We start from the raw sequence: 72089 nt of genomic DNA, 5'->3' as shown, positions 1-72089 counted from the left end.
TACACAAAGCCTGAAGGTCATTTTAGCCAATATTTTTTATAACTTTGTGCATTAAACAAAGTGTGTCTACATTCACACAATTCATTTATGTTTCATATACACCTTATACACACACAGCCTGAAGGTCATTTAATACAATATTTTTAATAATTGTGTGTATTAAACAAAGTTTGTATACATTGAGCCATCAAAAAACAAAGGTGTCACTATCTCACTCTCTCTCAAAAAAGTCTGTATTTCGGAATATTCCGTATTTCGGAATATTTGGATATGGGATACTCACCCTGTATATATATTATTTTCCTCTATATATATATATACATATATATATTTGTGGATCTCTTTCTATGTCCTTTTCTTTGAAAATTCAGGATGTTGTTTAAATTACCATCTTTATTTCCCCGTTTGTTTCGGTGATACAATTTTGCTATGAGTTTTAAGTAACATTAGATTTATTCTCTACAATAGTAACATAGTAACATAGTAGCTGAGGTTGAAAAGGACAATTGTCCATCGAGTTTAACCTGTTAGTAACCTCCTAGACTGTAATATTTTTAAAACTAATTTTAACTATGGTATGTTTAGCCATTATGTCAAGTACTCCTTTTTTTTTCTTTTATTATATTCTATTTTATTTACTATGGTGCATGATATACCCACCATATCCTTGTATATCCTTATGCATTAGGAATTTATCTAGCCCTTTCTTAAAAGTAATGACAAAAACCGCCATTACTACTCTCTCAGGTAGGGAATTCCAAAAACGTATTGTCCTTACTGTGAAGAAACCTTTCCGTCTCTTTTTGTGAACTCTTCTCTGCTCTAACCTAAGCGGGTGACCACGTGTCTTTTGTGATGATCTTACCAAAAACAAATCCCCCGCTTGCTCTGTGTATTGACCCCTTATATATTTGTAAATGTTAATCATGTCCCCTATTAATCTCATTTTTTCCAATGTAAACATGCCTAGCCTATCAAGCCTTTCCTCGTATTCTAGCATCTCCATTCTCTTAATCATTTGGTTGCCCTTCTCTGCACCTTTTCTAGTTCCAGGATATCCTTTTTGAAGTAAGGTGCCCATAGTTGTTTGCAGTATTTGAGATGTGGCCTCACTAGTGATTTATATAATGGGAGTACAGGTTGAGTATCCCATATCCAATGTGCTTGGGACCAGAAGTATTTTGGATATCAGATTTTTCCGTATTTTGAAATAATTACATACCATAATGAGATATCATGGTGATGAGACCCAAGTCTAAACAGAAAATGCATTTATGTTTTATATACACATTATGCACATAGCCTGAAGGTAATTTTAGCCAATATTTTTAATAACTTTGTGCATTAAACAAAGTTTGAGTACATACACACAATTCATTTATGTTCCACACACAGCTTATACACACAGCCTGAAGATCATTTAAAATAATATTTTTAATACTTTTGTGTATTAAACAAAGTTTGTGTACATTGAGCCATCAGAAAACAAAGGTTTCATTATCTCATTCTTACTCAAGAAATTCCGTATTTCGGAATATTTGGATATGGGATACTCAACCTGTATAACACTCTCATCCCTTGCATCAATTCCCCGCTTTATGCATGCTAATACCTTGTTTGCCTGTTTTTGCTGCATTCCTGATTTGGGTACTACTGCTAAGTTTGTTATCTATGTGAACACCTAAATATTTTTCCAATACAGAATCCCCTAATCCCCTAGTTTCTCCCTATTTAGTATATAGGTAGTATTTTTGTTCTTGCTACCAAAGTGCATTACCTTATATTAGTCTATATTGAACAGCATTCTCCATTTTGCTGCCCATGATTCCAATTTAAATAAGTCGTTCTATAGAGACTTAGCATCCCCCCCCCCCTGAATTTATAACCTTACACAATTGTGGTCATCTGCAAAAATGTACACTGTACTCTCTAGACATGCTTCTAGATCATTTATGAAAATGTTAAACATAGTGGTCCAAGTACAGAACCTTGTGGTACACCACTTAGTACTTCAGACCAATTCTAAAATTTTCCATTTACCACCACTCGCTGCTCCCTCTTATCTAACCAATTTCTTAACCAATTGCATATTGTGCTCCCTAGCCCAAGTTCCCTTAATTTGTAGATAAGTCTCATGAGAGGCACTGTATTGAAAGCTTTTGCAAAGTCTAAAAAGATTATATCCACCTCTTTACACTGATCTAGGTTCGCACTAACTGTTTCATAAAAGCCTATTAAGTTAGTTTGACATGATCTATTCTTCACAAATCTGTGTTGTTTCCTTTTAATAACCTTATTGGTTTCAAGGAACTCCTGTATTCTATCTCTTAAAATACCTTCCAGTACTTTCCCCACTATAGATGTAAGATGCACTGGTCTATAATTACCTGGTTCAGATTGACTTCCCTTTTTAAATATCGGCACTACTTCCGCTATGCCAGTCTTTGGGGACCAAGCCTGATGTAAATGAGTCATTGAAAATCAAATATAGGGGTCTTGCTAATTTGGAGTGTAGCTCCATGAGAACCCTTGGGAAAATTACATCCAGACCAGGTGATTTATTAATCTTATTTTTTTTAATCGGACACAGATTACTTCCTCACTTAAATATGCAATAAACAGTGGGACATTATCACATTATCATTGTTGGGGTTATGCGTCAATCCCACCATCTGGTCCTCTTCCGTGAATACAGATGAGAAAAACTTGTTGAATTTGTCCGCTATATCATTATTGTCTTTGATTATGACACCCAAATTGCTTTTTATAGAGCCTATAATCTCTTTCTTTAATTTTTTGCTGTTGATGTATTTAAAAAACTTTTTGGAGATTGTTTTACTTTCCTTTGCTATTAGCTTTTCCGTTTCAATTTTAGACACTGTGATTTATTTTTTGCATATTTTATTACAATCCTTATAGTACTGAAATGACTCCACCTTTCCGTCTGATTTATACTTTTTGAAAGCTCACCTGTTTTTTGCCATTAGTTCCTTAATCTTTTTGTTAAGCCACATTGGTTTGGAATTATTACTCCTTTGTTTGCTACTCATGGGAATAAACTTTCGAGTATAACTAGCGAGCAATATTTTTAATACATCCCATTTTTCTGTAGTATTCTTGCCTTGAAAAAAAAATTCCCAGTCAATGTCACTTAAAGCTTCCCTCATCATGTCAAAGTTGGCTTTGCTAAAGTTTAGAGTCTTGGGGGTAAATTTACTAAAATGGGATTTCTATTTAAGATGGGTTGGGGTAGCAACCAATCAGATTCTGCTTCTCATGTATCTAGCACCTTCTAGAAGATAATACTTGGAATCTGATTGGTTGCTATGGGCAACATCCCATTTTAAATAGAACTCCCATATTAGTAAATTTACCCCTTAGTGTCACAATCCTGACTAAAATCATATTATTTGGTGACTTACCCCTGCCATCTGTCCTGTATCCTGTCGGTTTTCTGATTGCTGGAATAAACATCTCAACAGTACCCTGAGTTCACTGAATATTGAGTTATCTATCTGGAAAGTGAGAATTGCTAACAAGATGCACTTGTGTTGATTAACCTTCTGTGAGAATGCTAAATTCAGCAATTCTCCTCATGCTGTCCTATGCTTCCGTACCAGCATCCACAAGTCCAGTGGTCACCAGATACAACTCTCTGTGCACTCAGGCCTGTGGCCATTACTGTCTATCTATGCAAACTACACAACACCGGCGTTCCCTCCAAAACCAGCTATGGACATTGCCCTGACAGTTCCTGGTCAGCTGACTTCCTGTGTCCAATCCGGAATCACTTCCTTGTCACGTGACTCCTTCATCTAGTCAGCGATGAGGAAGAGGTATAAGTTCCAAATCCCAGCAATGGAAAGCTGTCAGTGCTTTGTTGTCTCTCAGTCTGTAGTGAGTGCCTGCATCTTCAGCTGTATTAGTCAGAGTAATATTACCATCACAGCACCACCTGACTCTCTGGCTGATATTAAAGGGCCATACCGCTATTTCCATTACAGCATGTCCAAGTGCACTGGTGTGCCATCCCAGTGCACCTAAAGACTGTTCTGCTTTCCATTGCGGCACCTATGCCTTGATGGTTCCGTCCAGCATTCTGAACACCTACCTTGTTGGTTCCTTCCAACATTCAGAAAACCTGCATTGCTGTCTTCATCCAGCATTCCAGAAAACCTACATTGCTGTCTTCATCCAGCATTCACAACAAACCTGCTCTGCTGGTTCTGTCCAGCACTCCAGAAAACCTGCATTGCTGTCTTCATCCAGAATTCCAGAAAACCTGTATTGCTGTCTTCATCTAGCATTCTACAAACCTGCCTTGCTCATTCCATCCAGCATTCTGAACGCCTGCTTTGCTGGTTCCATCCAGCATTCTGAACTCCTACCTTGTCAGAAAGCCAATCGTGACATCTGGAAAACCTGCCTTGTCGGAAAGCCATTCTCGACATCTGGAAAACCTGCCTTGTCGAAAAGCCATTCCTGACATCTGGAAAACCTGCCTTGTCAGAAAGCCATTTCCGACATCTGGAAAACCTGCCTTTTTAGAAAGCCAATCCCGATATCTGGAAAACCTGCCTTGTCCGAAAACCAATCCCGACAGCTGGAAAACCTGCCTTTTCGGAAAGCTAATCCCAACATTTGGAAAACCTGCCTTTTCAGAAAGCCAATCCTGACATCTGGAAAACCTGCTGCACTGGTTCCGTCCAGCCTTCTGCAAATCTACTGCGCTGGTTCCGTCCAGCATCTGGAAAACCTGCCGTGCCGGTTCCACTCAGCCTTTTGCAAATCTGTTTGCTGGTGACTCCCAGCATTCCTACTGCTAGTCTTCATAGTCTTTCCTTTCTAAGTGACCATCCAGCTACCTATTGCACTGGTGGTTCACGCCACCAGTGTTTCAGTACATTCCTCAGTGAACTGCCATGTCTGCATGAAGAGATCGTCTCTTAAGCCTGCGCAATTCTGTCCACAACTCGGAAGTCCAGACCCAGAGAATAGACCTAGACTAGATTCACAAATAACCACAGCTGTGACACTTAGGTGAGCCTATATAGGGCTTCTTGTGAAAACTGATAATAAATATGGCCATATTGTGGTCGTTGTTTCCCATGGGCTCCCCAACTATAATATTTCATATTAAATCTCCATTGTTTGTTAGTACCAGGTCTAAGATTGCATTGTACCTAGTTGGTTCCTCGATTAGTTGAAGTACTGTAAGTAGTGATCATTTGGTGTGTTTAAAAACCTATTACCCCTAGTAGTATCACATGAATCATTTGTCCGATATATCTCTGGATAGTTAAAATCTTCCATCACTATTACGTCTCCTAATCTTGCTGCTTTTTCAATTTGCTTCAGTAACAATTCCTCATAAGACACATTAATATCAGGCAGCTTGTAACATAAGTAAGTATCTTTTTAGTTCCCTTACCCCGGCAAGCAATTTCTACCCATAAAGTCTCCACAGTATTTAAGGTACCATCGCTAATGTCTTCCTTTATATCAGGTTTTAAAAAAGGCTTTACATAGTCCTCAATATGACAGTCATTTTTGTTTGCTTTTTGACTAGTACCCACATTTAAAAACACAACCACAAAACCTTACTTTGTCCTAATTAATTTGCAGCACTGGAGGTCAGAGCAGCCAGTATATGAGTGATGAGAGCATGTGGGTGCAGCTGGGAATGACATTGTTTCTGCATCCTACATGGAGTTGTCATTAAGTCATTGTCAGTAAGACAATAATGTGGAGGCTGTAATGTAGAAGAATTGCACTATCAATAAGCACTGCTGTCATAGGAAAAACAAAGATGCAGCAGTGTATTCAAATAATCATAGGCCCTGGATGGTGCACAGGCCATACTCTATGGCATTGATTTGCAATGAGGTGAATAGCTGGGGAGGCACACTTGAGGATATGTGTCTGAATGCTGAGAGTCTGTCTCATCCCCTACTCACTGTGACTCTCCCCTCACTATACTAAGCTACAGTGTCCATTGACTCTCCTACCTGCATCCCTATGCTGTCGACTGAGGTCCGACTACAGTGCACTTACTGGTCCCATGATACATCCAAGTGTCCATCAGTGCACATTTGCACAAGGCACACCCCCCACACTCAGAGGCATGCCTCTGTTAGCTCCCTTTCTTTGCAGCTTTATTGCTCATGGTTTGGCCCTACCACAAGCTCTGCAAAGCAGTGTCTGATTGTAGAACATAGGCATAGCTATTGCTGCCTCATCTCTCATCTCCCTACAGCTCCAGGGATCTCCATAAAGCTGGTAAGGGTTAGCTATAAAAAGGATCACAATAAAAAAAGATGTTTATGTTTTAAATATCTTCTTTGTATTATTCTAATCGCTCTATGGGTACACCCATATTCAGAGTTTAATGCTAATCAGACACAGGTGTGGCTGCATTTAGTACCTGGTAATAAATGCAGATCTATGCCTATATTTAGAGTAAGCCGCATAGACGCAACCTCACCATCTGCTTTTGTAGTTGTAGGTCACCACTGGCAGCACACATTTGCACTGGTCTTATCCAGGGTAAGAGAAATGTTACCAAATGAGTACACTCACTTCTGCATAGTCCATAGCTCTGCCTAGATGCCCCCGCAACACTCATTTAGAACATTTTGGGCCTGAATCATAGGCAAAAGAGTACTCAGCAGGGTCTATTGAGGGTTGCCTGTGATTTTGAAAAAATGCTGCCATAAACTCCTACCCTTTGTGTACATCTGTTCTTCCAAATGTGCAAGGACTGAACTGTTCACTTAACATTTGTGCTCGCTGTAATAGATTTTTACGTCCACTATTAGCCACCTCCCATCACTTTTCCACAGTATTTCTGATAACGTGTGTCCTGATTGCAACAGCAACTTTGTGCATACACTCTGTGTAACGCATGCACTGTGCCGGTTTTCAGAAAATATTTACACAGGTGCAGTCGCAAAAAAAGTTCAAATACAGGAACCTTGGCATTGTTGCAGATTTTGTGCGACTCAGAAACAGGCCATTCGTCTTTGTGGGAATGCCCAGCTGACACCTAATCAGCCACAAGTGGAGTGTCACGATCCGGGTATCTGGACGCCATTTCTTACCCATCAGATGCCTCCTAAGGCTGGCTCAGCGCTCCAGGACCGGATCCCATCTGTTATCCTGATGTGTACATTCCTGTATCCTCTCCTGTCACTCTGGGACGCTGTCACAGTAAACGCCATATTACACCTGGCATGGCGTCTCCCGCGGCCTCCGCCGCCGTCCCTGAACTTCTGCATGCAGAGTGTCTGAGTGGCGATTACGTCAGCCGCGGTCTCCGCTGTGTCCGCGTGGTTGGATGTGCATCTGTCAGCCTGGCGCCTCCTGTCTCCGGTGGCCGGCGCCGCCATTACTGTTTTCATTACCACATGGATTACAAACCAAACTTCCCTCCAAGTGTCTGCATGGGCGCAGCCATCTTGGATTCTGTCAGCTGATCATTTCCACCAATCTGTTCTCAGTATTGATAATCTGCATAATTGCCTAGCCAATCCCTTCCTTGCTGCAGGTATAAATACACTGTGCCTGAGCAAGGAAGGCGTCAGTGCTTTGGTTGTCAAACTTAGTTCCTGTTTGTCTCTCTCCTGTGATTGTCTTCCAGGTTCCAGCTCCTGTCTCAAGACTTCCACCATAGAGACCCGCACCAGCATTCCACCTGCGGTGTAGCCTGACTCTCCAATCCATTGTGGATTCATCTGTTTCCAGCTACAACATTACCTGCTTCCAGCTCAGCTTCCAGCAGAGTACAGCTTCCCTTAAAGGGCCGGTGTCCTTTCTACACTTTACCACTCTCCACCGGTATTATTATTTCTCCGCTCTCAAGTTCTACATTTCAGTTCATATTTCATCGCTCCCAAGTTCATTTATTATTTAACTGGTTCCAGCCAGTATCCACTCCGTGCTAACAACAGTCTGGTTCCAGCCAGTATCCACAGCAGCTGTTTTATCTTCAGCAACCCAGCTTTTCCTGGAACACCAGCTGGCACAATCCTGGGTTATCTCCATTACTACAGTCGGGCCTGGTAAGGACTTTCCATCTAGAAGATCATAAGAACTATCTCACACTACCAGTGCCCTGTGGCTCCTGCCATCCTGTAGTACCCAGGAACTGTATTTATTCTTTGCTGACTTTTACGTTTTCTTTTACTGCTGCTGTGTTGCGGAGTTGTCATAATAAACATCATTGACTTTTATCCAAGTTGTCGTGGTCACGCCTTCGGGCAGTTATTATTCATGTTACTTACATGTCCAGGGGTCTGATACAACCTCCCAGGTTCCGGTACATCTCAGCCCCTACAACTGAGGCTGCCTCCCGTCAGCTCAGGCCCTCAGTTGTGACAGTAAGCACTGACCTAATGAATCCAGCCGGAGACCAGGATCAAGCGGCCAGGCCGATGCAAGAACTGGCAGCCCGACTAGAACATCAGGAGGCTGCACAGGGCCACATCATCCGCTGTCTCCAGGATCTCTCTACTCGGCTGGATGGGATTCAGACAACTCTCCGTGGATCAGGCGCGTCTGGTGCGTCAACCACAGTGACTCCAGCTATAACCCCACCCACCTTACCCATTTCTGCTCCACGTCTTCATCTTCCAACGCCAGCAAAGTTTGACGGATCTCCAAGATTCTGCAGGGGATTTCTCAACCAGTGTGAGATTCAGTTTGAGCTACAACCTGGCAATTTTCCCAGTGACCGTACAAAAATTGCCTACATTATTTCTCTTCTCAGTGGCTCAGCCCTTGATTGGGCATCACCGTTATGGGAGAGGTCCGACACCCTGCTATCTTCCTACACTGCCTTCGTGTCAACATTCAGGCGCATCTTCGACAAGCCAGGCCGGGTAACCTCAGCTTCATCCGAGATTCTCCGTTTACGCCAGGGGTCACGTACTGTAGGACAATATCTGATACAGTTCCAGATCCTGGCATCCGAACTGGCATGGAACGACGAGGCCCTGTATGCTGCATTCTGGCATGGCTTATCTGAGCGTATTAAAGATGAGTTAGCTACCAGAGACTTACCTTCTAAGTTAGATGAGCTAATCTCACTCTGCACGAAAGTTGATTTACGTTTCAGAGAGAGAGCAACTGAGCGTGGAAGATCATCTGCTCCAAAATCTTCTGCTCCTCCTCCTCGTCAACTGTCACCATCTAAAGATGAGCCCATGCAACTTGGCCGTTCCCGTTTAACTCCTGCTGAGCGCCGAAGACGTCTCTCCGAGTTTCTCTGTCTCTATTGTGCAGCTCCGTCTCACACCATTAATGCCTGTCCCAAACGTCCGGGAAACTCCAAATCCTAGCTCGCCAAGGAGAGGGCCGGCTAGGAGTAATGATCTCCTCTCCATCTCCTCAAGATTGTAATCTCCCAGTCTCGCTTCAAGTTGCTCAACGTTATCGGAACGTCATTGCCCTCCTTGATTCCGGAGCAGCTGGGAACTTTATTACCGAAGCCTATGTTAAACGGTGGTCCCTACCCACCGAGAGACTTCCTTCGTCCATTTCTCTAACTGCCGTGGATGGCAGCAAAATTTTTGATGCAGTTATTTCTTTAAGGACTCTACCAGTTCGTCTGAGAGTGGGAGTTCTTCATTCCGAACTTATTTCTTTTTTAGTGATTCCAAGAGCCACACATCCTGTGGTCCTGGGCCTTCCATGGCTCCGTCTTCACAATCCTACAATTGATTGGACGACTACGCAAATCCTGGCATGGGGTTCCTCCTGTGCTGAGACATGTTTGTTTAAAGTATTGCCTGTCTGTTCTTCCTCCTCCAGGTCGTCTGATGTTCCACCTCCTCCATATCAAGATTTCACGGATGTGTTCGGTAAAGCTTCTGCTGATATCCTTCCTCCTCATAGAGAATGGGACTGTCCGATTGATCTCGTTCCAGGGAAGGTTCCACCTCGAGGCCGAACTTATCCGTTGTCTCTGCCTGAGACGCATTCTATGGAGGAATATATTAAAGAGAACCTAGCAAAGGGGTTCATTCGACCTTCTTCTTCTCCAGCCGGCGCAGGCTTCTTTTTTGTAAAAAAGAAAGATGGTGGTCTGCGGCCGTGCATCGACTACAGAGGTTTGAACGACATTACCATCAAGAACCGTTATCCTTTACCCCTGATTACTGAGCTCTTTGACAGAGTTAGCGGAGCTACCATCTTTACAAAGCTGGACTTGCGAGGTGCATACAATCTCATCCGGATCCGTGAGGGTGACGAGTGGAAGACCGCCTTTAACACCCGTGACGGACATTATGAGTACCTCGTCATGCCCTTCGGATTGAGCAATGCTCCAGCTGTCTTCCAGCATTTTGTCAATGAGATCTTCAGAGACATTCTATACCGTCATGTCGTGGTCTATCTAGACGATATCCTCATTTTTGCCAACGATTTAGAGGAACATCGTTTTTGGGTTAAAGAGGTTCTGTCCCGTCTCCGTGTCAATCATCTCTATTGCAAATTAGAAAAATGCGTCTTTGAAGTCAAGTCCATTCCGTTTCTAGGGTACATTGTGTCCGGTTCCGGACTAGAGATGGATCCTGAGAAACTACAAGCAATCCAAAATTGGCCGGTACCCTTAACCCTCAAAGGGGTCCAGAGGTTCTTAGGGTTCGCCAACTATTACCGAAAGTTTATACGAGACTTTTCCACCATTGTGGCGCCTATTACTGCTTTCACTAAGAAGGGTGCTAACCCGTCCAAGTGGTCTGAAGAAGCCATGCAAGCATTTCATCTTTTAAAACAAAGGTTCATCTCTGCGCCTGTTCTGAAACAGCCTGACATCGACTCTCCTTTCATCTTAGAGGTGGATGCCTCCTCCGTTGGAGTAGGAGCGGTGTTATCTCAGAGGGCTAAAGATGGCCATTTACACCCTTGCAGTTTCTTCTCCCGGAAGTTCTCCCCAGCTGAGCGCAACTATGCCATTGGCGACCAGGAGTTGCTAGCCATCAAGCTCGCTCTAGAAGAGTGGAGGTATCTGTTGGAGGGAGCTTCTCATTCAATCACCATACTTACAGACCACAAGAACCTTTTATACCTGAAGGGCGCACAATGTCTCAACCCTCGTCAGGCCAGATGGGCACTTTTCTTTTCCAGGTTCGACTTTAAACTCCAGTTCTGTCCGGGCTCTCAGAATCGCAAGGCCGATGCCCTTTCCCGCTCATGGGAGCAAGAAAATGAGTCAGAGTCTTCAGACAAGCATCCTATTATAAATCCGTTGGCATTCTCCACGGTAGGGATGGACTCTACGCCCCCATCAGGGAAAAGTTTTGTGAAGCCGATGCTAAGGAAGAAGCTCATGCATTGGGCCCATGCTTCCCGTTTTGCCGGACATACAGGTATCCAAAAAACCCTGGAGTTTATCTCTAGGTCCTATTGGTGGCCAACTCTGAAAAAGGACGTCTTGGAGTTTATTGCATCTTGCCCAAAGTGTGCCCAACATAAAGTATCCCGCCAGTCGCCTGCGGGGCAACTGGTTCCACTATCCATTCCCCGTCGACCATGGACCCACTTGTCGATGGATTTCATTACAGACTTACCCATGTGCAACAAGTTCAATACCATCTGGGTGGTAGTTGACCGGTTCACCAAGATGGCACACTTCATTCCTCTCACCGGTCTTCCGTCAGCTTCCAAGTTGGCTCAAGTATTCATACAAGAGATCTTCCGACTCCACGGTCTTCCTGAAGAAATTATCTCAGATCGAGGAGTTCAATTCACAGCCAAATTCTGGCGAAGTTTATGTCAAGTCCTCCAAGTCAAGCTAAAGTTTTCCACGGCTTACCATCCTCAGACCAATGGTCAAACCGAGAGGGTGAATCAGGACTTGGAGGCCTTCCTCCGCATCTATGTGTCCTCCTCTCAAGATGACTGGGTTCAATTACTTCCCTGGGCCGAGTTCTGTCATAACAACCAGTATCATTCTTCATCTGCTTCAACACCATTCTTCACTAACTTTGGATTCCACCCTAAAGTCCCTGAGTTTCAACCGCTTCCAGCAACTTCTGTTCCCGCAGTGGATATCACCTTGCATCAGTTTGCCAATATCTGGAAGAGCGTACGATCAGCTCTGCTCAAGGCATCGTTCAGGTACAAGAAGTTTGCGGATAAGAAGCGTCGAGCAGTTCCTGCTCTCAAGGTGGGTGATCGGGTATGGTTATCCACGAAGAATTTGAGGTTAAGAGTTCCCAGTATGAAGTTTGCACCTCGCTATATCGGTCCTTTCAAGATTGAACAAGTCATCAATCCTGTTGCTTACAGACTCCAGTTGCCTCCCTTCTTAAAAATACCCAGGACATTCCATGTTTCCCTGTTGAAACCGCTGATCTTGAATCGGTTTCATTCCTCACTTCCTCCAACTCCGAAAGTCCAAACTCAACGAGGCGTTGAGTATGAAGTGGCCAAGATCCTGGACTCACGTCACCGTTACGGTCAACTACAATATCTTATTGACTGGAAGGGTTATGGTCCTGAGGAACGTTCATGGACCAATGCTTCTGATGTCCATGCTCCTGCCTTGGTCCGGAGATTCCATTCCAAGTTTCCTCAAAAGCCAAAGAAGTGTCCTGGGGCCACTCCTAAAGGGGGGGGTGCTGTCACGATCCGGGTATCTGGACGCCATTTCTTACCCATCAGATGCCTCCTAAGGCTGGCTCAGCGCTCCAGGACCGGATCCCATCTGTTATCCTGATGTGTACATTCCTGTATCCTCTCCTGTCACTCTGGGACGCTGTCACAGTAAACGCCATATTACACCTGGCATGGCGTCTCCCGCAGCCTCCGCCGCCGTCCCTGAACTTCTGCATGCAGAGTGTCTGAGTGGCGATTACGTCAGCCGCGGTCTCCGCTGTGTCCGCGTGGTTGGATGTGCATCTGTCAGCCTGGCGCCTCCTGTCTCCGGTGGCCGGCGCCGCCATTACTGTTTTCATTACCACATGGATTACAAACCAAACTTCCCTCCAAGTGTCTGCATGGGCGCAGCCATCTTGGATTCTGTCAGCTGATCATTTCCACCAATCTGTTCTCAGTATTGATAATCTGCATAATTGCCTAGCCAATCCCTTCCTTGCCGCAGGTATAAATACACTGTGCCTGAGCAAGGAAGGCGTCAGTGCTTTGGTTGTCAAACCTAGTTCCTGTTTGTCTCTCTCCTGTGATTGTCTTCCAGGTTCCAGCTCCTGTCTCAAGACTTCCACCATAGAGACCCGCACCAGCATTCCACCTGCGGTGTAGCCTGACTCTCCAATCCATTGTGGATTCATCTGTTTCCAGCTACAACATTACCTGCTTCCAGCTCAGCTTCCAGCAGAGTACAGCTTCCCTTAAAGGGCCGGTGTCCTTTCTACACTTTACCACTCTCCACCGGTATTATTATTTCTCCGCTCTCAAGTTCTACATTTCAGTTCATATTTCATCGCTCCCAAGTTCATTTATTATTTAACTGGTTCCAGCCAGTATCCACTCCGTGCTAACAACAGTCTGGTTCCAGCCAGTATCCACAGCAGCTGTTTTATCTTCAGCAACCCAGCTTTTCCTGGAACACCAGCTGGCACAATCCTGGGTTATCTCCATTACTACAGTCGGGCCTGGTAAGGACTTTCCATCTAGAAGATCATAAGAACTATCTCACACTACCAGTGCCCTGTGGCTCCTGCCATCCTGTAGTACCCAGGAACTGTATTTATTCTTTGCTGACTTTTACGTTTTCTTTTACTGCTGCTGTGTTGCGGAGTTGTCATAATAAACATCATTGACTTTTATCCAAGTTGTCGTGGTCACGCCTTCGGGCAGTTATTATTCATGTTACTTACATGTCCAGGGGTCTGATACAACCTCCCAGGTTCCGGTACATCTCAGCCCCTACAACTGAGGCTGCCTCCCGTCAGCTCAGGCCCTCAGTTGTGACATGGAGTTCATAGTAAAACAGATCTGAGCTTGGGATCCAACTCGGATTCATCTTCTTGGCATCGGATTCTTGTGAGACCTAAATTACATATATAGGGCTGTGGCCGCGGCTCTGTGCCATTTCACTCATTGCACACTGACAAATGCTGGGCAATACTCTACTGTTAAGGCTGTGCTGTGTCAATCCAGGGACCCCTAATTGTGGCTGTTCAGTAAATAGTGACTGTATATATAGGGGCACATTACGCTGTATTCTGCTGTTTAGGATGTGCTGTGTGTCCATCCAGAGACTCCAGACTAATTATGGCTTTGCAGTATAGTGACTATATAGGGGCACACTGCGCTATAAGCTGCTATTTAGGATGTGCTGTTTGTCAATCCAGAGCCTCCAGACTAATTGTGTCTTTGCAGTATAGTGACTGTATAGAGGGGCACACTGCTCTGTACTCTGATGTTTTGGCTAGCTGTGTCCATCCAGAGACTACAAACTCAGGGCCATGGGCTCATTGGCCAGTTGCCCAAGGGCCCCAGAAGTTAAACTACCTAGGCTTATAGCTGAGGGGCCCCTTTTTCCAGGAGTACCAGATTTCTGAAAATCAGCGCTGGAGAACCAGGGATAACGGACTTCAAAGCAGTGGACCCCATCTGAGCCTGCTAATCCCAGTCAGATATCTTTGGTTCTGTCTGACTAGAGTTATCCTTTTTTTTTTTTTTTTTTTTATCTAATTGAAAGCATATAAATCTATTTCCAGGAACTGGAGATATTTGCAGTCAAGCAAGCTGCCCTCTGTCCTGAACATGATGAATATTAAGCAGATTCGATTTTAGACCTCATGGGGGCCTAAGCAAGACAGCAATTTGGGCCCCCCTTTCCTCAAACAATCCTCAGGGTGAACCCCTCACCAATTTTAACAGCTAGGCCCCACTCACTGTTCCGCCCGCAGTCAGTGTATGCTCGCCAATCCTTCCCGGCCTGATTATTGCAGGTGGATGGTACAGTAGTTGTACTAGTGTATTAAAATCACACTGTAGGCACTGTGCACAGGCAGGTGCAGGCAACTGGCACCTGGCAGCTATCTGGTCACTGTCAGCTTACCTGGAGTAGTCAGCCAGCTCAGCACTTAGGACATTTTCAGCAGAAATCAGAAATGCCTTCATGACTCCATGATCTGTCGGTGATCCCCCTGGGACCCGCCGGACCCTTGCGACTGCTTTGATTGCCTAGTCGTAAATCCACTACTGCACAGTGGTGAGTGTGCTAACTTAGTTATCAGACCTCTTATAAAGGAGTCACAATAAAGGCACTGATATATAGTCAATACAGTCACTGACTGAGGGGTGCAATAATGGATATTATAAGGGATGGGGTACCTGCTAATAGGGGATGGGGGACGTGCGACAATCAGTGTGGGGAGGGGGTCACTGATATATAATGCAGACACCCTCACAGTATAATACTTAAAATAGAGTATAATATCATATTAATATATCACCAGTCAGTGTGTGCATCCTCCTCAGCCATGATTGTAGCAGGCGGATGTTAGACACTGTACTTAAAATAACACTGTACACCCCCCATCCCCCACTCCCACCTGATTGGAATTTGATGTAGGTGAATGTTAAATAAAACTAATAAAATACTGTAATACTTCTCTCTTATCATCTGATGCTATGCACACGTGTGTCATGGGGAAGAGATTAAAATACCGCCAGTTGGGATCCCAGCAGTCACAATGCCGATGCCGAAATCCCGACTAGCAGTGAAATACCGGTGTCACAGTCTATTCTCCTTCTGTGGGTATCCATGACAGCCATAGAGGGAGAATAGAGCCTATGGAGAGCGCAGCATGCCACCGTGCCCGCAGCGTGGCAGGTGCTGTGAGCCCCCAAGGGGCTTTCTAGTGCTCATCTCGCTGCCGGCATTATGGCAGATGGGATCCCACTGTCGGGATCATGACAGCAGGGATCCCGTCTGCTGGCATTTCATACTGACCCCGTGTCATGACTGGTCACATGCACAGTACTGCAGGACTGGAGACGCAGGCTGGCACCATCACCCAACAGCTGTCTAGCCACTGACAGCCTGCCAGCTCTCAGACAAGTTTGGTGAAGCTCGTGGTCCACCGGAAATATAAAACAGCCTTGTCGGTGGGCCCCCTTGCTCAACAGGACCCTAAGCAGCCACTTTGGTTGCACTGTGGTAAATCCTCCACTGATATTAAGCCCATTTCCCTATCCACACCTTCCCTGCATATTATACCCCACATACCACCCTGGAAGTCACGTACTGGGTACCCTACATTAAGCCCAATGCCCCCTTCTACAGTTTAGTGTCCTCTCTCCCCATCTCATTTCCCACCATCTGTGCAGTAAAGGAGTAATTAGCAGAAATTACTGCTGCAGGTCCTACATGCTGAACGAAAGCTAGAAAAGCGGAAGCTAATAGCACTCCCCACCCCTGCCGCTGGTGGATGGGGTGGAACCCCAGTGCATTGCTTTGCCCAGGGGCCTACACTACAGTATAGTTACTGTGTCTATAGGGGCACGCTGCACACTTCTCTGTACTCTGGCTGTACTTTACGCAAGTGTGTTTTGTTCATGTTCATCTATAAGCCCTATGATCTGCGCAGTTTGAACTGATCTGTAAGTTTAAAAATAGAAAAATAAAATACTACATATATACTGTATATCAATTGTTTTTGTACTGGTTGGTTGGTGCGCTTTACTCAAGTGTGCAATCTGCGCAGATCGAGCTGATCTGCAAGTTTAAAAATAGAAACATATAGATATCTATTATTTTTGTAGTGGTTGGTTGGTGTGCTTTACTTAAGTGTGCTTTGTTCACATGCATCTTTAAGCCCTGTGATCTGCGTAGTTTGTACCAAGCTGCAAGTTTAAAAATAGAAAAAGAAAAAATATAAAGCTATCTTTTTTTACTGGTTGGTTGGTGCGCTTTGCTCAATTGTGCTTTTAAGCCCTGTGTTCCGCGCAGTGATCTGCGACTTGACAAATTTATAACTAAAGGCCCATACACACTTGACGATGCACACGTCGTTAACGACTTCCCTTGAACAGCTGAGCAAACGACATGAGCATACACACTACCAACGACCAAAGACCACAGACCAAAGACCAAAGACCATTCATCGTTGAAGCATCCAAGCTGAACAGTTTATTAAAATAATGAGCTGGGAACAGGGCTGGTGAACAGTGGCTTGGTCGTTGGTCGTTCACACCATACACATTCAACGACGTCTCTGGTCGGTAACGACCATAGTGGAAATTGAGCATACATGCTCCACAGATTAGCGAGGGTCGTTAACGTCCCGCGGGGCCGCGCATCGGTGGTCGTCGGATGCATACACACTTGACGATATAATGAGCGACGTCGTTGATGAGGGCTGAAATGAACGACGTCGCTCATTTTATCGTCAAGTGTGTATGGGCCTTAACAGTTTAGAGAAGAGCAACCAAATACTAGTGCAGCATCTACTGCCACCAGTCACGATGACAATTCTAGTCTAGCAACGTCATCTACTAAAGCCAACACTGTCTTGTGGAGGCCCAAATAAAGCATGCAATTAAGCCACTAAAGTGTTAGTTCCTGTCGATGAAATGCTTGGTTCTTAAACTGTGCATGCCCTTTTTAACAGCTAACATAATGGTGGGAGAGCCCGAGGACAATTCCATATTGCACCAACTTTCATTTCTGCCATTTCTGAGCAACAGTGTTTCATAGATGGGCTATAAACTGCCATGTGTTTGTGCCACTGCTCTGTTGCTTAGTAACCAAGCAGGTCACTGCAGCCTTAGCTCAATAATGGTAAAAAGATTATCGTAAGCTGTGAGGTGGTCAAAATTAACTGGAAATGACTGGAAATTGTAATATGTAATTGGAGTTAGTAATACTGTAGGAACAGAAAATAATCCAAATTAAGTGATTTTAGCTTTTTTTTGTAAAATACAAATACAAATAGAAAGCCAGACAACGAATTAAAGCCAATTCCAAATCCAGCTAAAATGGTTCAGCGCACATCTCTAGTTATTAGACATTACTCATATATATTTCTATGTTCTGTAGTTTCAGGGGGGAACCTCTTAATTCGTGGGCATTGGTCAGAAACACTGCAGCTAGACAACTTGACAACAAGTGACTACAGTATTGGACACCTTCCCAGTAAGTTAGTTTATGACACTGGCTGATAATGTAAGAAGGCTCATACTTGCCTTCTTTTGAAAAATAGTTTCTGGGAGATTACACATTGAGAGGTGCATGTCATGATCCACTCAAAGACTGTATCTAGTGCCATACAGTCTTGGCATATCTATGCTTAAATGCATGTTGAAAGATATGTCTTTGCAACATTAGTAATAATATATTTGGGGAAATACTGATACTAACATTGCTACCTGCAATACAGGATTTCTTGTTTGCAACTATTCGCTGTAATATTTATTTACTTCTCAATCCGTACAATATACATGATAAATGTGATATTCAATAAATTCTAAAAGCAATTTGACTTTGTGTGTATTCATACCTAAACATATATTTCTTGCTAGGTGGATTGAGAATAATTTCCAAAGTATGTTTTTTGGTGTATTGGCTGTTATTTTATTGTGAACATTGGACAATTTGTGGGCCCTATCTATATGTATTGGCTGTGCTGTTCTAATATGTTTATAGTATCTTATATATAGTAATATAGTATAGTATCCCCCAAATCATTATGGATGCCAAATACTCTAACTAAACAAATGTGTTAAACGAAAGATTACTAATAAAAATGATTACCCTTAGTCACATACAGTACACTTGCAGCAGCAACAGACACAGATAAGAACTGTGTGATCATGTGATGCTCTGCTGCTGTCTCTCCTCAGGGTACTAACAAGGGGCTAATGAGAGTCATCCACAGGGACACCTAAGCAACTACAGCAGCAGTCAGAGTGACTGCATGAAACCACTGTTCTTGCCCAGAAACTCCTCAGTTTCCCCTTAGCAGGCTGAGTTGAGCTGTAGTGAAGAATCTGGGTATTTTATTTACAATCCAGGCAGCTGGAGATTACACACTGAAATGGGAGTCTCCCACAGGATGAAGGATGGAAGGGAACTATGCAGTAGCTAAATCATTACAGGCTTATACTAGTCTAATTCAATAATAAAAATAATGTTTGGTAACATAAAGAATGGTGAGGGTTGGACTTAAAATTGACTTACGGTCTGAAACTGTTGCCAGCTCCATTGTCAGCACATTATCATCTCCCAGTGATGGAATCTCTAATAACAAGCTATGCTGACACCTGAAAATATCCACTGACACAGTTCTTTCTTCAAGAGCGACAATTATGAAAAATATAACTGTGTTTCTTTAAGACATACAACTAAATTCATGTGGCAATGTAAGTAATGAGACATATGGCTGCATTTGTTTTCCAAACATCCCAATTAAGAGATGGGAAACGGCTCTGATGGCGTTAATGATGAAGACGTATGCAGGGTTTAATGTCGTTTGCCTGTTCAGCTGTGAAATCAAATTTAGTGATATTAGACAGGACATAGGAAAATGTAATAGGAGCATATGGAAATATATTTACCATGACTAATAAATTCCACAGAATAAAAAGAGAGAAAAAGAAGAGAGGAGCCGTTTCACATAAAAAGAGGAATAAAAGAATAAAGTTCTGCACGATTAAACATTGAAAATGAAAACTAAAACACCACAGGGTAACAATATATTCTGCTTGGCGTTATAGAGATTGTATGGTGTTGTACAGCTTCAGCCAAGCATGCTTGAGATTGTATCCTATTGTACAATTATCCAAATAGAATTTCCTCTTGCTTCTAGAGCTACCGTTACCATTAGGCAAACATAGTTGGTTGCTTACAGCACTAATGGTAAGAGGTGCTTAAGCCACTGAGGGCCTGAAAACAGAGAAATTAACTGTGTACCTGGAGAAACCATGTTGCACTTCAAAGGGTGCATATATATATATATATATATATATATATATATATATAAAAGAGAAAGAGAGAGAGAAGTAACAGGCGGCACTTGGAGACTGTTGAATCAAACTTGTGTATTAGGTACACATACACCCAAAACACTATATCTATGAATTTGTTTATTTATTTTTTGCATTCAGGGTAAATACTGTCTGCTTTCACATTTACTGAAGCTAATAATTGCTGAACAGCTTCATTTTTACACCGCAATTTTGATATAAATATATTTGTCCATTTTACATCTGCCCCACCTGCAGTGCAACAAGGGGCCTAATTCTGCAGTGGCAGAGATTGCAGTCTGATGTGGAGTGCGCATGTGCAGCGGGTGCACACCCTGGGAGCCCAGTGAGATGCTAAAAGCACCTTAGAGTTGCAATCGCCTCTGCCTGATTGACAGGCAGAGGAGGTCGCGGGGCGTGGCAATGGTATTTGGCGGGGCACGGTCCGGACAACGCAGGCATGTCCGGACTGTTGTGGTGGCGGGCCATGGCTACTGCGTGACATCCAACGCAGCCACTGTGACCTGGGCCGCCTGCCAGCGCGCACGAGCTGTGCTGGCAGGGAGCTACTCACCAGGTGCAAAAGCATTGCCACAGTACAATGCTTTTACACCTGTGTAGGGGAAGGGGGGGGGGGGCAGTAGGGCATGTCATGTGGGCGGACTAGCCCATTGCTGGGCGTCCCCCGCATGTCAGAGTACATGATGATTGTAGATGTGCTAAAATTACCCCCTAGGTTTTGCCAGGCTGCATAGTCATTTGCTCTTTATTACTTTTTTCCCAACTCACATGAATATGTGACATGAGGGGGTAATTCAGATCTGATCGGAGCAGCAATTTTGTTAGCTAATGGGCAAAACCATGTGCACTGTAGGTGAGGCAGATATAGCATTTGCAGAGAGAGTTAGATTGGGGTGGGTTATATTGTTTCTGTGTAGGGTAAATACTGGCTGCTTTATTTTTACACTGCAATTTAGATTTCAGTTTGAACACACTCCAACCAAATCTAACTCTCTCTGCACATGTTATATCTGGCTCCACTGCAGTGCACATGGTATTGCCCATTAGCTAACAAATTTGCTGCTGCGATCAGATCTGAATTAGGCCCATAATGCCCATGCAGCACCGACGTACAGATTGCTAACCGCTGACTTGAAGAAGCATTAAGAAATCTCTTACATGTGATCAGTGCCGTAATTACGTGTGTGCCAGGTATGCCTGGCACACATCGCAGTCACACTGAGGGCGCAACGGCCCCCATTCCGTAAAGTCAGCGGCTTGTAATGAGTCAAATTGACTCATTACAAACCGTCTGTGCCAGAGGATAAGAGGAGCAGTGGAGAAGGAAGAGGAGGGAGGGGGAGGAGGGAGCCGCATCAGCGCTATGTAATTGGTGGTGGCGTCGCTGCAGCAGTCCCTCTCATTCCACATAGGCTGGCTGCCGCTGCTGTGAATGCTGGAATGCGCTTCCCTCATACCAGCATTCACAGCGGCGGTGGACAGCCAATGCGGAAGGAGAGGGACTACTGCAGCGGCGCCGCTGGCAATTACAGTGCGCTGCTACGGCTCCCTCCTCCCCTCCCTTCTCCCCTGCCCCCAGAGCTGCCAGTACCAAGGAGCCTGACTGCCTGAGCCAGCGAAGAGATGGTAAGTATCATCTATTCTTTCTGTCTATCTGTTGTCTATCTATCTATCTATCTATCTATCTATCTATCTGTCTGTCTACCTAATGAGTAAAAGGGGGGGGGCTGTCTGCCGTAAGGTGTAAAAAAGGAGACGCTGTCTGCCATAATGTGTAAAAAGGGGATGCTGTCTACCGTAATGTGTAAAAAGGGGGACTATCTGCCGTAATGTGTAAAAAGGGGGAATATCTGCCGTAATGTGTAAAACTGGGAACTGTGTGCCGTAATGTATAAAAAGGGGACGCTGTCTGCCGTAATGTGTAAAAAGGGGACGCTGTCTGCTGTAATGTGTAAAAAGTGGGACTGTCTGCCGTAATGTGTAAAAAGGGTAAGCTGTCTGCTGTAATGTGTAAAAAGGGGCCACTGTCTGCCATAATGTGTAAAAAGGGGACGATGTCTGCCGTAATGTGTAAAAAGGGGGACTGTCTGCCATAATGTGTAAAAAGGGTAAGCTGTCTGCTGTAATGTGTAAAAAGGTGCCGCTGTCTGCCATAATGTGTAAAAAGGGGACGATGTCTGCCGTAATGTGTAACAAGGGGGACTGTCTACCGTAAAGTGTAAGAAGGGGACGCTGTCTGCCATAATGTGTAAAAAGGGGATGCTGTCTGCCATAATGTGTAAAAAGCGGAAGCTGTCTGCCGTAATGTGTAAAAGGAGATGCCGTCTGCCGTAATGTGTAAAAGGGGAATCTGTCCACTGTAATGTGTAAAAGGGGCTGTACCTGGTGTAGTGGTATTACTGTGCGGCGTAATTTGAATAATGGAGACTACTATAATATGTAAAATGAATTGGTATTATATTGTGGCCACACCCCTTCCCCATGAAGCCATGTCTTATATTTTTTGCGCGTGCCTATGGCGCGTACTGCCCCTGTTTTAAGCCAATGCCCTATCTTGCACACAGCGCTAAAATGTCTAGTTACGGCACTGCATGTGATGCTACTAGCTGCTTCTCCTCCTTGTCAATGCTGCACTAGAAGTGTGGTGTTTGGCTAAGGTGAGCAGTGGATGTGCATTTCTTATGGGAGAAGGGTCACCAGCTAGGGTGTAGCTAGAGCTATCTCTACCATAGTACTTAGGTGCATTGGAACATACTGTATATTAAATTGAAATTACATATCAGACTCCAGATTACACCAGTTTAGTCACAGTAGATATGAATGGCTAGCTTGTGTTGCATAGAGTTTGACTTTCAGTTTTCCTTATGTGAATTCATTTTTATATATAAATCATGGATTACATGAAGACAGATCAAATACCGAGTATAATCAGGGGTGTGTGAATGGTGCAGTCTCTGTCCAACGGCAACTGCATGTGTCTTACATGGTGTCTGGAATAGCACCCTGCAGCCAGTGGAATTACAGCAGTGCTGCCAGCAGTATCCGAGGGAACCTCCAGCATGCACCCTGCAGCCTGTAGAGCTACTTGCAGTGCCTTAAGGACATTCCGGGCAGTGCTTTGTTTCCTAGTACCGGTGGCCATATTTCCCTAGGTGTGACATCATGATATAATCATATAATAAATTCAGAAAAAGATAAAACAAATCATTAAGTACAATTGGTATAAACAAGGGTGCTTAGAGGTAGGTGGGGTGGATACCCAGTGTACCCAGGCTGGAGTGAATTGGAGGGTAACCACTGCCCCATGATGGCGTGATAATGTCCTATCTGTGTGCTATGCTGCTTTGTACACAGTTTCTAAACATCCATGGTATAAAGAGTAACATTACAAAGTTACCATTGTCAAAGGGTGGATATAGGTAAGAATAGTAGAAGTAGAGGATCAATTGATTGTCAAAGTAAGGAGGCATCAAGTACGGATGATGTAATGGTTAGCATTACTGCCTTAGAGCACTGAGGTCATGGGTTCAATTCCCACCAGGCTCAAACTGTGTGGAGTTTGTATATTCTTCCTGTACTTGCATGGGTTTCCTCCGGGTACTCCGGTTTCCTCCCACAATCCAAAAAAATACTGGTAGGTTAATTTGATCCCAACAAAGTTAACCCTAGCATGTGTGTGTGTGTGTGTGTGTGTGTGTGTGTGTACGTTTGGTAGGGAACATAGATTTTAAGCTCCACAGGGGCAGGGACTGATGTGTATGGCCAAGTATTCTCTGTAAAGCACTGCTGAATATGTGTGCACTATATAAATAACTGGTAATAAATAAATAATAAATCAAGATCGAGGTCTAGAAGCATTGATGTAGGGGGGTCAATGTCTGTGGGAAAAGCTGCTCAATCTTTGGGAATATTTTATGAGAACTGTGGTGGTAATTCCGAGTTGTTCGCTCGCTAGCTGCTTTTAGCAGCATTGCAAACGCTAGTCCGCCGCCCTCTGGAAGTGTATCTTAGCTTAGCAGAATAGCGAACGAAAGATTAGCAGAACTGCTACTAAATAATTCCCTGCAGTTTCTGAGTAGCTCCAGACCTACTCCTAGACTGCGATCACCTCAGTCCGTTTAGTTCCTGGTTTGACGTCACAAACACACCCTGCATTCGGCCAGCCACTCCCCCGTTTCCCCAGCCACTCCTGCGTTTTTACCTGGCACGCCTGCGTTTTTTAGCACACTCCCTGAAAACGGCCAGTTTTTGCCCAGAAACACCCACTTCCTGTCAATCACACTACGATCACTCGAGCGATGAAAAACGTCGCTCGAGCTTGCGTAAATCTACAAAGTTTTGTGTGAAAGTACTTAGCGCATGCGCGCTGCGTACCATGCGCATGCGCATTTTTGCCATTTTTTCACTTGATCGCTGCATTGTGAAAATCGGCAGCGAGCGAACAACTCGGAATGACCACCTGTATTAGGTGAAGGAGGAACTACTTACAAAAGAGCTAAAGAGTGCTGATCTTGTTAAGGTTCCCTTCCTTGCCAAGAAACATAGGGAGTTTTGTTTCCCATTTGGCAATATACAATATAAAGGATTTCATGGAAGAAAACACAGGGAAGTTTACTCTGCTTTCAGGCCTAGTCCATTATGTAGTGGACAGCATGAAGAATGTAGGAGGCCAACTTACTGTAACTGAACGGTCATCATTACCTTGAAATCAGAAGCATCATGTTTCTGCCTAGAAGTAACCACAAGATATTGCAATTTTTAAAACTTTGTTTCTGATCACTGTATCAACTATCAATTCCTGTGTGCATTAAATGTAGACTGTGATTAACAGGCCAGTGACCTACAGTATTTCAGATTGCATAAGAGGCCAGTTTTTTATCTGCCAAGGAAAGCTGGCTAGCAATGCTTTAGCTCTTATGGCTGGTTATAAAAGACAGTGACAGAAAGTACATGTAAGGGCCTGGGATGTAGTTCTAAAGGGCATTCAAATTGCCCAACTGTATGTGGATTTATGGCCCTAAAGTTTAATAATTCTGGTTGAATTTCAAATATGTCCCATATTTCCTGATATATTGATCTAGAAACCAAATTTCCTGTCCTAAAAGAGTATATGAATTTCAATAAATCCCTGGAAGTATGATGCAGGAAGTCACAAAGGAGGAATTAAATTATGGGCGAAGGGGGTAAATAGTTGTTGCTGCAGCATGTAAACACAGACAACGACAGCCCAATTAACTTTCTTTGCCCAGACGGCCAAATGCCCCACTCACCTAAAAGTGCTTACTACCTATGGGGTAGTGAGCACTTTTGAGCGAGGTAATCCATAAAGTGCGGCAGAGTTGGGCGGATTTGCTGCGTGAATCCATCCGGCACCTAATTAAATTCCCCCCAAGACCCTTATTAACATTTTCACTGAAAGGGTGGGGTGAAGAGCAGTCTTCACACAGATAAATAAAATGGAGACCTAGAAGAGAGTGTCTATTTTAAAAAAAGTCTGACTTAAATATGAAATTCACCAGAATCAATTCCAGACATGAACTGCTTTCTAGCCCATATTTTATAAGTTAGATTCTGTGTTATTCTCTTTTTATTTCTTGAGAATATTTGTATATTAAACTGGGTGTGTCTATTTGTAGCTATTTTTATAACTGTTAAGCATTGGAATAATTGTGCTCAAACTAAAAATCCTTACATTTTAGCATGATTTCTTTTTTTATATATTCGTTTATTTATAGATGGATAGTACACATATATGCCAACAGCAGAATGTCCAGGACATTAACATCAAATTGATTCATCCCACAAGAAAGGAGAACAGAGATGATAAGATCAAGGTTAGGAAGGAGGGTGGGGAGGGGGGCAGGGGGGGAGGTGGAGGGGAGATTTACTCAGGTCTCTACTGAAAATAGCAACAAAAGATCCAGATTAAAGGCTACCTATACCAATACAATAAATATAGTGATAGACAAAGAACAGGCTTGTATCTTTCTGACTCTTGGAATTCCAACCAGTAGAACCAGGTAGAGATAAACACTGAGGTGCGGTCAGTGGCAACCAGAGAAGGTTCTTTCATGGCCATATATAAATGTAGACAAATTATCTGATCTATGATAATTGGGGGTGAGAGTGAACGCCACTTAACTGGTTTACCACCTTGGCAACACTATTTATTTGCCTTAAATGGGAGATAACATTAAGAATCCAAAACTTTTGACACTCCGAGACACCCTCTCCTGTAATATCCTTGGCAATTTGAATAACTGAGTCCAAAAGGGGGTTAGGTTTGGACATGACCACCAGATATGGGCTGGGGACCCTTGATTTCCATTATACCACCAACACACACTGGGTAGGCCAGGAAACATCTTGCTCAAAACACTAGGAATTCTATACCATCTGGTTATTTCCTTATAATAGGTCTCTATGGCAGACACACTCTGTGAGAAGGCATGTAAATATTGAAAGGCCTGAGGCCATTGCTTTTCATTTAAGGAGGGTACTTACGGAGCGATATTCTAAGCAATCTGACTAGATTGCTTAGAATTTGAGCATTATCGCTCTGTGTGTACCCCCTACAGCGATAGCGATGCGCAACCCTGCGCATCGCTATCGCTGGTGCTAGATTGGCCTGCATGCAGGCCAATCTAGCGGGTCGCTCACTTCACCCGCTGGGTGAAATGAGCGGCCCCCCCATTTCCCCCCGCACGCTCAGCACAGATCGCGCTGTGCTGAGCGGCGGGAGAGATGTGTGCTGAGCAGTTCGCTCAGCACACATCTCTCCCGCATCGGCCCGTCTATATGGGCCTTAAGAGAAACATTCAGATCTGTATTTCAGGCCATGTGAATTTAGGGAGAGAAGTGAAAAAGTCTGCTAAAAGCAGCTTATATAAGGAGATAACGTGAGGTGTATGCGCCTGTCATGTACATAGGGCTTCAAAAGGGGTAAGGTCCCTACATAATAAACCTTGCTTATTCAACTTCTTAATGTAAGAGGCTAGTTGAATGTAATGCCAATAATTCTGATTGAGGGAGCTCCATTTCCTCTTGCAACTCCAGTAAGCTTTGCAAGACCTTACCGCAAACAAGGTGGCATGCTCTAAGAGTCTCCCTAGCATTCCACAGTTTAAAGGCATTAGCATCCAGTCCTGGGAGGAAGTCAGAACTCCAAGCTGGGAAGCTAAGGGAGAAGGAACTGAGGATATAGTAGAAAGGGTTCTCAGCTTCCGACAAACCTTAATTGTAGGGGTAATGGTGGGATGATCAATCAAAGATATGGATGACAACCAGGGTAAAGCTTGTAGGGGAGCGGGACAATATGATTACTCCACTAAAACCCATTGTCTGTCCTGGGTAGGTCTGGACCATGCTATTTAGATGCACTACCTGGTGATAATACAAAAAAATTGGAAGTTGTAGACTTCCAGAGGATTTAATATGAATATTAATCTCATGGCAGAACTTAAGTTTTCTACCATGCCACAAAAAATCCCTCACAAATTCTGTAATTCCTAAAAAAGGAGACAGGTATCATGATAGGCAGTGCTTGCAGGCAGTATAAAATTCATGGAAGGATATTCATTTTAACAATATTAACCCTTTCAATTCAAGAAAAGGTCAGTGGCTGCCAGCCCCGGAGGTCCTTGCCGAAAGAGTGTCATAGGCAGGAGAAATTAGCCCGGAAAAGGTTTTTAACCTCCTTAGTCAGTTAAATACCTATATTTTGGACTTTAGATGGATGCTATTGAAAAGGAAAGGCTACTTGCAAACCCTGTACCATGCAAAATTGAGAGCCGCCGACTTTGAATAATTAATTTTGAAGTTTTATTATTATTATTATTATTACCAGTTATTTATATAGCGCACGAGAAAAAATGGAAGATTCCCTTGCACTGGCGCTATGATCAGCTGCCCTAGGTATCTATCTCCCAAAGATGTCACCAAACACCTAAGAAATACAATATACAATACAAGTGGGGGATATACAACCCTGGGCGCTTTAAAAGTTCATGTGTATGAGAATACGTTCCTTCTCTTTGTTATTGGGTGTCTTTGTGCTTTTCTTTTATTCCACTCTGCGCTTGATTCCACTCAAAGTGATGCGGTATGTAATCAGAGTTTTGAATGAGAAGAAAGAGAAAAAGATATATAGTGTAATACAGTCTTGTGCAGACTTCTGTATATATGAAACAAGGGGGTTTATAAACGAAATTCAATAGATGGAGCGTACCACACTCACTATAGACACATGGGGGGTCGAAGCTTGTAAAGGTATCTTTAACCAAAAGAAGGTAGGCGTACCCCACTCACACTGTCACTGGAGATTATGAAACGCATCAAGGTATCTTTCACGTTCGTCCCCTTATATCTCCTCCGGTTATCCCAGTTTTAATATTGAACTCATTCATAGGGAAAAATAAAAAAATATCCAATGTGTAGTATCATCAAACATCCACCACTTTCTAGAATAATGTTTTTTCAAGAAGCTATGCGTACTTTTAATCAGATTTATTCCACCACTGTGTAACAGTAGTGGCAAACGTACCCGACTTACTATAAATCGGAAAAGAACAAGCACATCAAGGTATCTTTAAGATTCTTTGAATTATGATCACAATCTGCGTACCCCAACTCACAGTGTTGTTTCTGTTATAAGCACTTCAAGGTATCTTTTCCCTCAATAACCTTCACCCAAAAGGTTCCTCCACGATTTTTTCTCCAGGAAAATATTATATCCACCAATCGAGTGTAAAATAACAGAATTTTATTGTACAAAAAGTCCCAAAGTCTGGGAGGATCCAACAATTTAAGACACAGGGTACAGTCCAAACGGTTCAACAGGTAAAAAAATGACCATAAAAATACACCAAAGTTAAAATGAATAAAAAATAAAAATAAAAAAATAAAAATAAAAATTGCCACACAAACACCGGCTGATCTCTGGGATAATTAGAAAGCAAAACTTATAGTCAAAAATTACCTTCCTTCCAGAGTCAGCAATCTGTGTTGGGATGGTGTGGAAAAAAGCTGGCTGTTCACACTCCTTCTGTCGTCAATGCATTTCGGTCACCAACTGACCTTTATCAAGACATGGGTGGAGTGTGAAACACCCAGTATTTAAACTATGAACAGCCAATCATCATACACAGGAAATGACCTCATATTGTTACAAATTATATAACATTATTTAGATCTCTTTATTCTTATTCAATTTCACCGAAGTTAGCTGAATTAATGTCCCCACTAAGTGGTTTTTTATATCACAAACATTATGTAGACATTTTACAGTAGTTATTATTATTAGTAACATGGAAATGGCCGTTGCTATGGCTACATCCGGCATCAATGATAATTCCGAAATCTATAGCGTGGTTCTTAAACTGTGCACAAGTATATCCTGTGCCAGAAGTCCCAATGTCTCCCCGGTCCGTAAGAAGAGGGAGAACAACGTATTCCTACCCCTCGTATCAAACTACCGGGTTGCTATAGCGATATGAATCCGGAAGTGACGAATCAGCCGGGTCGGGTTACTATGGTGACTCTCAACCGGAAGTAAAGGCTCCGTCTAGCCACTGTGTGTATGGAGTCTCACGCTGACCGGCTGACGTTGGCCGGAAGTGATGTGGTTTTCGTTCAGGAGGTGCTTGCGTGTCATTTCAGACTTTAATGGAACGCAAACACAGATCATTCCGGAATCCACGAGCCCGCACGTTATAATGCATTTTCATTGGTCTGGATACTGTAGCCTTGGCAACACACCACTAGTTATATCTTGATCACCGCTCTCTTCCATTACATGTAATAGAAACAAAGACAGTATGTATTAATATCTTTATGAACATCTTCTACATTTTCATATACCAAAAGGAAGGGACTAATGGAAAAATAACCTAGGAAAGACGAAAAAAATAATATGCAATTGGTGTCTTATCATCATTACACATCAGTTGGTTTCTCTACTCGACTATGACTTTGAGATTGAAGATATAAATGGTTTATAAAAACCATTTCAATTCAAAGTCGCTGTTTAACCCGCCAGAACTGAGAGTTTTATATTTATAAATGTAGCTCATTTCAGTTCTGGCAAGTTGTTTGGCCACATCCCTACTTCTCATATTTTCCTTTATGGCCTTCAGTCCAAAAAAGCCAGATATTTTAGAAACTGCACAATTATGTTCCTTTTTAAAATGTGCAGAAAGAGCATGAGTCTCCATGCCCTTCTTGATATTCCGTAAATGCTCGCCTAGACGGACCTTTAAAGGACGTGAAGTTCTTCCAATATAATACATGTTGCATTCACATTTGATTGCATACACTACATTTTTCGTGTTACATGTTATGAATTCCTTTATCTTCACTTCTACCCCATTGATGTTAATCTTTTCCGTCTTTTTGCAACCACCCCCGGCAATATTCCTACATCCGATACAATTACTGCATCGGTAAAAACCAATCGACTTAATGGTTGAAATTTGTGGTGTGGTAGCATACATACTTGATACCAAAGTTGATTTTAAATTAGGGGCCTTTCGGTAGATACATTTAGGTTTTTCCGGTAATAATGGTCCCAAAATGGTATCTTTTTTTAAAATATGCCAATGTTTACGTAGCACCTTTTCTACCTCTTTATGTTCTTTAGAATATTGTGTGATGAATGCAAATTCATATTCATTATTTGGTTTATTCCTCAATTGGTTGTTTTGTATGGTAGTAGATTTTACTGTGTTTGCAGACTCCAGGGCTTTCATGACTTTATTTTTATTGTATCCACTGGCGAGGAATTGGTTACTCATTTCCTCTGCTTGTGTTGAGAAAACTGCATCTGTGGAGCAATTCCTCCTCAGGCGTTTAAACTGTCCATTTGGTATGGAGTTTATCCAGTTGTCGTGATGGCAACTGGAAGGTGGAATGTAACCCCCAGAATCCGTTGGTTTGGTATAATTTTTAAACTGGATATTCCCTTCCTCCACATATATTGTAACGTCAAGGAAGTTAATCTTAGTCTCCTGTATGTCAAAAGTTAGTACTATACCTTTATTATTCTCGTTAAGTGACTTACAGAAAGATTCGAACATTTCTCTTCCACCCCTCCATACAAAAAATACGTCATCAATGTACCTTGCGTAGGACACCAGGCTCGCACCAAGGGGATTTATATAGCGCACACATATTCCACAGTGCTTTACAGAGAATATTTGGCCATTCACATCAGTCCCTACCCCAGTGGAGTTTACAATCTATATTCCCTATCACATGTACACACTGACACACTCACACTAGGGTTAATTTTTGTTGGAAGCCAATTAACCTACCAGTATATTTTTGAATTGTGGGAGGAAACCGGAGTACACAGAGGAAACCCACGCAAGTACAGGGAGAATATACAAACTCCGCTCAGTTAGGACCATAGTGGGAATCGAACCCATGACCTCAGTGCTGTGAGGCAGTAATGCTAACCATTACACCATCTGTACTGCCCCAAGTTTGACAATAAACCAAATTTTTAAAATTCCCCAGTGAGATTGGGCAGTGAAATTACAAGGTTGGAGACAATAGCTACTAAGTCGTCGGCAAAAAAAGCCAGTTTGGTTCCAAATTTTACAACCGCTATATTTGGATTAGATCGTATAGCTCATTCAAGGGCCTTCATACAAAGTATAAAAATAATAGGGGACAAGGGGTACCCTTGTCTAGTCCCATTGAAAATATAAAAAGGTTTAGACAATGTCCCTTTTACCTTAACTCTTGCATTAGGGCCTCTATACAGTGATAATATTCTTGCAAGACATATCAGACCCAAACCCATGTGTTCAAGTACACCCCATATAACTTGCCAGTCTACCCTGTCAAAGGCTTTTTCTGCATCAGTGGAAAACAAAATTGTAGACAACTGCGAGGACATAAAGTAATGTATTATGTCAATTATCTTAGTGGCATTGTCCTATGCCTCTCGTCCAGGATCAAATCCTGCTTGGTCATCATGAATCAGCATTGCCAACTAGGGTTTAATACTAGTATTTTTTCATACAAATTCATGTCCACATTAAGAAGTGATATAGGATGATGACTCAAACACAGGGTTGGGTCCTTACCACTCTTAGGAAGTACCGTAACATGAGCTTCAAACATTGAGGCAGAAAAGTTTTTCTTCCCATCAATTTCATTGAATGCCTGGAGCAGCACAGGTGCTAAGGAGGACTGGAATAATTTATAATATAGAATAGTAAACCCATCAGGGCCTGGCCTTTTCTGAGTCAGGGTAGATTGGTTTATGGATTACAATTCATCTAAAGAAATTGGCTGTACTAGGAGAAGTTGTTTCTCTTCCGTAAGTTTGAGGAAGCCAATAGAAGACAAATAGTTCAATATTTCCTGGGCCCTCAATGCAGACTGGTCTGGAGACAGCGTATCATAAAGGGAGTAAAGAGCAGAGTAATATTTCTGAAAGGTGCTCGCATTTTGATCAGTCAAGAAGCTGACATTATCTTAGGAGTCCTTAATTTTAGCAATAAAAGTGCTGCTCTTTCAGGGAGTGTGCAAGAAGCCTACCAGGTTTGTTTCCCCATTAAAAAAATTGTGCCAACACTTTCTAAAAGCCAATTTTGTCTTATCAGATAATAATTTATTTAAGGCAGTCCGTGCCTGAGCAAATTCCACGCCCACAGACATGTCTACTGAGGATTTATGAGCCATCTATAAAGAACAAATTTGAAGCTTAAGTGCTGCTTTCTGAGCTTCCCTCTGTTTCTTCGCTAGGTAACCAAATTGTATGAGTTTCCCCCTAACTACACATTTGTGGGCCTCCCAAATAGAGCATTTCCTGGCTCAAGAAGTATCATTGAGCACAGTGTTATCCTCAATAGTTTTGGCAATTATATCTTTATGTTTGGGCAACTGATCCAGAAGCTTATTTAGTTTCCAAGAGCAACTCTTGGATTTAGGGTCAGGAACCAAAACCTGCAGAAATATAAGTGCATGATCTAACCATGTGATACAACCTATAGAAGAGTGAGTAGAGAGATGAAGATGTCTATGCGACAAGAAGAAATAATCTATCCTGGAATAAACATTGTGTGGGTGTGAGAAAAAGGTTTTTTTTGTGTTTTTTTTTGGGGTGTGCAATCTCTACACATCAAACAATTGATAATCAAGAAAAAGCTTCCTTACATTGCATATATCCTTTTACGGGAGCTTGGAAACTGATCTGAAAGCATCCAAAGTCGGGTCAAATGTCCAACTAAAGTCCACGCCCTCAACAACAATCCAATGTTGAATTGAATTTACAAATGATAACACCTTAGAAAAGAAAGCAAGTTGACCTGAATTTGGAGCAGAAAGATTCACAAAAGTGTACATCTGCTGGAAAATAAAATTCCTATGGCAACTAATGCCCTGCCATCAACCACGTTATGTCTAATGACTTCAGTGAGAGGTAAACGTCTGGAAAATAAAATGTCAGCTCACTTAGATTTCCCTTCAGGATTGTCATTCAAAAAAAATTCGGATAATCGTATAATTAAAGTTTTTACTAAAGGAAGGGGCAGAGCCTCATTTAAAATGGGTTTTATGTATAAATACTATATCTGATTTTCCAGTACGAAAATCTCGTAACACTGAGGCACATTGACCCCTTTTGCATTAATAGAGGCGAAAGACAATAATTCTGACGTTGACATATTTACCAGATAGGAGAACAAGTCACATTATTTGGCAATATAATGGAATACACAGCAACTTTCTGTATACATAGACAACCTGGATAACACTCTGAATAATAAATAAACAAATAAACCAGTGGAGACCTGAGTGGAAAGAGGAGAAGAGTAGGGGGAGAAGCCGTACCATCACTATCAACATGGCATTGAAGACAAGTCAAAATACAGAAACCAGTGACAATACTCCAAAAAATAGAAACAACAATAGAAAAAAATCACCCTGGAATCACCCTACAATCCAAGGACTCCCATGGTCTGAAAAAAGATTGTCAAAAAGTTCAAAAAAGAACATAAGGAGGAGAAGATAAGGTCAGATCCATCCTGTAATACAGTCTATAAAAAATTAACAATTTTGGAAAAGTCATAACCCAAATAAATGCCACATCTAATCCCATCTTGAGAACCGTGGAAGGAAAGGTGGTTAGGAACAATCACAATCAATACCTATAAATATGCTCTAAATGTTACAAGCAATGCAGTCGATTTAAAAGACATAACACTTAGTAATATATTCGATTCAAGGTACACTAGACTGTGACCTGCTACCACTCCTATAGGAGCCACTAGGAATGGCTCTTAGAAAACAAACATGACATACTGTATATGGAAGCCTGAAAGCATATCACTAGCGCTTATATGTAAAAGAAAACCTCAAGATAGTAAAAACAATGCAAATCAAGTAATGCATTCAGAAGAGATAGGCCGCCATTGAGGGTTTTTCCCCCCTTGTGCTGTATGCTATTGCTTATCACAGGAAAAGGAGGCAGTGGCGGAGGATCCCAGTGAGAGAAAGTAGCCGCCAATTATGGTAAGTTCACTTTGGAAATTTGGAAATTTTTGCAGAATGCTGTTAAATCTCCTGGTTCTTTGAGGGAGTATAATTTGCCATTGTGATGAACAAGAACACTTAACGGGAACCCCCAGCAGTATCTGATGTTATGTTTCTGCAGCTCAAGTAGCAGCAGGCTCAGCATATGTCTTTGCTGCATTGTACTCCAGGAAAGGTCCAGGAATATCTGTACCGAACAGCCATTAGAGTTGATACCTTGAATAGAGCACACTTTGCGGCACCAGCTCTTTGTCTATAAAATAGTGCAGTCGGCAAATTATGTCACAAGCTTTGTGTCGCTGTACATTTCTGGGTTTGAGAGCCAAATGTCCTCTGGAAAATATAATTGGGGTGTCTGGAGCTTGCTCAAGGACTTCATTAAATAATTTGGTAAGAACAGCTACAATGTCCTGAGTCTGTATGTCTTTGGGAATCCCTCGAATCCGCAAGTTGTTTCTTCTACCCCAATTGTCCAAATCATTAAGTCTGTTTGACATGAGCTCCAGCTCAGAGGTCTGTGCTGAGACCATTGAATGTAGAGATCGGTGATATCCATCGATCTTTTCATCCCTGTCCTCTATTCAGCTATTGCAGAAATCAGGGACGTGTGGTGAACTAAACGGCTCAGGAGGCACTGACTAGCACCAGAGCCAGGTTTACACACAATATATGAGCCAAAGGGTACATGTTCGTATTATACACAGGTGTAGCAGTATAAACTCCTGGAAATGTGGTGAGTTTTGATCAGAGATGTGCAGAAAAGATAGGTAGGGAAGGCACTGCCTTACCTGCCATGGACCTTTTACTCCAGAGTTTTGGCTATAAAAATGATTAGAATAATGCAAAGAAGATATTCCAAACAAATTCTTTGTATTTTTCATATACTTTATACAGTCAAAACTCTTGCACAAATGTTAGTATGACAGGAAAGACTCTGCCTCACCCCACCGCACATCACTGTCAGAAATATCTGCCTGAATGGCCGAGACATCTTTATTAAAAGCATCAGAGTCGTTGTTCAGATGCCAATAAATCTTGTTTGGTAGACAGTAAATCAAAGCTTTGAAGAATATTAGCCAAGTTGCTGGCAGAAACTGGAGGGAATGATCAGGGTGATGACACCATGGAGTATTCTGTATCAGAAAATGAGGTGGGAGGAGGAGGGGCAGGTACACCAATAGGGGTGAGGAAATGTTCCAACTTGCATTGTAACTAGAGAACTCGGTTCTCAAAACGGCATCTTATTGACTATCCAAAACACGTGACATCCGTGAGCCAATAAGATGCCGTTTTGAGAACCGAGTAAAACCGAGTAAAACCGAATCCGCTCATCTCTAATTGTAACAGCAGAGAATCTTGTGGTTTGCCTTTACTCTTACAATGAGTGGACTTCCTTCCCTTCATTTGATGAGATCTGAGTAGAGGAGCTATTAGTAAGGCAGTATGGCTTCTATAGTTACATAGAGACGTATCTGTCCTTTAATTCCTCCCCCAAAAAAGCACATATCTGTAAACATCAGTATCTTCAAGGGGTGTTAAAAACATAATGTATTTGGACAATCTTGGTGGTGTGAGAAAAAAAAGAGTAAAAATTGAACTGCAGTGAGAAGACAGACGTGCAGAGTGTCTCAACAGACAATAGATGGCGGCCTTGCACTGTACATAGAACACTGAGGAGTAAATGATAAATAAAGGGCAATAACAACATTACTGTGTGCCTCCTTTTTATTCTATATCACTTCTCTATATAGGACTCTGTTCAGCAGGACAACTGCAGGTAGAAATAACATACAAAACAAGAATCCCAGAAATAACTTGAACTGGAGCTATAATATCGTCCACCCTCTCAATGCAGAGTAGAGGGAGAGCCCAATTCAGATATGTATATTTATATTGAGACAGATCTTTATCTGGCCCACAAGTACTTTAGCCTTCCAGTCTCACTACCATACATTATCAGTGTGGCCTCTTTGGAAGGGAGGATAAGATGACTGCCACCAGGAACCCGGGAGTGAGATGAACTACCTCCACTATGGAGCAAAGCAAGAACCAGGTAATAGGCACATTGTGTTGAGCGGGCGGCAGGTCATGGGAGCTGTGTGGATACTGCTGTAGTGGGGAGACATCCTTGTCAGCACTCTGGCTCCCGCATGCAAGTTCCCAGCTCCGTCTGTGTGGGTAGGCCGCAGCCTGCAAGAGGGTAGGAGGCCCTCTCCGGCTCTGTGGCTGTCACCCACTGACAAAGGTGCAGTCCCTGATGTATGCCTCAACATCCATGGGGGTCCACAAGCTGCGTAATGAGGCCAGGGCCAGTGTAATGTATTTAAATACAGAGAGCCCAACCACCATGCATCCTTCTGCCAGGTTATGCCCCCTTTAGCAAGAATTCTGAAGTTTTTCCAAGGAATCTATAAACTGGCTAATTCCAAGGTACATTCTACATATTGTGTATGTGTGACATTATTGTTAATTATAATAATTACGATAAATGTAAGCTTCAGGAAAACTGAAGGGCTTCTTTATTAACCCATAGTGGTGGGAGCAAGTATATGAGATTAATTATGAATGGCACAGGTATTGTGGGAAGTGTAATCATTGCGTAACAGGCCAGAGTCACTTTGATTAACTTTGTATCAAACCAAAGTTATTTGACTGAACCATAAACACTGACAGTGGTATCAGATTGCTTTATCTGGGAACTAGGAGATCGTGGCAGAAGGTAAAAGGGAAAGGACCACAGCTCCGGGAAAAGAGAGAAGCTCCAAGATCCTATCCTAAAAGGGAAAAATATTGAAAAATGACAATAAAATGTGGGGGAAAAAAATCTTATTTGACCACATACACATCAGTTGAAAGGAGAGGTAGATGGGATACATTTCAGTTAAATTGTCAGCAGTTCTGTACCATCTATAATAGATCTTATATACAATACTTTTGATCAGCATGGATATTGAGCTTTTAGGCCACCTTTTCTCTTGTTTTCCAGAATCCTCATTTCAGAGGTCCCAGATCCCTCTCCCACTCCCCATCATGCCTCCTTCCAGTTTCAAATAGGGTTTAAAGAAGCACAGAGGGAAATCAGGCAAAGCTTAATGAATTGAGAAATTGGAGGTGAGAATGTTTGCATCAGGAGAGGTCCCATAAATTGCATTAATTTTACATTTTTATAAAACTTTGGACTGAGGTTAGGATGTTCTGCATGCAAGCCTTCAAAAAAAAGCAGAGTTCCTTGGTTTTACCTACAAACTGTATGTTACACTTTTGCCTGTGATCTGCCTGTTTCAGTGAGATTGCATGTGCTGAGGTTGCTAGTCAACTGCTTTCCACTCTGGCTCAGTAGTAATTAAGCAGCATCTGCCCTGACTGGCAGTTCTCAGGGCTACTATTTCACAGCTGCTTAATTCAAAACTATGTTTTTGTGGTAGTTCACATGGCCTCATTCCAGCAGCTGATTGAGTGTTACTCCCACAAATGCACTCAGTGCATTCAGTGCCTTGTTGGTGTTAGGTTTTATCTGCATTTTCTCCTGTCCTTGCTGTTCCTGAGTATATTGCTATTCTCTGTGTTGAGTGTAATTGTGCTGTTCAGTATCATTCTCATGCCTTCAGAACTTGCCAGCTGTGTATGCTGTGTATATCGTTTGCTCTGTATGAGACATCATAGCTCCCTGACACATCCTTTCTTTTAGGCTATAATAACTATGCGCAAATGAGATCAAGTACGGGGTCTAGCTACAGTAAGTACCAGTGAACAGTGTGGTTCCGGGAAAGGCTCCCTGTTTTTGGTGAAACACCTTGCACCATACTGTAGTTCTGTGTAGGGGTTATCTGCCAGTGAAAGTGAGGTACATATAACACTGTAATACAAAGGTAATCCAGGCCTGGAGGGTTGTTGAGAATGAGATTGTTCCAAAAGGTAGTGGTGAAAAAGGGAGAAGAGTGCACAGATAAGTAAGATCTTCAAGGCTCCCAAATCTATGATTCTACGATTAGAGCTTCACAGGTTCGAGGGCATTAATCCAGACAAGCCCTTTTACCTTAAGCAGCTCTCAGATACCAGAGAGAGATGGTAAATAAGATAAATAGATTTAGCATCAGCCAAGGATACTTAATTCACAAGGCCAAAGCAAACTATTATTTGGAAGTAGTAACCAGCACAGTAGAAAGTTTTTTTTATCTGGAAAGATACTCCCTCCTTGGTTAGTTTACTTCTTAAGGAGGGATAATTTGATACTGGGGTCTTACTATTCCAGATAAATCTTGAAAGGTTAAAGTAAAGATATTTTAAAACCATTGACAGTTGAAAATATTCCACAATCCTTGTTATATGGAGAATCCCATGCAATGGCATGAGAAAGCTATAGCTGGCTGTAACTCCTTAATGTACAGTATAGAGCAAACTAATAAGCAGTCCTATGGCATTTCACTATTTCATAATTATGGCCTTTAGTAATAGTGGAAGGGGAGTAGGACTGAAGTCTAGGAAATCCAAAAGGCAACAATAAAAAGAGCAGCTACAGTATGGATTAGTCCATAATAATCAGGTTTTAGATACCCACAGCTACAGTATACAGAGGGCTGTCTGTGGTCAGGAAACGTGTCAGTATAATGCAGAGAGATCAATGATAACAATATAGAAGCCCTTACTTACTGTAATCAATGTGGCTTGACGGTCTGGAATAAAGCAGAATAGTTTGCAAGGTACAAGGATCAAATTCTGTGCAGTGCATTAGCTTTTTCTCTTGTGTGATCATTATATCGTTGATATGTTTGGACTATTTTATGATGTATTCAGGTGACAAATAGTAGACAATAGTGGAAAGAAATATTTAAAGGCACACTAGGCGGATATACTTAAGCAGGAGCTTGGGTGTACGTACTCACAGTAACATCAATAGGCAGTGGAGATGGAGCGGATCATATAGTAGACCAGCCAGTCAGTTATGAATAGCAGGCTATTGTAGGGTCTCTTAGACTACTACACGTCCATTAAGTACTGTGATGCTCAAACACAGTGGGAAGATGCAATTGTGCATGAGCAGAAGACCTAGCAGAGGCCATTTTGGTGAAGGACAGATATTTCACTTATCAAGCATTATGAAGATAGGTCAGATACACACTCCCTATACCAACATATATTCCTATACCTCTTAAAAACACAGGTAATAGGCTGAATATGCTCAGCACCACAGGTAAGTAGATAAGTCAGAGAAGAGAGTAGAATAAGAAAGAAAACATTAGTTTATCAAATGTAAATATTTACAGAGAATAGAAGCCAGATGATTTGACAATATTTATAATTACTCAACAACATTGTTATGGACAAGTTTACTACAATAGGAGAAGCATATGAATATTTAGACTCCAGTCACTTATCCAAATAATTTACTTCTGACACTTGCAGGTGCCACAATACGAGACAATATTGATTATGAGCCATATATGTATCACAGTAAGCACTGTAAGATTGGACAGCATAGTTTTAGCATGCATGATTTTCTCAATTGTACAGTACTGTATGTTGTCATACTGATGCTACTGATTCTTTATACAGAGGCTGAAACAAAGGGCTGGTATTGATATCCTGGCGGTAGAGAGATCCCGATGGTCAGAATGCCAACATCAGCATCCTGACGGATCCCAGTGAGTATTTTAACCCTAATCCTATCCCTAAACCACCCCTCCCACAGCCTAACCCAACTGGCCCACAGCCTACCATAATTATCCTCTCCTGCAGCCTAACCCTAACTGCCCCCTCCCATAGGCTAACCCAACTCCTCTACAGTCTAACCCTAAGCATCCCCTCCAACAGCAAAACCCAACCCTCCCACAGCATAACCCTTACCCACTGCACCCACTGTCTAGCCCAACTGTCCCACAGCCTACGCTAACCATCCCCTCTCACAGCCTAACACAACCCTCCCGCAGCCTAACCCTAACAACCTCCTCCTGCAGTCTTACCCTAACTGGCCCCTCCCACAGCCTAACCCAACCCTCCTGCTGCCTAACGCACAGCCTAACCCAAAACCTTGGGTCCTGAATCAGGCCCAAGGTTTTGCCTTTTAGAGCAAAATGTTGCTGCTGATTAGCAACTCTGGATTCATATTACCAAAATTAAACATAAACAAAAACATTAATTATATATTGATTTAATTTATTATTATTATTATTATTATTATTATTATTATAATTATTATTATTATTATTATTATTATTATTATTATTACCACCAGTGATTTAAGCAAATACTTTATGGGAACAAAACTATTGTGTCACCTGGTTACAAAAACAGCTATTGTCAAAAATAATGTGTGAGAGCCTCATCAATCTGCTGGTGATTATCTGACAGATTATCTCATCTGGCCTCTTCCGCTGCCAATGTAAAAAAATAAAATTTCTAGTGCACTTTTAAAATTCACAATGTCTTAGGGAAAAGAAAACCTTAGACACCTAGAAGCAGTTTTCTTATTTGGGAATCATTATAAAAATGACACCTCTGGAACATGTTTCACAGTCCCAGCTGCAGTGCAATAGCAGACAAATAATTTGCATTAAAATAAAGTCTGTATACTGTAGGTTTGTTTATTTTTCCATCACTTGGTATTGGAGGATATTTCTGCCCTTGTTTTGACCTTGCAGAAAAAAGTCACCTATTGAACTCACACTGAAGGAAAGTGCAGGATTCTGAAGATGTCACTTTTTTTTTAAAGAAATGTAATATTTGAGGAATTCATATACTCAAATAATAACTATAATCAGGGGTTAAAGTGAGCCGGAACGGGCCGGAACTGCGTTCCGTCAGTTCCACCAGGAGACGGAACGCAGTTCCGGCTCACCTAACCCGATGTCCCGGGCGGCGCTGCAGGGAGATGCCGGGCGCCCGCTGAGATCGCGTTACCAGCGGGCGCCCGTCTCCCTCTCCGCAGCGGCAGCCGGAGGCAGGAGCTCAGTACTGAGCTCCGGCTTCCGGCTCTGTCAGTGCGCGCTATGGGAGAGACGTCATGACGTCTCTCTCATAGTGCAGAGGAGCAGGCGGCGAGAGAGGACTGCGGCGGGAGCGGGGCTTGGTAAGTATAGTGCTTCCCCCACCCCTCCCTCCTATATGTGTACCACAGGCGTTTCTACTGGGGGCCTTTACTACTGGGGCAAACTACAGAGGGGCAAACTACTGGGGGGCTCTAGTACTGGGGGCAAACTACTGGGGGCCTTTACTACTGGGGCAAACTACAGAGGGGCAAACTACTGGGGGGCTCTAGTACTGGGGGCAAACTACTGGGGGGCTTTACTGCTGGGGCAAACTACAAGGGGCAAACTACTGGGGGGCTCTAGTACTGGGGGCAAACTACTGGGGGCCTTTACTACTGGGGCAAACTACAGAGGGGCAAACTACTGGGGGGCTCTAGTACTGGGTGCAAACTACTGGGGGGCTTTACTGCTGGGGCAAACTACAAGGGGCAAACTACTGGGGGGCTCTAGTACTGGGGGCAAACTACAGGGGGCCTTTACTACTGGGGCAAACTACAGAGGGGCAAACTACTGGGGGCCTTTACTACTGGGGCAAACTACAGAGGGGCAAACTACTGGGGGGCTCTAGTACTGGGGGCAAACTACTGGGGGGCTTTACTGCTGGGGCAAACTACAAGGGGCAAACTACTGGGGGCATTACTACAAGGGGGCAAGCTACAGAGGGGCAAACTACTGGCAGCATTACTACTGGGGGCTAAACTACAAGGGGGCATAATTACAGGAGCTAAACTACTGGGGGTATAACTACAAGGGGGCAAACTACTAGGGACATTACTAACTTTGGAAAACTACATGGGGGCTAAACTACAGGGGCTAAACAACTGGGGGCACAACTGCAGGGGGCATTACCACTGGGGGCTAAACTACATGGGGCAAACTACATGAGGGCAAAACTACTGGGGGCATTACCACTCAGAGGCTAAACTAAAGGGGGGGGGGAGTAAATTGCTGGGGTCATAACTGCAGGGGCATTACCAGTATGGGCATGACTACTGGGGCTAAACTACAGGGGCTAAACGACTAGGGGTAATACTACACAGGGGCATTACCATTAAGGGCATTACTGATGGGGTGCACAGCTAATGAGGGCATTGTAAAGGGGGCACTTCATAAGGGGCACTACTGTTGGGGGCATTGCATAAGGGGCACTACTACTGTGGGCATTGTATAAGGGGTGCTACTGCTGGGGGGCATTACTGTATGGGCCGACAAAGATGCTGCGTTCCCGGTCTGCCCTCCGACGCTCCGCCCATACCATCGCCGCCGCACTGGAAGACCAGGTTCCAGACTCCTAGCTGCAGCGGATCTGGGACCAGGCCGGCTTTATTATCCCTGCCGCTGCATCGAGCTTCTGTGACCGCGGCACTACTAGTTCAAATCTTTCGCTGATTGGCTGCCGGTCCGCAGCAGTTTTGAAATATTAGCGCCGTGGTCACAGGAGCTCGATGCGGCGGCAGGGATAATAAAGCCAGCCTGGTTCCAGATCCACTGCAGCCGCCCTCAGCCTCTTCTGCCGCCCCGCCCTCGGACCTCTGCGCACCCACAGCCTCCTCCTCCGCACTATCTCCGAGGCCCACAGCCTCCTCCACGTCACGCCTACCACAGCCTACTCATCCACAGCACCGCAGACCACCGCCGCTGCTAAACAGGTAATCTAACCTGCTGCCTTTCTCTCTCCCTAGTCCCTACTGTATTCCCCTGCTGTCACTTTCCATGTCCCTGCTGTCACTTTCCATGTCCCTGCTGTCACTCTCCCTGTCACTCTGTCACTCTATAATGTGAATTTCGGCTCATTCTCTGTGCTATAATGTGAATTTTGGCTCATTCTGTGTGCTATAATGTGAATTTCGGCTCACACGGTGTGCTATAATGTGAATTTCGGCTCATACTGTGTGGTGTAATGTGAATTTCGGCTCATACTGTGTGGTGTAATGTGAATTTCGGCTCATACCGTGTGGTGTAATGTGAATTTGGCTCATACCGTGTGGTGTAATGTGAATTTGGCTCATACTGTGTGGTGTAATATGAATGTGGCTCATACTGTGTGGTATAAATGTGAATTTCGGCTCATACTGTGAGCTATAATGTGAAAGGGGTCCTACTATTGTGGTGCATAATGTGTATAAGGGGTATATGGTGTGGTAAACTACACTGAAGGGCACGCCCCCTTTTGCGTGGCCACGCCCCCTTGTCAGGAGTGCGCGCGCCTTCGGCGCACATAATTGCACCCTTCACTTTTCCATACCCCCACTTCAAAATTTCCACTTGGGTACTACTACTGTGGGCATTATTACTATTGTGTGACCACGCCCCTTTCTTCTTGAGACCACACCCCCTTTTTGCTGCGCGCGCGCCGTAGGCGCACGCAATACCTTTATTGCATGGGCGCCATGGGGAGGGGGGTGAGTTCCACCACCTCTCTAGGACCACTTTAAGCACTGACTATAATGCATACATTACATACCATAAAATGCAAATTGATATATATATATATATATATATATATACACTGCTCAAAAAAATAAAGGGAACACTAAAATAACACATCCTAGATCTGAATGAATGAAATATTCTTATTAAATACTTTGTTCTTTACATAGTTGAATGTGCTGACAACAAAATCACACAAAAATTATCAATGGAAATCAAATTTATTAACCCATGGAGGTCTGGATTTGGAGTCACCCTCAAAATTAAAGTGGAAAAACACACTACATGCTGATCCAACTTTGATGTAATGTCCTTAAAACAAGTCAAAATGAGGCTCAGTAGTGTGTGTGGCCTTCATGTGCCTGTATGACCTCCCTACAACCCACACAAGTGGCTCAGGTAGTGCAGCTCATCCAGGATGGCACATCAATGCGAGCTGTGGCAAGAAGGTTTGCTGTGTCTGTCAGCGTAGTGTCCAGAGCATGGAGGCGCTACCAGGAGACAGGCCAGTACATCAGGAGACTTGGAGGAGGCCGTAGGAGGGCAACAACACAGCAGCAGGACCGCTACCTCCGCCTTTGTGCAAGGAGGAACAGGAGGAGCACTGCCAGAGCCCTGCAAAATGACCTCCACCAAGCCACAAATGTGCATGTGTCTACTCAAACGATCAGAAACAGATTCCATGAGGGTGGTATGAGGGCCCGATGTCCACAGGTGGGGGTTGAGCTTACAGAGAACACAAAGATTGGCAAATTCGCCACTGGCGCCCTGTGCTCTTCACAGATGAAAGCAGGTTCTCACTGAGCACATGTGACAGATGTGACAAAGTCTGGAGACGCCAAGGAGAACGTTCTGCTGCCTTCAGCATCCTCCAGCATGACCGCTTTGGCAGTGGGTCAGTAATGGTGTGGGGTGGCATTTCTTTGGGGGGCCGCACAGCCCTCCATGTGCTCGCCAGAGGTAGCATGACTGCCATTAGGTACTGAGATGAGATCCTCAGACCCCTTGTGAGACCATATGCTGGTGCGGTTGGCCCTGGGTTCCTCCTAATGCAAGACAATGCTAGACCTCATGTGGCTGGAGTGTGTCATCAGTTCCTGCAAGATGAAGGCATTGATGCTATGGACTGGCCCGCCCATTCCCCAGACCTAAATCCATTTGAGCACATCTGGGACATCATGTCTCGCTCCATCCACCAACGCTACGTTGCACCACAGACTGTCCAGGAGTTGGCGGATGCTTTAGTCCAGGTCTGGGAGGAGATCCCTCAGGAGACCATCTGCCACCTCATCAGGAGCATGCCCAGGCATTGTAGGGAGGTCATTCAGGCACGTGGAGGCCACACACACTACTGAGCCTCATTTTGACTTGTTTTAAGGACATTACATCAAAGTTGGATCAGCCTGTAGTGTGTTTTTCCACTCTAATTTTGAGGGTGACTCCAAATCCAGACCTCCATGGGTTAATAAATTTGATTTCCATTGATAATTTTTGTGTTATTTTGTTGTCAGCACATTCAACTATGTAAAGAACAAAGTATTTAATAAGAATATTTCATTCATTCAGATCTAGGATGTGTTATTTTAGTGTTCCCTTTATTTTTTTGAGCAGTATATATATATATATATATATATATATATATATATATATATATAGATAGAGAGAGAGAGAGAGAGAGAGAGAAGTAACAGACGGCGCTTGGAGACTGTATAATCAAACTTGTGTATTAGGTACACATACACCCAAACACTATATATATATATATATATATATATATATATATTTATTTATATATATAAAATCTCCTATATAATAGCCTAGCGTGACTGTGTGTATAACGCTGGGCGTGGCTAGGAGCTCTCATTGGGTTAGCGGCAGGTCTATCACACCCAGTCCACAGCTGATTGGCCGAGAAATGCCCTCCCACACAGGTTACATCCAATGGGAGGCTCTGCCCTATGGCGGGTGTGGATCATTAGATCGACAGTGTCTAGGTCGACAATGTTTAGGTCGACCACTATAGGTCGACAGTCACTAGGTCGACAGGGTTTGAAGGTCGACAGGGTTTATAGGTCGACATGTTCTAGGTCGACAGGTCAAAAAGTCGACATGAATTTTTCATGGTTTTTTGTGTCGTTTTCTCCGTACAGTGATCGGGAATCCCAGTTAGAGCACTGTGTCCCCTTGCATGACTCGCTTCGCTCGCCATGCTTCGGGCAAGGTGCCTCGCTCCGCTACTGCTGCGCTCGGCACAGGTTACTATTCCCAATCGTAGTCCGCGTGGATCGTTAAGTATGAAAAAGTAAAAAAAAAGATTTTTTTTTTAAACTCATGTCGACCTTTTGACCTGTCGACCTAGAGCATGTCGACATAGAAACCCTGCCGACCTTCAAACCCTGTCGACCTAGTGACTGTTGACCTATAGTGGTCGACCTAAACATTGTCGACCTAGACATTGTCGATCTTCAGACCGGATCCCCTTTGGCTGCTGTGTGTTACCAGAGCAGGATTAACAATGGGGCTGATGGAGCTGCAGCTCCAGGTCCACACCCCAAAATAGGACCACTGCATCTGCAGCAACATACCCTCCAACAATTTACACATAAAAATCAATACAAATTCAAAAAGGGGGCGTGGTGATGGGTAAAGTGGTGTGGCCACGCCCCCTTTCCTATACTTTCAATGGAAGTTTGGAGAGCCAAAAATCGGTACCGACCATAAATAAAGGTACAGTACCTGCCAAAAAGGTACAGCTGGAGGGTATGCCACTGCATCTACAGAAATTCTCTGCGCTGTAGATAGGTTAAAAAAAATCCTTTTACTGCAGTGTCCTATGTCCTGCTGCCAGTCCGCCTGCCCCCTCCGGCATCAATAATCCCCACTTCCTAGCCGCGGTGCAGGGGAAACAAAAGCTGCTGCGGCCACCGGCATATATGTGTATGAAAGCGATGCAGCAGAAGGTTTTCATAGCCCTCCCTGCACCGCATACTCTCTGAGCCCCGGAGCCTCCTCTGCGCATGATGTCACAGAAGTACCTCCCTGCCACAGCTGTGCCCAGATCCCCAGAGGTACTGACTCCGCAACACAGCACCTGGGCTGCCGGTCTGGAAGCCCCGAGATGGCTAATGTAACGGATAGAGTGGGTGATATCAAGGAGGGTAATGTCTGTACGCTGAATCAATGTAAAAGGTGACAGTGCTGTGCAGTGCACTCTCACCTTTTAAATTGATTCAGCGAGTCAGTCAGTTCTGCCAGCCAGTCACTATTGTTAGCGCCGGTGTCCCAACGCGCTGCATTACAGGGAAGTAGATGTACTAAATAAACTACAGCTCCCAGCAGCCCTTATCATTACGACTCTACGGGCTGCTGGGAGCTGTAGTTTATTGAGTGCATCTTCTTCCCTATAATGTGGCGCGTTGGGGTACCAGCGCTAACAATAGTGACTGGCTGCTTGGCTGCTGTGTGAGTCTCTGGAAGAGCACTGCTAAAGGGAGGACAGCAGCTTAGCTGCTTCTGTAACCCTTTTTATTTTTACTTAGCTGAGAGTTAACCTTTATTAGTGCCTCCACCCAAACTTTTGTAGGTGGTATCCTACTATAATAGGATAAGTTTGGGAAAACCTTATGTGTATTGTATCTTGTTTTACAGGTGGCAATATTGATTACCTGCTTACTCCGAATCCACGAACTTCTCTGATACACAGGTAAGTACACACCATACAAATCAAATTCACTTAAAGAGTGTACTTTTTACTAAAGAGTAATATATTTCAATTCATACAGATTGGGTTCATTGTAGTAGTGCCAGATACATTAGTACTTTATCTTCCTACACCATTAAATAAACGTACTATTACTTTATAAACCAACGGTAAGTATGTGTAACGAGTTAATGGCCTTCTTATTACTGTAGGTGTTGATCACATTCCTACTTTAAATTAAAAATATTCTAGCTCTATACACAATACCTACTTTTTTATACTATGATGGAAGAACAAAGCAAGAAGTATTATCAACTGATATCTTTGCAGGCTCCGGTGAACAATCCTCGTCCAAGGAAAAAAATGAGCAGAGGGAGAGGATTCAATAGAAGACAGGATAATAGGAGTAACTTCACTTGTTACAGATGTGGACAGATAGGACACCGTTCTTTTGAATGTCTACAGAATGAGAGCTCCCGAATGATGTTGAACAGTACTAAGTCAAGTTCAGCCTCTCGGATGGAAAACGTGCAAGGGACACCGATGAACCCCGCATCGACTCCCAGATTATAACTGTATGTGCAATGGGGAGTACCCGGTGGTCCAACCTAGTTCCTAGTGGAATAATTGGACAGGCGCCGATGGTACCAGCATTGATTAATGGAAAGGCATGTCAAGTATTATTGGACAGTGGGTCACAAGTGTTAATCATCTTTGAAAGTTGGTATCGACAATATCTTTCTGATGTAACACCACTGCCATTTGATGGACTTGTGATATGGAGTCTAAGTGACCAAAAGTATCCTTATCTATGGTATGTGATGACTCAAATTGAATTTACAGATGAATCCACGGGATATCAAGCTCCCCTCCCTTTTTGGGCCCTGGTATGCCCTGACTCTCCGTCGGATCAAGGAGTGGTATCAGTCATCGTTGGGACAAAATCACATCTATTCTAGACCTTGGCTAATTGATGTATACAGCAGGATAATATGAGGCAATCTACCCCAAGAACTGACGTTAGTGTATCCAGTACCATCGCTCTACCCAAAAGTAACATCAATACTACAAAGAATCCCGTTGATTTTACCAGCAATTTAAAAAACAGTTGAACAAACACTGAACAATATAAAGAAAAAGGAATTTGAAACTTTTACAATAACTTTATCTGCACAAACTCAAAATATTTTTAGACTTATTCAAACACACCGTGTACTACAAATTGCTTTTTCTCATATCACTGTGTGGTATTTGCTCCAATATTATTATGCCATTCACTCTTCCTGCAACTCAACCCTCTTTGCACATTGCATAACACTCATAAGCTTTATACTTGCTTTGACTGCAACATCCGCAACCTCTCACTCCAAAAAAACAAGAAATTCCCAAACCTCCTATAACTATATTTATCTTTTTCTCCTGCTTTAATAGCTGGTGACATATCAACAAATCCAGGCCCCAACCGCTGACAACAATATATACCTCCTAAAATTCAGATGTTTCACCCCACCCTCCATATTGCTAAAATGTGCCTTATTGAATGCATGCGGGAACCGAGATTAGACTGACTGTTCGGGAAAGCAGGACACTGGAGGATACAGGTACGGCAGCTGAGCTGGCACAGGCGCGCCGAACGCACCCCCGGCAGTAAGTATAAGAACAAAGCCCGTAACCCTGTCTCCTCATCAGCGGTGTCCACACAACTATCACCACCTAAGGGGTATGACAGGTGGGATGCCGCACTAGCCATTACACCCATAGAACACATTGATTGCCCCACATGAACTCAGAAGATACATAGGTATAGACTAGTGATGTGCACCGGAAATTTTTCGCGTTTTGGTTTTGGGTTCGGTTCCGCGGCCGTGTTTTGGATTCGGACGTGTTTTGGCAAAACCTCACCGAAAAATTGTTGTCGGATTCGGGTGTGTTTTGGATTCGGGTGTTTTTTTTTCAAAAAACCCTAAAAAACAGCTTAAATCATAGAATTTGGGGGTCATTTTGATCCCATAGTATTATTAACCTCAATAACAATAATTTCCACTCATTTCCAGTCTATTCTAAACACCTCACAATATTATTTTTAGTCCTAATATTTGCACCGAGGTCGCTGGATGGCTAAGCTAAGCGACACAAGAGGCCGACACAAACACCTGGCCCATCTAGGAGTGGCACTGCAGTGTCAGGCAGGATGGCCCTTCAAAACAATTGTCCCCAAACAGCACATGATGCAAAGAAAAAAAGAGGCGCACCAAGGTCGCTGTGTGACTAAGCTAAGCGACACAAGTGGCCGACACAAACACCTGGCCCATCTAGGAGTGGCACTGCAGTGTCAATCAAGACAGGATGGCCCTTCCAAAAAATTGTCCCCAAACAGCACATGATGCAAAGAAAAAAAGAGGCGCACCAAGGTGGCTGTGTGACTAATCTAAGCGACACAAGTGGCCGACACAAACACCTGGCCCATCTAGGAGTGGCACTGCAGTGTCAGGCAGGATGGCCCTTCCAAAAAATTGTCCCCAAACAGCACATGATGCAAAGAAAAAAAGAGGCGCACCAAGGTGGCTGTGTGACTAAGCTAAGCGACACAAGTGGCCGACACAAACACCTGGCCCATCTAGGAGTGGCACTGCAGTGTTAGGCAGGATGGCCCTTCAAAAAAATTGTCCCCAAACAGCACATAATGCAAAGAAAAAAAGAGGCGCACCAAGGTGGCTGTGTGACTAAGCTAAGCGACACAAGTGGCCGACACAAACACCTGGCCCATCTAGGAGTGGCACTGCAGTGTCAGGCAGGATGGCCCTTCAAAAAAATACTCCCCTAACAGCACATTATGCAAAGAAAAAAAGAGGTGCACCAAGGTAGCTGTGTGACTAAGCTAAGCGACACAAGTTGCCGACACAAACACCTGGCCCATCTAGGAGTGGCACTGCAGTGTCAGTCAGTATGGCCCTTCAAAAAAATTGTCCCCAAACAGCACATGATGCAAAGAAAAATGAAAGAAAAAAGAGGTGCAAGATGGAATTGTCCTTGGGCCCTCCCACCCACCCTTATGTTGTATAAACAGGACATGCACACTTTAACGAACCCATCATTTCAGTGACAGGGTCTGCCACACGACTGTGACTGAAATTACTGGTTGGTTTGGGCCCCCACCAAAAAAGAAGCAATCAATCTCTCCTTGCACAAACTGGCTCTACAGAGGCATGATGTCCACCTCATCATCATTCTCCGATTCCTCACCCCTTTAACTGTGTACATCCCCCTCCTCGCAGATTATTAATTCGTCCCCACTGGAATCCACCATCTCAGGTCCCCGTGTACTTTCTGGAGGCAATTGCTGCTGGTGAATGTCTCCACGGAGGAATTGATTATAATTCATTTTAATGAACATCATCTTCTCCACATTTTCTGGAAGTAACCTCGTACGCCGATTGCTGACAAGGTGAGCGGCTGCACTAAACACTCTTTCGGAGTACACACTGGAGGGAGGGCAACTTAGGTAGAATAAAGCAAGTTTCTGCAAGGGCCTCCAAATTGCCTCTTTTTCCTGCCAGTATACGTACGGACTGTCTGACGTGCCTACTTGGATGCGGTCACTCATATAATCCTCCACCATTCTTTCAATGGTGAGAGAATCATCTGCAGTGACAGTAGACGACATGTCAGTAATCGTTCGCAGGTCCTTCAGTCCGGACCAGATGTCAGCACTCGCTCCAGACTGCCCTGCATCACCGCCAGCGGGTGGGCTCGGAATTCTTAGCCTTTTCCTCGCACCCCCAGTTGCGGGAGAATGTGAAGGAGGAGATGGTGACGGGTCACGTTCCGCTTGACTTGACAATTTTCTCACCAGCAGGTCTTTGAACCCCTGCAGACTTGTGTCTGCCGGAAAGAGAGATACAACGTAGGTTTTAAATCTAGGATCGAGCTCGGTGGCCAAAATGTAGTGCTCTGATTTCAACAGATTGACCACCCGTGAATCCTGGTTAAGCGAATTAAGGGCTCCATCCACAAGTCCCACATGCCTAGCGGAATCGCTCTGTTTTAGCTCCTCCTTCAATGTCTCCAGCGTCTTCTGCAAAAGCCTGATGAGGGGAATGACCTGACTCAGGCTGGCAGTGTCTGAACTGACTTCACGTGTGGCAAGTTCAAAGGGTTGCAGAACCTTGCACAACGTTGAAATCATTCTCCACTGCGCTTGAGTCAGGTGCATTCCACCTCCTTTGCCTATATCGTGGCCAGATGTATAGGCTTGAATGGCCTTTTGCTGCTCCTCCATCCTCTGAAGCATATAGAGGGTTGAATTCCACCTCGTTACCACCTCTTGCTTCAGATGATGGCAGGGCAGGTTCAGGAATGTTTGGTGGTGCTCCAGTCTTCTGTACGCGGTGCCTGAATGCCGAAAGTGGCCTGCAATTCTTCGGGCCACCGACAGCATCTCTTGCATGCCCCTGTCGTTTTTTAAATAATTCTGCACCACCAAATTCAAGGTATGTGCAAAACATGGGACGTGATGGAATTTGCCCAGATGTAATGCACGCACAATATTGCTGGCGTTGTCCGATGTCACAAATCCTCAGGAGAGTCCAATTGGGGTAAGCCATTCTGCGATGATCTTCCTCAGTTGCCGTAAGAGGTTTTCAGCTGTGTGCCTATTCTGGAAAGCGGTGATACAAAGCGTAGCCTGCCTAGGAACGAGTTGGCATTTGCGAGATGCTGCTACTGGTGCCGCCACTGCTGTTCTTGCTGCGGGAGGCAATACATCTACCCAGTGGGCTGTCACAGTCATATAGTCCTGAGTCTGCCCTGCTCCACTTGTCCACATGTCCGTGGTTAAGTGGACATTGGGTACAACTGCATTTTTTAGGACACTGGTGACTCTTTTTCTGAGGTCTGTGTACATTTTCGGTATCCCCTGCCTAGAGAAATGGAACCTAGATGGTATTTGGTACCGGGGACACAGTACCTCAATCAAGTCTATAGTTGGCTCTGAATTAACGATGGATACCGGAACCACGTTTCTCACCGCCCAGGCTGCCAAGGCCTCAGTTATCCGCTTTGCAGCAGGATGACTGCTGTGATATTTCATCTTCCTCGCAAAGGACTGTTGGACAGTCAATTGCATACTGGAAGTAGTACAAATGGTCTTCCGACTTCCCCTCTGGGATGATGATCGACTCCCAGCAGCAACAACAGCAGCGCCAGCAGCAGTAGGAGTTACACTCAAGGATGCATCGGAGGAATCCCAGGCAGGAGAGGACTCGTCAGACTTGACAGTGACATGGCCTGCAGGACTATTGGCTTCCTGGGCAAGGAGGAAATTGACACTGAGGCAGTTGGTGGTGTGGTTTGCAGGAGCTTGGTTACAAGAGGAAGGGATTTAGTGGTCAGTGGACTGCTTCCGCTGTCACCCAAAGTCTTTGAACTTGTCACTGACTTATGATGAATGCGCTGCAGGTGACGTATAAGGGAGGATGTTCCGAGGTGGTTAACGTACTTACCCCTACTTATTACAGCTTGACAAAGGCAACACACGGCTTGACACCTGTTGTCCGCATTTGTGTTGAAATAATTCCACACCGAAGAGCTGATTTTTATTGTATTTTGACCAGGCATGTCAAGGGCCATATTCCTCCCACGGACAACAGGTGTCTCCCCGGGTGCCTGACTTAAACAAACCACCTCACCATCAGAATCCTCCTTGTCAATTTCCTCCCCAGCGCCAGCAACACCCATATCCTCATCCTGGTGTACTTCAACAGTGACATCTTCAATTTGACTATCAGGAACTGGACTGCGGGTGCTCCTTCCAGCACTTGCAGGGGGCGTGCAAATGGTGGAAGGCGCAAGCTCTTCCCGTCCAGTGTTGGGAAGGTCAGGCATCGCAACCGACACAATTGGACTCTCCTTGGGGATTTGTGATTTTGAAGAATGCACAGTTCTTTGCTGTGCTTTTGCCAGCTTAAGTCTTTTCTTTTTTCTAGCGATAGGATGAATGCTTCCATCCTCATTTGAAGCTGAACCACTAGCCATGAACATAGGCCAGGGCCTCAGCCGTTCCTTACCACTCCGTGTCGTAAATGGCATATTGGCAAGTTTACGCTTCACCTCAGACGCTTTTAATTTTGATTTTTGGGTCATTTAACTGAACTTTTGTGTTTTGGATTTTACATGCTCTCTACTATGACATTGGGCATCGGCCTTGGCAGACGACGTTGATGGCATTTCATCGTCTCGGCCATGACTAGTGGCAGCAGCTTCAGCATGAGGTGGAAGTGGATCTTGATCTTTCCCTTTAACGTCCACATTTTTGTTCTCCATTTTTTAATGTGTTTAATTATATGCCAGTATCAATAGCAATGGCCTACTACTATATTTACTGCGCAAAACTAAAATGCACCACAGGTATACAATGTAGATGGATAGTATACTTAATGGATGACGAGTGACGACACAGAGGTAGGTACACAGCAGTGGCCTACCGTACTGCTATATATAGTATACTGGTGGACACTGTCAGCAAACTGCAAAACTGTCTAAAATGCACCACAGGTATAGAATGTAGATGGATAGTATACTTAATGGATGACGAGTGACGACACAGAGGTAGGTACACAGCAGTGGCCTACCGTACTGCTATACATAGTATACTGGTGGACACTGTCAGCAAACTGCAAAACTGTCTAAAATGCACCACAGGTATACAATGCAGATGGATAGTATACTTAATGGATGACGAGTGACGACACAGAGGTAGGTACACAGCAGTGGCCTACCGTACTGCTATATATAGTATACTGGTGGACACTGTCAGCAAACTGCAAAACTGTCTAAAATGCACCACAGGTATAGAATGTAGATGGATAGTATACTTAATGGATGCCGAGTGATGACACAGAGGTAGGTACACAGCAGTGGCCTACCGTACTGCTATATATAGTATACTGGTGGACACTGTCAGCAAACTGCAAAACTGTCTAAAATGCACCACAGGTATACAATGCAGATGGATAGTATACTTAATGGATGACGAGTGACGACACAGAGGTAGGTACACAGCAGTGGCCTACCGTACTGCTATATATAGTATACTGGTGGACACTGTCAGCAAACTGCAAAACTGTCTAAAATGCACCACAGGTATAGAATGTAGATGGATAGTATACTTAACGGATGACGAGTGACGACACAGAGGTAGGTACACAGCAGTGGCCTACCGTACTGCTATATATAGTATACTGGTGGACACTGTCAGCAAACTGCAAAACTGTCTAAAATGCACCACAGGTATAGAATGTAGATGGATAGTATACTTAATGGATGACGAGTGACGACACAGAGGTAGGTACACAGCAGTGGCCTACCGTACTGCTATATATAGTATACTGGTGGACACTGTCAGCAAACTGCAAAACTGTCTAAAATGCACCACAGGTATATAATGCAGATGGATAGTATACTTAATGGATGACGAGTGATGACACAGAGGTAGGTACACAGCAGTGGCCTACCGTACTGCTATATATAGTATACTGGTGGACACTGTCAGCAAACTGCAAAACTGTCTAAAATGCACCACAGGTATAGAATGTAGATGGATAGTATACTTAATGGATGACGAGTGACGACACAGAGGTAGGTACACAGCAGTGGCCTACCGTACTGCTATATATAGTATACTGGTGGACACTGTCAGCAAACTGCAAAACTGTCTAAAATGCACCACAGGTATAGAATGTAGATGGATAGTATACTTAATGGATGACTCTGCACTGTACTCCTAACAGCTGCTCCCCAATCCTCCCCACAAATAAGAAATAAAGTAAACCAATCAACTTCTACAATAAACGGAGAGGACGCCAGCCACGTCCTCTCCCTATCATCTCCAATGCACGAGTGAAAATGGCGGCATCGCGCTGCTGCTATATAGAATCCGAATCTCGCGAGAATCCGACAGCGGGATGATTACGTTCGGGCGCGCTCGGGTTAGCCGAGCAAGGCGGGAAGGTTCTAACCTGCCTCGGACCCGTGTGGAAAAGGTGAAGTTCGGGGGGGTTCGGTTTCGGAGAAACCGAACTCGCTCATCACTAGTATAGACAGCACCTATGGTAAAAGTGAACCCCTAAAAGGTACACCTGACATTTACCCTAGTAGGGGACCTTCTGAACACAGGTATACCATTTAGGAGATTATACAAATAAAAGGGTGATCTGCAAGACACACCTGATTACATCAAGTTTCAAGTGACAGTAACAGAAACCTTTATAAATAAAAGATGGTTTACCTAAACATTCACATTTCATGAGAATCATTGATGCATCAGCATTTCCACAATAGTTGCTAACATCAATAACATAACATTCTCCTCTTTCCCCCCCCCCCCCTCCCTTGACCTCTCATTCCCTCCTGTCTTTTCCCAAGATACACCCTTCTCTGTAGAGTGCGCTGACCAATATCTGTAAAATATTGAAATACAGGAGGCAGGACACCTCTAGGTTTCAGCGACAGCACATCCCATATTTATCCCCCTTTAGTGAGCACATCCCCCCTCCCCCCCACGAATAGAATTATACTCCGCATAGGCTTAGATGTCAACTGGGGCATTCTACATTAACAAAACACCTACGAAAACTCTCACTTAAAGTAAAGTGTCAGTGGTGTAAATACTGTACTCATAGCAACTTCCTAATGTTTAAAACTGTTTACCACTCTTATTGTTATGCCCTGGACACTGCCAAACAAACACATTTATAATTGCCAATCTCTGCTCAAGACACTAACCCCAAGTGACTTTTTAATAAATCACTTCTTAACCCTCCCTCACCCAAACCACCAATTACTACCAGTGCACAAGCACTTGCTTCCTACTTGAAGGACAAGATTGATAGGATCCAAAATGAAATGGTATGCTCTTCCTCAGCCAGTGACCTGCTCAATTCCCTACCAGAGACCTCTGCATCAACACTCGTCTCATCCTCTTACTACACTACCTTTCCTCTTGATCCTATACCCTCACAAATCAGTAATGAATTGTCTCATGTGCTCATCCCAATCTTAACGAAAATCTGTAATCTCTCTATCTCTACTGGTATCTTTCCATCACTGTAAGCACGCATACTCCTATTCTGAAAAAAAACAAATTTGACCCCAACACTGTAACTACCATCCCATCTCTCAACTCCCATGCCCCTCCAAGCTACTTGAGAGACTTGCCTACACTCGCCTCACACACTTTCTTAACTCACACAACTTATTGGAACTACTTCAGTCAGGCTCTCGTTCCCAACACTCCATTGAGACAGCACTGACTAAAGTATTGAAGATCTGGTCACTGCTAAGTTTAAAGACTATTACTCCTTATGCTTCTAGATTTCTCTGCTGCCTTGGACACTGTCTACCACTCTTTTCATGCAAACACTACAATCCCTAGGTCTTCAGGAGACATTCTTTCGGTGTTTGCTTTTCTGATTCCGCTTCCTTTTTGTTACCTCTATCAGTTGAAGTACCACAAAGTTCAGGTCTTCGGTCCTCTGCTTTTCTCATTCTATAACACATCTCTCGGTAAACTAATCAGCTATTTTGGATTTCAGTATTATCCCTAGGCAGATGATACTCAAATATACAGTACTTATCAACCCCAGATTTATCACCATCAGTATTGGTTCATGTCACTGAATGCCTTTCTGATGTTTCATCTTGGATGTCTTTTACGTGCAATAAGACTCTCCTCTAGTCTATAACCTATCCTTGTGTATCAATGCCTATTTCCCTATATATTGTAAGCTTGTGAGCAGTGCCTTCTTACCTCTATGTCTGTTTGTCGTTACCCAGTTTTGTACTATTACTGTTGTTCCTTTTGTAAAGCGCAACAGAATTTTCTGCGTTATATAAGAAACTGTTAATAAATAAATATGTGGACATTCCTGAGGAAGAAGTGGATTAAACCCCCTTCTTCCCTTCGCCATATGTGTGACTGTTCAACTAAGGCTTAGGCCAGTGACAATTTCCCCCCTCACATTGCCTGATGTTTTGTTGATGTGTTTTTCTATTTATACACCCATCTCTTATGTGTCTGTCCTTCAATAAAGCTGTAGGCAAGTGAGTCACTCCCTCACCCTTATCCCCCGCCTCATCTATTGACCTTGTTGAATTTTGTATTATTTCTAGTGCAGTACATGATGTATAATGTGGGATATCTTATGTCCGTGGGTGTATTAACAGAGTAGAAGACCTGTGTCCATCCTCTTCCATCAGGGCCTCCTCCTCTGCACCTGGCACTAGGCGGATCCACATAAAATACACTGAAACAGGTCAGCCTCCCCATTCAGTCTGTGCCTCTTATCCTTCCACCCTTCACTCTGTGTCTTTCAGCCAGCCCCTTTCACTCTATACCTCTAAGCTTCCCATCTCTGTGTCTTTCAGCATTCCCACCTTCATTATGAGCCTCACAGCCTCCCCCTTCACTCTGTGCTTCTCAGCCTCCAATCCATCCCTCTGTGTATCTCAGTCTGCCCCTTCACTCTGTGCCTATCAGCCTCCCCCTTCATTCTGTTTCATTAACCCTTCACTTTGTGCCTCTCAGCCTCCCACCCTTCACTCCATGTCTCTCAGCCTGCTGCCCCTTCACTCTGTGTCTCCCTGCTTGCTCCACCTTCACTCTGAGCCTCTCAGCCTGCTCCTCTGCTCCCTCTTCACTCTTTGTCTCTCAGTCTGCCCCCCCTTCACTCTGTGTCTCTCTGCCTGTTCTCCTTTCACTCTGTGTCTCTCAGTCTGCTCCCCCTTCACTCTGTGTCTCTCTGCCTGTTCCCCCTTCACTCTGTGTCTGTCAGCATCCTCTATATCTACCCCCTCCCTCCTCCAGCAACAGGTAGCCACACATACCTGTATGACAGGGAGCATTCAGACAGTTAGGCTTCCTAAAGCAGACTCAGTGCCTGCCGGTTCTTCGTGCTCAGCTACAAGCTACTATTCTTAGGTGGCCTGGGCCATGGCGGCAGGGACAAACAAGGTAGGGCTGTCATGAGCATCACATCACAAAGCATCACAGCCCGCAATGGACCAAGTGATGGGGATAACCAGAAGGGGGGGGGGACTAATTATGATGCAGGAGGATGGCCGGCGCAGTCTGCATCTTCAGTTTCAGAAGTGCGGGTGAGAGACGCATCTGAATAAAGAAAGAGCCACGGCCACCGCTACTCCAGATGATATATTAGTGTGTTAGGAAATTATAATTGTACCGTAGTCTATTTTTGAAATTTATGTCTTAATGGGTTTAATGAGGGGGTAGAATGTTTTAGTTTTTGTGTTTGCGATTCCAACCCTGAAGAACTTCATAAGAAGTTACTGTTTAGTTCAGTCCTTCTAAATATATTCTTCATAACAAGCTGAGTTTAACGCTAACACTTACATAGGGTTAAATTCATGTTTCTACGCAATTGCTATACTCTATGAAATGAAATGAGATGCCCATCGTATTCATTGCAAGCTCAATCACAATTGCGTACACATTACCAGATTATATGCAATTACGGAGAACGGAGAACCAAAGGGTTGGTCTATGGCTATGTACACTGGTCAAAGCAGTAACAACTTAAGCAGCATGTATTTGCATGTACAATCACCAGACTTCAGAAGATACACACCCTGTCATGAAAATGTTGTGTCATGAAAATGTCCATGACACGCCTGTGTTCTCCCAACCACTTCCCTTAAACTCCCTGTTAACACCTCCAAAAGGCCACTTCCTGTCAATCACAAAATTCTCTCTGCAAGCGGAATCACAGCAGCACCCTCACATTTGTGCATTGCGATTGCAGCACATGTGCAGTTTGACGATAATTGATCCGTGCATGACTATCGCCCATTGCATTCAAACATGAATCAAGCCCAAGACACGCATTTCTCCATAATGTAATTCCTGGTACGGAACTCACAGCTGTAAACATTGCAGTCAGAAACCATACTAGGGGTGAGCAGCAGGCCATTTTTGGGGTTTTGTGTTTTGTATCTGGATCTCCTTCGTGTTTTTGATCTGTATTGGTTTTGCCAAAACCACCCATGTGGGTTTTGGTTTTGGATCAGGATTCTTTTTTAAAAAAACTGGTAAAATAACAGAATTTAGAGGTGATTTTTGTTCCTACAGTATTATTAACCTCAATAACATTAATTTCTATTTATTTCCAGTCTATTCAGAACACCTCACAGCTCACAATAATGTTTTTATCCAGTTTAGGCCAAAAGGTTGCACCGAGGTAGCTGAATGACTAAGCTAAGCAAAGGGCAGCAAACACATGGCAGTAAACAATTTGAATGCTGTAATCATCTGTTAAAATTCTTTTAATATTAGGATCAAGTTTTTCTGTTTCTCAAAGATATATTTGACATGGAGGTTTGCTAATCATTCGTTAAAATTTATTTTCAAATTAGGATTAAGTTCTTCTGTTCCTCAAAGATATCTTTGCAGAGGGTTAGTTATATTAATTTAATATAAATTTAGTTAATTTATAATTACTATTATTATTATTAATAATAATAATAATAATTTTAATTAATCACAATGTGATGATAAGAAGAAATATGAAAATAGGGCAATAAATTATAACATAAAAATATGATTTAATTACACAGCACCCTGAAATGGACAGAGCATGCCTGGATGTATACTGGAAGGATACAGCACAAAATATATAAAAAAATAAATAAAAAAACAATGCATTAGGCAAGGCTCAAGATTTCAGTTCACAAAAAGATGAAATGGGAAAAGAAGAATAAAAAAAGACAATATTATAGATGCTGTAATCATGATTTTAATTTATTTTGGATCAAATTCTTCTGTTCCTCAAAGATATCTTTGATATGCATAAATTTCGCTATACAAGTTTTGAGAGTTTAGTTATATTAATTTAATTTAAATTAAGTTAATTTATAATCATTATTAATAATATTAATTTTAATTAATCAAAATGTGGTGATAAGAAGAATTATGAAAATATGACAATACGTTATAACATAAAAATATGAGCTATGGACAAAGCACCCTGAAATAGATGGAACACGCTTGGATGTATACTGGGAGGATACAGCACAAAATATAAAAAAAAAGATGTCTTTTATTTTGGATGGACTGACAGAACACCCCTAGATGTATACTGACAGAACAGTCCCTGGATGTAGACTGGGATGACACAGTACAAAATATAAATTTATATCAAAATATATATATTATTTTTTATATCACACACTGCGGTTACAGTGTCGCACAAATTAGTAAAAAATATGTATTATTTTTTATATCACACTGGCGGTTACAGTGTTGCACAAATGAGTCAGAAATATGTATTATTACACACTGCGATTTAGCTTCATGAACAGCATTGCACAATACGTGTATGAGTAGGAAATAATATACTGCATTCTAGATGGCAGTGTCACAGTACTTATGAAAATAAAATAAAATTGTATAGTACACTGTAGTATACCAAAAACAAAAATATATATTTTTGATAATTATAATTTTAGGCTTTTTGTTTATAGCTGTTATTATTTTAATTTTATACTGGGGCGAAGCCCCTGGATGGACGAACAGATCACCCCTTATAGATAGAGCAGACAGAGCACCCCTTTTTCAGATACAGCAGAGAGAGCACCCCTTTTTCAGATACAGTAGACAGAGAGAGCACCCCTTTTTCAAATACAGCAGACAGCGAGAGCACCCATTTCAGAAACAGCAGACAGAGAGAGCAGGTTTTTTTCAGATACAGCAGACAGAGAGATCACCCTTTTTCAGATACAGTAAACAGAGAGAGTACCCCTTTTTCAGATACAGCAGACAGAGAGAGCACTCCTTTCAGATACCGCAGACAGAGAGAGCACTCCTTTTTCAGATACAGCAGACAGAGAGAGCACCCCTTTCAGATATGGAAGACAGAGAGAGTACCCCTATCAGATACAGCAGGCAGAGAGAGCACCCCTTTCAGATAGAGCAGACAGAGAGAGCACCCTCTTTCAGATACAGCAGATAGGGCACCGCTTTCAGATACAGCAGACAGAGAAAATCATCCCTTTCAGATACAGCAGACAGAGCACCCTCACCATGCCAGACAACAGAGTACTAAGATGGACACGTCTGACCAGTACACTCTCCACAGCCAGAGTGAAGATGGCGCCAATACACGGGTAGTTATATAGAATCCAATACCCGCAAGAATCCAACAGTGGTAAGATGACGTTCAGCCTCACTTTGGGATCAGAGTAAGGCGGGAAGTCCCAAGCCGGACTCGGACCTCGCCTTGGATCTCAATGTTTCAGTGGGTTTGGTTCCCCAGGAACTGAACCCGCACATCTGTACACAATACTAGTCGAGCTATTTGCTCCTTGCAACAGAAAAACAGAACTAAAAAATGTAGAGAAGGGCCAAAAGAAGAAGTTAGTGCAGACCCAAGTGGAGGAAAAAACCTAAACAAACTCCTGTGAACCATGAGAACTATAAGCCAATTTAATTAAGGCCCCCTCGTAGGAAAAATGTTTTAAAAAATCCCTCCACACCCCCAGTTGTTGAATGAGAGCTATTTAAAACTGACGGGTAAACAATATTTTTGGGAAGGAAAAACACAACTTTAAAGGTTATCAAACTGGGGAAAGGTGGAAAAAGGTTTCCTGGTGGAAAAAAAAAAGTGCCCGACAACAAGGAAAATGGCTGCCATGGACAGGAGATGGGTAAAAATGGGGGGTAGGAACAAGTCAGAAAGGGAGTAGTAGAAGGATAAGTGAAAGGAGGAAAAACCAGGGAAGACCTGAAGAAGAAGAGTAAACAACAATGGAAAGAGAAGGGGAAAAAGCAAGGGCAGTAAAAAAAAAGGGTGGTGGTGGGGAAACATCACCCAACCAGCTGTGGAAAAAAAGGGGGCACTGTGTAAAAGCCCCAACATAAACTACCACCCACTGCACAGGAGTCAATGGAGATAGTGAAGCAGGGGTGAGGGCTTCGCCAGATGGCAAAATTAACTAGTACCTTGCAGGTGAGTGGCAAGTGGCCACAGCAGGTAACCCTGGGACAGCCACAGCTTAAACAAGTAGTGGGGGCAAAAAGACAAGGGGGGACAGCGTTAAATACCGGTCCCGACGCTACATCTGGAGTAATGCGGGAGGCATCCCAGACCGGTGGAGGAGATGGGAGCAAGTAGAGAGCCCAGGAAGTTGCAGCAAGAAGGCATCCGGAGTGGGCTCAAGCAGCAGCGAGAGGAGAGGCGCACCCAACTGGGAAGATATAGAGGTGGGGGTTGTGGCCAGGTTCAAGGACCGAGACAGCTCTTCAAACTGGAGAGGGAGAGAAGAAAAACTGGCAGCACTGGCCGGGAGAAGGGAGGAGGGAGGAAGGTATCCAAGAAGCAGTGTGGGGGTGGGGAGCATAAATCTGGGGCAAGAGCATGATGCATCAAAAACATGACAGTGGGGGATGAAAAAGAGAGGAGACAGGGATAGGAGCACAAAGTAAAAGTAGGAAGAAGAAAGAAAAAAGAGGGAAAAAGAAAAAAACAGAAAACACACACAAGCGGGCAATAAAGAACAAAGAATACATAAGATACTTATCCAGAGAGGCATCCAGGACAAACACCATCTGGCAAGATGGATGCCAAGCTTACCGCCAGCCTATAAGCACACAGTCACTCCTTAAAGTTCCCTGATAGGCCAATCCTGACCAATCACAAAATTCCCCAAACCTAATCTACCTAGCAACAGCTGACAAGTTCTAAACCAATTACAAAAAACTAAGGACTTTTATATAGCCTTAAGCTTAGTCAGCTCCCATCTAATTTAAACCCAGCAGGCCTTGTTTTCAGAATTTCTTAAAACGTGGGAAGGCGGAGTATTTTTAGTAGCTTGATCAGCAATATTCCCACCTATGGTCAAAATGGAAAATATTTAAAACACAAATTATTGGGGGTACTGAAGTTAAGGAACATTGTTGTCCCCTTCTTACTTTAGAGAAATATTGTATATTAATCAAGTTGCACTTCTCCACGTCTGGATCTTTTGATGAGTATTTCACGCCATGATGATTGCAAAATAACCGTACATAAATGGATTGCACGTGCTATAAATTCCTTTCCAAGGACTGAAACGATACAGAGGATGAAATTAATTATGTTATTCATTAAGTGCATTCAATTTTCATTCTCTTTTATTCATTTTGAGTTATGACATTTGACTTGCAATAATTTGTAAATTAATGACATCTTATTTCCTTTATTGCTTTTTAGATGTTCACTTCAGCTCCTATAATGTTCAGCAATCATTAAATTTATATTTCATTGCACCAAAACCTCACAGACTAATGGACAAACTTTGCTGTAACACTCAATGAAACAGTTTTTTTTTTTTTTTTTTGCAAGTTTATAGGTGACATTAAGAGATACTGAGCATTCTGAAACATCGTAATTATTTACAACCTAAAAGTTATATAGTTAGTAAGGGTGAAAGAATACATGTGTGTCAGATTTAACCTCTCATAAATTGTACTTGTGTTGTGAAATAGAAGGATGAGCCTTATGTACTTTCCACCATTAATAAGGTGGATCTGCTAAATGAGCTAATTGTGTGCAAAATAACAGGATAAGGCACACACAATGTCGATGTTGAACACAGTGGAGCAATTTTTTGCCACTGGCATGCAGTGTTGGCCTTTGCGACAGCAGCCGCTGTGATGAATTATTTGCAACATGATTGGCAGCATTTGTGAATGGTAATGAGGCTTCAGAGGTTGGGCTGCAGCACAGTTCAAAATTCAAATAGGGGAGCCACACCAACTGCCAGAGTGTCCCAGCTGGCAGTGTTTGGTAACATTTTAAATGGCAATTTAACTTCAATACCCCCAATAATTTGTGTTTTAAATATTTTCCATTTTGACCATAGGTGGGAATATTACTGATCAAGCTACTAAAAATACTCCGCCTTCCCACGTTTTAAGAAATTCTGAAAACAAGGCCTGCTGGGTTTAAGTAAGATAGGTGCTGATCTCTGGAGCCACCACTGGTGGTGACTGGAATGTAGGTGTGTCTCCACCATTTCAGGGTATGTGTACAGCAGTGACGTGCGGTCAGGTCAGTTACTGGGGAGGCACGCTTAGGGGCGGAAGGGGGGCATCTTTACAATTTTGTTTGTGTCAATAAAACCACAGTATAATGCAGGATTAGATTAAAAAAACGGAACGGCCCGGACCCCAGAATGCTGAACTGGCTCGCTGCAGCAGACTCTGCCGTTCTGGAGCTTGTAGTGCTTATCCCTGTCCATCCCCATCTGGGGGGGGGGGGGTGTCCTGTAAGGGGGGGAAGGACTGTGACAGCTGTCACCAGGGTTACGGGGAGGGAGAGATTACAGCCTCCCCGTATGGTCTGGTCTGTTCCTGTTATTAGCCGTCTCCAGACCATACAGGGAGGCTGTAATCTCGGGTGGTCTTAGTATGCCGACTGACGGGATCCCGGCGCACAGTATACTGGCGTCGGGATCCCGACAGCCGGCATACCGACACTTATTCTCCCTTGTGGGGTTCCACGACCCCCCTGGAGGGAGAATAAAATAGTGTGCCGCGCGTAGCGCGCCACCGTGCCCGTAGCGTGGCGAGCGCAGCAAGCCCGCAAGGGGCTCATTTGCGCTCGCCACACTGTCGGTAAGCCGGCGGTCGTGCTTCTGGCGCCGGTAAGCTGGTCGCCGGGAGCCCGACCGCCGGCATATCGTAGTGAACCCGTAATCTCTACCTCCTTGGCGACAGCTGTCACAGACATGGACGGGACACTGGCTGGATGTGGATGAGCACTACAAGGTCCAGAATGGCAGCGTTTGCTGCAGGATGTCAGTACGGTCCGGCATTCTTTTACCCAATCCCATATAACACAGAGCTCGCACATTGCCACACATTAGAACAGAAATAATTTGTTATAAATATGCAAGGCTGTAAAGCAGTGGATATAAGCAGTTTTTCATTCCCATAGATCTCAGTGCTTTATAATGGTACAGCCATACAATAAGGGCCTATGCAGACCTTTTTGATGGATGATGAAGCACAGATTTAAGAACACAATGCTGTATATAAGTGGCTATTCAAAGATGGGCGCATCTACTCACATACTGGGGACCGCACAGCACAGGGCAAAGCCACCCACCATGTGTGTTGCGTCGCCCTGCGATGCATTTGCAATTTAATTTCAAATGCATTGATTAGAGGACATCCCCTACCTGCGCAGTCTGGCTGTACTAGAAGGTGATCCGGCGCCATCTTTTGTCTCGCAGCGGCTGCATGTGACGTCACACAGCCACCCTGAAAATGGTCCGGACGTGCTTGTGTTGTCCAGACCATGCCCATCAAATACCGCAGCGTCACCCCCACCCGACGCCCGAAGCTGTCAATCATGATGCAATCTCATATTCTGGGATGTGATCGCATCATGACAACCTGCACACGCACACTGCGGCCGGAGCGTGTGCGCACAACCTATAGATGCGGCCGCTGTATAGAAATGCGCAGCTGCGTCTGAGTCTAAATAGGGCCCATAGTGCAGAAAGGACTATTGAGCAACTCTATCATGGGCCTTACCTCTGCTATCTCTCCTGCAATTTTGCACTCAAGCTACAGTCTGTGCAAACTCCTTATTAGTCACCTGTTTGAGAATTCCTCTCTGAGAGTAATCTGTAGAATTCAGTGATCAGCAGCTGTCCTCTCCCTGCTCATTGCTCAATTTGTCAGTGAAGTCTATTCATGCTGTCTTTGCACAGCACTCTCAGTATTCTGGGTATTATCCCCTGATACTGCCACTTATGAACATGGGTTATTGGCACATGAGCATGCATAATAACCCGTGTTCAGGTGCTCTCTGAAAGGTGCTAGGGTTGAAATACCAGGTCGAGTGACCGCTGATGCCACTAACCCGCCAATATGCTGGGTTGCAGTCAGCGGCAGCAGGGCGCCTGAGGCGGGTTGTATACTGGGAGCGCCCGTGTCAGGCTCCTGGGTTCAACCCACCTCAGGCGATCTGAAAGGGGTATAAGTGAGTCTCCATAGTTCTCTGCTTCCTGGTGTTTGGGCCCAAACAAAAGTTCCCTATAAGAGCAGTCATGGACGTCGCCATCTTGCCTCTGGTCAGGTGACAGGGTTCAGTCCAATCCCGGCCAGGCTCAGTGTAAGCTGACTCCTCCAGCCAATGCACAGTCCAGGGTATAAAGGAGGTGAGTGGAAGTCTCTCCAGTGTCAGTGCTTTTTGTCCATTGCCTGCTCATGGCTCCAGCGTGACTGGTTGTTCTAGGACTCTGTGCAAGGATCCAAGAGTAATACCAGCTGCTATCACTTACTCTGCTCTTAGCTGTGTTCCAGCTATTCTGCTACCCTGTTCTGCAGTCACCAGTGTTCAAGTATTCAGCTGTGCTCGGGCTGTTTCAGTTATTCTTCTACCCTGTTCTGCATTTCACCTGTGTGCAAGCACCTAGCCACATCCCGGCTTTCCAGTGGTCCTGTTCTGCAGTTCACCTGTGTGCAAGCTCCTAGCCACATCCCGGATTTCCAGTGGTCCTGTTCTGTGGTATACCTCTGTGCAAGCATTTAGCCGCATCCCGGCTTTCCAGTGTTCCTGCTCTACAATTTACCTGTGTGCAAGTACCTAGCCATGTCCCGGCTTTCCAGCTACCCTAAACTTCAGTGCACCAGTGTTCAAGTATTCAGCCAAATCCTGGCTGTTCTGTTATCCAACTCCTCAGCTCTACAGTACACCTGAGTTCAAGTAGCAAGCAAGGTCTTGGCATCTAGTAATCGGACATCCACCTACTTCATCTCTTTCATGGACAAGTATAAAGCCGACTACCTTCTTACCATTGTTCAAGAACTATGTATAACATATTGTTGCTATTTATTCAACATTGCCATAACCTGTCTGAGGGGGAACTATATTAAAATACCTTGCTATGCTCCACGGCTCCAGAGTGCTTTCTCTGGTAGTCCGGGTCTAACAGTTTCTCAGAATCTGACAGTGACCATTAGTTACTCAAAATATCTGATGGTTGTGTCTTCATACACAAGCAGTGGATCTGAGATTCTTCAGGGGTCATCTCGATCAATACAAAGTCCAGCGACATTAGCATATATTTGCACAACTGTTGTGTATGGGCCAGCAGTTGTGAAGGCATTTGTGACAGTCTCTGAATCAGGCAGTGCCGTAACTAGACATTTTAGCGCTGTGTGCAAGAAATGGCATCGGTGTCCCTCCCCTTAACGCAAACCTGGCGGCAGTACGCGGCTTAGACGCGTGCAAAAAATATAGGGGTGTGGCTTCACAGTAAAGGGGAGTGGCCACAAAATAATACCAATTCATATAATGGTGCACAGTAGGGGATGCGGTCAAGATGCCGCCGGCCGGAATCCCGGCGGTCGAAATACCGACGCCGGAATCCCGACCGCCACAATCCCGACCGCCACAATCCCGACATATTCTCCCTCCGTGGGTGTCCACGACACCCATAGAGGGAGAATATAATAGTGTGCCGAGCGTGGCGAGCGAAGCGAGCCCGCAAGGGGCTGCGTTCCGCTCGCAACCCCTGTCGGGATTGTGTGGTCGGGATTCCGGCGTCGGTATTTCGACCGCCGGGATTCCGACCGGCGGCATTTAGTACTGATCCCCACAGTAGTCTCCATTATTCAAAATATGCCGCACAGTAGCGCCACTACACCATGTAGAGCCCCTTTTACACCTTACGGCAGACAGCGTCCCCCTTTTACACCTTACGGCAAACAGCGTCCCCTTTTTACACATTACGGCAGACAGCATCCTCTTTTTACACATTATGGCAGACAGTCTCCCCTTTTTTACACATTACGGTAGAGTCCCCTTTTTTTACACATTACGGCAGACAGTGTCCCCCTTTTTTACACATTACGGCAGACAGCGTCCCCTTTTTTACACATTACGGCAGACAGCGTCCACTTTTTTACACATTATTGCAGACAGCGTCCCCCTTTTTTACACATTATGGCAGACAGTGTCCCCTTTTTACACATTATGGCAGACAGCGTCCCCTTTTTACACATTCCAGCAGACAGCGTCCCTTTTTACACAGTACGGCAGACAGCGTCCCCTTTTTTTACACATTACGGTAGACAGCGTACCCCGTTTTTACACATTATGGCAGACAGCGTCCCCTTTTTACACATTACAGCAGACATCATCCCTTTTTACATAGTACGGCAGACAGCGTCCCCCTTTTTTACACATTACGGCAGACAGCGTCCCCCTTTTTACACATTACGGCAGACAGCGTCCCCTTTTTACACATTACGGCAGACAGCGTCCCCTTTTTACACATTACGGCAGACAGTGTCCCCTTTTTACACAGTACGGACACAGAATTGATAGAGAGAGAGAGAGATACTTACCATTCAGGGCAGCGCTCCGAGTCCTCTTGGTAGTGTCCTGCTCCTCCATGTACACACAGCCGCCCCATCTTCCTGCAGACTGACTCACCGCCGGCTACAGCAGCAGCTTCACAGTCCCCTGCAGCCAGACCCTTATAGAAACAATCAGCAGCAGCGGCGGCGGTGGGTGAGGGGACACAGGCGCCGCCGACAGCGGGAGTATGAACACTGGCAGCACCGGCAAGACACAGGCGGTGGCGCCGCCAGCAGGACACAGGCGGCGCCACCACCAGTGGGACACAAGTGGCGCTGCCAGCGGGAGTAGGAACACAGGCAGCGCCGCACACTGTAGTGGAGACAGGCGGCGCCGCACGCAGGACATAGGCGGCGCCGCCAGCAGCAGCAGCAGCAGTGAGTGTGGCTGTGTGCTGTGCAGCACGATGGAGATAGCGGCCGTGCGGATGTGTTGCAAGATGGTGCGCCTGCAGTGCAATTGCGCTGTTGGCAAGGCACCTTTGGCACACACCTAGTTACAGCCCTGGAATCATGCCTATAATCCTGTGTTAATGTAAGACTATTGTAATGTTTGTTATAATACTGGTTACTCTGATTTTCCAAAAGCCAAGTGCCCCCGGACTTCTGGTATCTGAAGGATGTGGTGGCACCAAACAAACCAAGCACTTCATCCACAAAAGTGTCAGTCCCTGTCGCTGATGTGCTTGGTGTGTTAAACTGTGCATGCCCTTCATAAAAATGGGTGGGAGAACCCAAGGACAATTCCATCTCCACCACTTTTCGAATTATTAATTTGCAACACAATTTTAACAAGAAATGTGGTGCTTCACACGTTAATTTTAACAAATCAATCAATCATTTTTGTATTTTATGGCCTATTTTTTCCTTGCAGAGCAGCCTTTATCTCTTGTTCTAGACCTCACACATGTTAATTTCAATTAATGAATTAATTAATCAATCAATCAATCAATCAATCATTTTTGTATTATTTATGGCCTTTTCTCTCCTGACTTGCTGCAAAACAGAAGGTCAATGTAGTCCACGTCTCAATTTTTGTTAAAATAATTAATCAATCGATTATTCTCTTATTATTCTTGATAAATGAAAACATTATTGGTTACTTTCTATGTGGTAGTATAGTTTATTGAACTGCCATCCTGTCTGCCACTTCATTGCCACTCTGTTTCCTAGATGTACCATGTTTGAAGTTGAACTGCAACATGTTTTTGCCGCCAACTGCTGTTGATTAGCTTAGTCAGGAAAAAACAATGGTTCCCTAATGCACACCGAGTGAAAAATATTACTACATAATAGTCAGATAATACGGAGATCTTGGTTGCGTATATCTGCAGATATAGGGTTAAGCCCCCAGGCCGATCGACAAGGCCTCTCCGTCACTGGGGGTCCCTAATACTAGGTATGGGTCCGGGGTGCAGGACCCCATCATGTCGGCACAGGTCGGCTATCCCAGGTCAGCACACAGGTGAAAATTAATAAGGGTTAATAAGAAGCACAGAAGTGCTATGTAAGTGGTGTGATTAAAATAATACAAAAATATATACAAAGTGATAAAGAAAATCATAAGTGTTAATAAAGTGTTAGGGTGTGCCGACCTGAAGCAGCCCAGCCATACCGACACAGGGGCCTCCACACCCCACACCCACCCCATAAATAATAACAAATATGTCTGGGTTGAATTCCCAGTGTAAGGCCACATGGCAATGGCTCCTACAGCAACTGAGAGCCAGCTCACCTGGAGATACCCCTAGCTTCTCCTATGGCAGTCTAGAGTCAGCAATCCCTCCCAATGCTGACCCATCCATGCCTCTCAATACAATACAAAAAATGGTGAGCTGCTCAATCAGATAGTGATGTCACTCAGGTGCTAAAAGGGAGGGGTAATTCTGTGTAGGAAAAAACAATGGTTCCCTAATGCACACCGAGTGAAAAATATTACTACATAATAGTCAGATAATACGGAGATCTTGGTTGCGTATATCTGCAGATATAGGGTTAAGCCCCCAGGCCTTTGTATTATTTTAATCACACCACTTACATAGCACTTCTGTGCTTCTTATTAACCCTTATTAATTTTCACCTGTGTACTGACCTGGGATAGCCGACCTGTGCCGACATGATGGGGTCCTGCACCCCGGACCCATACCTAGTATTAGGGACCCCCAGTGACGGAGAGGCCTTGTCGATCGGCCTGGGGGCTTAACCCTATATCTGCAGATATACGCAACCAAGATCTCCGTATTATCTGACTATTATGTAGTAATATTTTTCACTCGGTGTGCATTAGGGAACCATTGTTTTTTCCTACACAGAATTACCCCTCCCTTTTAGCACCTGAGTGACATCACTATCTGATTGAGCAGCTCACCATTTTTTGTATTGTATTGAGAGGCATGGATGGGTCAGCATTGGGAGGGATTGCTGACTCTAGACTGCCATAGGAGAAGCTAGGGGTATCTCCAGGTGAGCTGGCTCTCAGATGCTGTAGGAGCCATTACCATGTGGCCTTACACTGGGAATTCAACCCAGACATATTTGTAATTATTTATGGGGTGGGTGTGGGGTGTGGTGGCCCCTGTGTCGGTATGGCTGGGCTACTTCAGGTCGGCACACCCTAACACTTTATTAACACTTATGATTTTCCCTATCACTTTGTATATATTTTTGTATTATTTTAATCACACCACTTACATAGCACTTCTGTGCTTCTTATTAACCCTTATTAATTTTCACCTGTGTGCTGACCTGGGATAGCCGACCTGTGCCGACATGATGGGGTCCTGCACCCCGGACCCATACCTAGTATTAGGGACCCCCAGTGACGGAGAGGCCTTGTCGATCGGCCTGGGGGCTTAACCCTATATCTGCAGATATACGCAACAAAGATCTCCGTATTATCTGACTATTATGTAGTAATATTTTTCACTCGGTGTGCATTAGGGAACCATTGTTTTTTCCTACACAGAATTACCCCTCCCTTTTAGCACCTGAGTGACATCACTATCTG

This window comes from Pseudophryne corroboree, chromosome 7 (genome assembly GCF_028390025.1).
Source record: "Pseudophryne corroboree isolate aPseCor3 chromosome 7, aPseCor3.hap2, whole genome shotgun sequence".
In the NCBI taxonomy this organism is placed as follows: Eukaryota; Metazoa; Chordata; class Amphibia; order Anura; family Myobatrachidae; genus Pseudophryne; species Pseudophryne corroboree.
The sequence above is the reverse complement of the archived record's forward strand: the minus strand, read 5'-3'. Positions refer to the sequence as shown.